The sequence below is a fragment of the Amblyraja radiata genome, unplaced genomic scaffold (genome assembly GCF_010909765.2).
Source record: "Amblyraja radiata isolate CabotCenter1 unplaced genomic scaffold, sAmbRad1.1.pri scaffold_817_ctg1, whole genome shotgun sequence".
NCBI lineage: Eukaryota > Metazoa > Chordata > Chondrichthyes > Rajiformes > Rajidae > Amblyraja > Amblyraja radiata.
Window position 1 is genome coordinate 1 of NW_022630824.1, and position 51,746 is coordinate 51,746.

Below are 51,746 nucleotides of genomic sequence, written 5' to 3' on the forward strand. Positions count from 1 at the left end.
AGAAACATAGAAATTAGGTGCAGGAGTAGGCCATTCGGCCCTTCGAGCCTGCACCGCCATTCAATATGATCATGGCTGATCATCCAACTCAGTATCCCGTACCTGCCTTCTCTCCATACCCTCTGATCCCCTTAGCCACAAGGGCCACATCTAACTCCCTCTTAAATATAGCCAATGAACTGGCCTCGATTACCCTCTGTGGCAGGGAGTTCCAGAGATTCACCACTCTCTGTGTGAAAAAAGTTCTTCTCATCTCGGTTTTAAAGGATTTCCCCCTTATCCTTAAGCTGTGACCCCTTGTCCTGGACTTCCCCAACATCGGGAGCAATCTTCCTGCATCTAGCCTGTCCAACCCCTTAAGAATTTTGTAAGTTTCTATAAGATCCCCTCTCAATCTCCTAAATTCTAGAGAGTATAAACCAAGTCTATCCAGTCTTTCTTCATAAGACAGTCCTGACATCCCAGGAATCAGTCTGGTGAACCTTCTCTGCACTCCCTCTATGGCAATAATGTCCTTCCTCAGATTTGGAGACCAAAACTGTACGCAATACTCCAGGTGTGGTCTCACCAAGACCCTGTACAACTGCAGTAGAACCTCCCTGCTCCTATACTCAAATCCTTTTGCTATGAAAGCTAACATACCATTCGCTTTCTTCACTGCCTGCTGCACCTGCATGCCCACTTTCAATGACTGGTGTACCATAACACCCAGGTCTCGCTGCATCTCCCCTTTTCCTAGTCGGCCACCATGAAGCGAAGGAATAGGTGTAATTTCGGGTCGAGACCCTTCTTCAGACTGATGTGGGGGTGGAAAGAAGCTAGGAAGAGGCAGAGACAGTGGGCTGTGGGAGAGCTGGGCAGGGGAGGGGAAGGAGGGAGAAAGCAAGGACTACCTGAAATTGGAGAAGTCAATGTTCATACCGCTGGGGTGTAAACTACCCAAGCGAAATATGAGGTGCTGCTCCTCCAATTTGCGGTGGGACTCACTCTGGCCATGGAGGAGGCCCAGGACAGAAAGGTCGGATGTGGAATGGGAGGGGGAGTTGAAATTCTGAGCCATCGGGAGATCAGGTTGGTTAATGCGAACTGAGCAGAGGTGTTGGGCAAAGCGATCGCCAAACCTGCGCTTGGTCTCACCGATGTAGAGCAGTTGACACCTAGAACAGCGGATGCAATAGATGAGGTTGGAGGAGGTGCAGGTGAACCTCTGCCTCACCTGGAAAGACTGCCTGGGTCCTTGGATAGAGTCGAGGGGGGAGATAAAGCGACAAGTGTAGCACTTCCTACGGTTGCAAGGGAAAGTACCAGGGGAGACAATAGACATTAGGTGCAGGAGTAGGCCATTTGGCCCTTCGAGCCAGCACCGCCATTCAATGTGATCATGGCTGATCATCCCCAATCAGTACCCCGTTCCTGCCTTCTCCCCATATCCCTGACTCCGCAATCTTTAAGAGCCCTATCTAGCTCCCTCTTGAAAGTATCCAGAGAACCGGTCTCCACCGCCCTCTGAGGCAGAGAATTCCACAGACTCACAAGTCTCTGTGAGAAAAAGTGTTTCCTCGTCTCCGTTCTAAATGGTTTACCCCTTATTCTTAAACTGTGGCACCTGGTTCTGGACTCCCCCAACATCAGGAACATGTTTCCTGCCTCTAGCGTGTCCAAGCCCTTAACAATCTTATATGTTTCAATGAGATTCCCTCGCATCCTTCTAAACTCCAGAGTGTACAAGCCCAGCTGCTCCATTCTCTCAGCACATGACAGTCCCGCCATTCCGGGAATTAACCTTGTAAACCTACGCTGCACTCCCTCAATAGCAAGAATGTCCTTCCTCAAATTAGGGAACCAAAACTGCACACAATACTCCAGGTGTGATCTCACTAGGGCTCTGTACAATTGCAGAAGGACCTCTTTGCTCCTATACTCTACTCCTCTTGTTATAAAGGCCAACATGCCATTGGGGGTGGGAGAGGGTGGTTTGGGTGGGAAGGCACAAATTGACTAGGGAGTTACGGAGGGAGCAGTCTCTGCGGAACCCTGAAAGGGGAGAAGGGAAGATGTGGCCAGTGGTGGGATCCCGTTGGAGGTGGCAAAAATGTCGGCGGATTATTCCCTAGGACATTGAGGGAAGTTAGTGTAGAAATAGCAGGGGCTATGACAGATATATTTCAAATGTCGTTAGAAACGGGAATAGTGCCGGAGGATTGCCGTACTGCGCATGTTGTTCCATTGTTTAAAAAGGGGGTCTAAGAGTAAACCTAGCAATTATAGACCTGTTGGTTGGCATCAGTGGTGGGCAACTTAATGGAAAGGATACTTAGAGATAATATATATAAGCATCTGGATAAACAGGGTCTGATTAGGAACAGTCAACATGGATTTGTGCCTGGAAGGTCATGTTTGACTAATCTTCTTGAATTTTTTGAAGAGGTTACTCGGGAAATTGATGAGGGTAAAGCAGTGGATGTTGTATATATGGACTTCAGTAAGGCCTTTGACAAGGTTCCTCACGGAAGGTTGGTTAAGAAGGTTCAATTGTTGGGTATTAATGGTGGAGTAGCAAGATGGATTCAACAGTGGCTGAATGGGAGATGCCAGAGAGTAATGGTGGATGGTTGTTTGTCAGGTTGGAGGCCAGTGACTAGTGGGGTGCCACAGGGGTCTGTGTTGGGTCCACTGTTGTTTGTCATGTACATCAATGATCTGGATGATGGTGTGGTAAATTGGATTAGTAAGTATGCAGATGATGCTAAGATAGGTGGGGTTGTGGATAATGAAGTAGGTTTTCAAAGTCTACAGAGAGATTTATGCCAGTTGGAAGAGTGGGCTGAAAGATGGCAGATGGAGTTTAATGCTGATAAGTGTGAGGTGCTACATCTTGGCAGGACAAATCAAAATAGGACGTACATGGTAAATGGTAGGGAATTGAAGAATGCAGGTGAACAGAGGGATCTGGGAATAACTGCACAGTTCCCTGAAAGTGGAATCTCATGTAGATAGGGTGGTAAAGAAAGCTTTTGGTGTGCTGGCCTTTATAAATCAGAGCATTGAGTATAAAAGTTGGGATGTAATGTTAAAATTGTACAAGGCATTGGTGAGGCCAATTCTGGAGTATGGTGTACAATTTTGGTCGCCTAATTATAGGAAGGATGTCAACAAAATAGAGAGAGTACAGAGGAGATTTACTAGAATGTTGCCTGGGTTTCAGCAACTAAGTTACAGAGAAACGTTGAACAAGTTAGGGCTTTATTCTTTGGAGCGCAGAAGGTTAAGGGGGGACTTGATAGAGGTCTTTAAAATGATGAGAGGGATAGACAGAGTTGACGTGGATAAGCTTTTCCCACTGAGAGTAGGGAAGATTCAAACAAGGGGACATGACTTGAGAATTACGGGACAGATGTTTAGGGTAACATGAGGGGGAACTTCTTTACTCAGAGAGTGGTGGCTGTGTGGAATGAGCTTCCAGTGAAGGTGGTGGAGGCAGGTTCGTTTTTATCATTTAAAAATAAATTGGATAGTTATATGGACAGGAACGGAATGGAGGGTTATGGTCTGAGCGCAGGTATATGGGACTAGGGGAGAATACGTGTTCGGCACGGACTAGAAGGGTCGAGATGGCCTGTTTCCGTGCTGTAATTGTTATATGGTTATATGGTTATATTATCTGTTGTAAATGCTACACTTGTCGCTTTACCTCTCCCCTCGACTCCATCCAAAGAACAGTTCTCAGTTCAAGTGAGCAACTGCAGTCGTATTAACATCAATATTGTGGAAAATCTCACTGGGAATGAATTTTGGTTATTGGAATATTACGGATGTCATTTTGGAGCCCTGAATACTGAGAAACAAAACTAGGGCATTTTAAATGATTGAACTCTTATTAGCAAGTGTTATTTTTGAGGACATAGCATAGATACATTTTAGAGGGCTCTGGTCTTTTTTGCTCTCCATTGCTTTCTTAACAGATGCTGCTTCACGTGAGTATAGTTCAAGGTATTGTGTTGGAAGTTGATTAATCCGCTAATAGTTGTTAATTGCAACAGTCAAATCAAAACACTATAGACCTGCACCTGAGCAATGAATATACAATCCAGTTAATCTATTTGGCCACAGAAAACAAGACAGATCCCATGGAGAGAAAAAGGGGAGATTGGGAAAGAAATCAACCAAAAAATATATATTCAAGTCACTTACAGTTAAAAAAAAAATAGAAAGAAGTCAAGGCAAAAAAAAAAGTGTTATGGATAAAAATAATTGTAAAGTAGGAATATTTATATCCCAAATAATTCCTGGCTCATAGGTAACAATAGATTCTGATGGAAGAATAAAAAAAAGTATGTATTTCCATAGATTTAAAATGCAGGATTGCATGCTTGAAAATAAAGCGTTGTACATGTATCAAAAAAATGGATCAAACATTAGGCAAAGATTTATTGCAAGTAGTTTCATCTAATGCAAGAAAGATGAATTGATTTTGGTTAAATTAGATATAACTGACAATTCATTGGTAGAGAAGATGCATTATTTTCCAATTGTTATCCTCCCTTGGTTTAAGTGATTTGTGCTCTATTGTATTTTACGGAAAGAACAGAGGAACTTTCAATGATTTAGATTGTATGTATTAATCATACCCAGTGCCTGTGAACTATATATCTAAAACTGAAGAAGAATTTTGACATCTAATTCTGTGACAAGACTTTGGCGCTAGATACCCTACTCATACCCATAATCTCAAATCCATTTAGTGATACAGTTGAACAATTTTCTGTTTTAATTCTGTGAGGCTTAAAGTGTCATATCATTCCTGCAGCCAAATAAAACAAGTAGAATACTTAGGTTTTAAATTGTAAAGTAAAATAAAATGAAGCTAAACTAAACCATTTTTCCCTTACTGTATTAATGTATTCCCTTACATGATTAAATGAATCAGATAATTAAAATATTCTAAATAAAATTTGATACATTAGAGCAACGGAATAAAATATAATTGTGCAAGCTTTCATGACATATAATGTCCTGTCAGATATTCATTCATTTTATATGAAATTTATGGTAAAAATATTGTAATTAATCAAAGTCTCGAGGACAAGGAGTCTTTCCGAATATATTCCCCAATAAGGTCATCAAAAGCTTTATTATGCATTGTCCTGGGTGCATATAAAAACATTTTTTTTTAAATCAATAATTAATGATTGAAAAAAACTAACTTTTAAACTCAAAATTTACTTTTGCACTTTGCTAATAACAAAAAATGATATATATATTTTAAAATAAATAGTGGGTTGATATAAATTAATACAAATTGATAGTCTTTTCAACCTTATGTTTTTGCTTTTAATTTCAACAGAATTTGCATTCAGAGATCAAAATGTTCCACGATTCTTCTGGAGGTGACACATTTGACATAGTTCAATCACACCATACCAGCCGGCTATCTCCTCTCAGGAACAACAGATCTCAAGCAGCCCGTTATTTTCCTCTTACAACAATTTCAGAGTAGATCATCAATGACCACAAAGAAAGATAAGCTGAGCACTGTACATACACACACTTCCACAATATGATTTAAAGCTGAACAATTTGTTTTCAGGTTTTGGAAAAGGAATCTGTATATTCTCCCCATTCTTCATGCCCTTTACTGGTAACACCATGGGTACGTCATATGTCATAAATACCACAAAAACTAATCCATCAGTTGTAATGGCTCCTATAAAACACCACTGTGAGATTGCAATAAGACTGGAAAATAGGCTACAAATCCCAGCTATGCTCAGGCTCGCAATGAAGCGAGACAGAAAGGAGGTGGGATAGGGATCAAATGATAGATGACCACCTGAACCATGACTAGAAAGGGCAGAGGTTGCAGGTCAAGGTCTTTATAGGATAACCACCACATAACTTCAGTAAAATAATAATCTAACCCATCATTGCAGCTATATAGGACAAAATAATATGCTTACCTTTGTAGAAAACGTCTTGGATCCCTTTCTGCCATTTCTGTTTCCCATTCCAGACAGTTGGGAGAGTCTTCTTTGAAAACCTGTCATGTAAGTAGTTGAAGCGTTTGTCTTTAGTTTAATTTTGAGATACAGCACAGAAACAGGCCCTTTGGCCCGCCGAGTCCGCACCGGTCAGCGATCCCCACACAATAACATTATGCCACACACACAAATTTACCTTTATGCCAATTATACCAAGCCAATTAACTTACAAACCTGCATTTTTTGGAGTGTGGGAGGAAACCGAAGATCTCGGAGAAAACCCACGCGGTCACTGGGAGAACATACAAACTCCATACAGACAGCACCCGTAGTCGTGATGGAACCCATATCCATGCAACCTTTTTCAGTTAGAAAGGAGCACAATGTGACTCTAATCCCAGCTCTTTAAAACAATGCCAGTGCGGCAAGAGGCGATTGGCAAGTATAATCATTAATTTTTTAAGTCAATGATAATGGCCTACTCCTGCACCTATTTTCTATGTTTCTATGTTTCTATAACATTTTGCCATGTTTTCATGCAAGGATGCATTATTTTTTTGATATTTACACCCATATTTTGATTTGAAGATCTAACTCAGAATGATTTAAAATGCAATGTCCAATATATTATGCAAACATAAACACAATATTTAATTTATTTGTGTAGGCAGTTGTTTAACAAAGCTACCAATTTTAATATTTGGAAGTGTGTTAAAAAAATCTTAATTTGCTCTTCACCTTGAGCTCCATTTCCAAGGCTACATGTATAATTTGTTATATGTTTTAATCTGCAGATTTCCCAATTGGAGGTTATCAGATTTTATCCAAAATTACCCCATCCACCAAATCAGGAACTGATCAGTAGCCTCATTTTATATGTTTCGCCATTGCCCACAATACATATTCCTAGGGTGAAGGGTTTAATTCAAGCTTTCAGGCTCAGAGCTGTACCGCATGGAAACAGGCATTTTGGCCCACCTTGCCTATGCCAACAAGGTTTTAATGCTGGGCTAGTCCCGTTTGCTTGCGGTTGGCTCATAGTCATTTAAACCCTTTCTATTTTTGTCTAAATGTCTTTTAAAAGTTCTAATTGTATCTGCTTCTATAGCATTCCTTGGCAGGTCATTCCCAATATGGACTACCCATGAGTGAAAAAGTTATCTCTTGGGTCCCTCTTAAAAATCTCCCCTCTCACCTTAAGACTAGGCCCTCTAGTTTTATAATCCTCTACCCTGGGAAAACGACAGTGAGTATTCATTTTATCTGTGGCCTTCATGATTTTGTACACCACGATAAGGTCACCATTCAGCTTGATACGCACCAAAGAGACACTCAGCTTGATACACACCAAAGAAAAAGTCCCAGCATATCCAACACCTGCCTATAACTCAAGCGAACAAGTCCAGGTAACATTTTGGTGAATCTTTCCTGCACCCTTTACAGCTTAATGACATATTTTATATAGTTGGGTAATCAGTATGGCACACAATATCAATACAAGCAAGTCACCAAGAAATCCAAGGGAATTCATAACAAATGTATTTACCCAAAACGAATGGTGAGAATGAAGAACTTGCTACTATAAATTGTGTTTGAAACAAATACAGAAGGCTGCCTAATAATAAAAATAAATTTTATTTATGGGCACCTTTCAAGAGTCTCAAGGACACCGTACACAAATTTAGCAGGTAGAGGAAAAACATGTAAGAGGAATGAAATAATTAGTAGAGACATGACTAGTACACAAAGTAAAGACAGAATTCAATACAAAACACAATATGAGGCAATTAATGCACAGATGAAAAGGGAGGGGGACGTGGGGCTAAGGATAGGCAGACGTGAAGAGATGGGTCTTGAGACGGGACTGGAAGATGGTGAGGGACACGGAATTGCGGATCAGTTGGGGGAGGGAGTTCCAGAGCCTGGGAGCTGCCCTGGAGAAGGCTCTGTCCCCAAAACTGTGGAGGTTGGACTTATGGATGGAGAGGAGACCGGCTGATGTGGATCTGAGGGACCGTGGGGGTTGGTAGGGGGAGAGGAGGTCAGTGAGATATGGGGGGGCCAGATGGTGGAGGGCTTTGTAGGTGAGGATCAGGATTTTGTAGTTGATCCGGTGGGAGATGGGAAGCCAGTGAAGTTGTTTGAGGACTGGAGTGATGTGATGCCAGGATTTGGTGTGGGTGATGAGTCGGGCGGCTGCGTTCTGGACCAGTTGGAGTCGGTTGATGTAGGTGGAGCTGATGCCAAGGAGAAGTGAGTTGCAGTAGTCCAGTCGGGAGGAGATGATGGTCCAAGATGATCCAAGATGGCGGCGTTGGCTTAACAGCTGCGGCCCACCTGCAGTCCGACTGTTTTTTTTCTTTCGTTTTGTTCTTTGTCATGTTTTAGTTAATTTTGTTTTATTAAGTTGTGTATGTGTGTGGGTGGGGTGGGAGAAACATGCTTTGGTCTCTTCCTTCGGGGGATGCCACTTTTTCTTCGGTCGTATTCCCCGTCTCCGTCTCCGTCTGCGCCGAGGCCTAATGGCGGAGCTGGCGGCATCGGAGCTGTAGCAGCAACAGCAGCAGCAACGGAGACCTGACTCGGCCCCAAAGCTGTAGCGGCGGCAGCAGCAGCAGCGGAGACCTGACTCGGCCCCAAAGCTGTAGCGGCGGCAGCAGCAGCGGAGACCTGACTCGGCACCGAAGCTGTAGCGGCGGCAGCAGCAGCAGCGGAGACCTGACTCGGCACCGAAGCTGTAGCGGCGGCGGCGGCAGTAGCGGTGACCCGGCTCGGCATCGGAGCTGTAGCAGCAGCAGCAGCAGCAGCAGCAGCGGAGACCTGACTCGGCACCGAAGCTGTAGCGGCGGCAGCAGCAGCAGCGGAGACCCGGCTCGGCACCGAAGCTGTAGCGGCGGCGGCAGCGGAGACCTGACTCGGCCCCGAAGCTGTGACGGCAGCAGCAGCAGCGGAGACCTGACTCGGCCCCGAAGCTGTGACGGCAGCAGCAGCAGCGGAGACCTGACTCGGCCCTGGAGCTGTAGCGGCGGCGGCGGCAGTAGCGGAGACCTGACTCGGCACCGAAGCTGTAGCGGCGGCGGCAGCAGCGGCGGAGACCCGGCTCGGCACCGAAGCTGTAGCGGCGGCGGCAGCAACGGCGGAGACCCGGCTCGGCCCTGGAGTTGTGGTGGAGGCAGCAACCACCCGCGGAGTTTGAACCGTCGCCTCGGCGCAGAGGGAGAACAAAGAGGGAAGAGACAGAGACTTTAAGATTTTCGCCTTCCACCACAGTGAGGAGTTGTTTGGTGAACTCACTGTGGTGGATGTTAAATTTGTGTTGATTGTGTGTTTTTGTCATTTTTTAAATTATATGTATGACTGCAGGGAAACAAAATTTCGTTCAGACCGAAAGGTCTGAATGACAATAAATCGAATCTAATCTAATCTAACCTAATCCAGTCGGGAAGAGATGAAGGCATGGATGAGTATTTCAGCAGCGGGAGGTGTGAGAGAGGGTCTGAGTTTGGCGATGTTGCGGAGATGAAAGAAGGAGGTTTTAATGACATGGCGGATGTGAGGCTCAAGGGAGAGGGTGGAATCAAAGATCACGCCAAGGTTGCGGGCCTGGGGAGATGGGGAGACAGTGGTGCCGTCGATGGTGAGAGTGGGGTTATTGATTTTGCTGAGTGTGGCTTTGGAGCCTATGAGGAGGAATTCTGTCTTAAGCATCTGAGGGAGAACAAATTAGTAGGTTATGCTGTAAGGTGTGGCACAGTGGGGCAGTAGTAGAGTTGATGCTTACAGCGCCAGAGAGCCAGGTTCATTCCTTACTACGGGTGCTGTCTTTATGGAGTTTGTACGTTCTCCCTGTGACTGCATGGGTTTCTCCAGTTGCTCCGAAGTCCCTCCACATTCCAGACATGCAGGTTTGTTGGTTAATTGACTTCTGTAAATATTACCTGGTGTGTAGGACAATGCTAGGATGTATGGATGATTGTTGGTCGGCGCAAATTCAGTGGGTCTAAGGGCCTGTTTCCATGCTGTATCGCTAAACCAAACTAAGAAAACAAGTTTGAGGAATTCAGCGGGTCAAGCATTTTGTGATGGGAATGGACAGACATGTTCCAGGTTGGGTCCCTTCTTCAGACTGATATGAGTAGGAGGAAGAAAGCTGGAAAAGAAAGTTGTGGGTGGGACAAAGCCTGGCAAGTGGTGAAGGTGAAGGAGATTTAATTGCTGGACAGTTGGAGTGATAAAGGCTAAAGATGAAAAGGAGGAAAAAGTTGGACAGGAGAAAAAAATGAGTGAAATGTAAAACTGGAGGAAAGGGTATTGGATGGATAGATGGGTAGGATACAAAAGTGGAGAAAAGAACAGGGTGACTGGGGAGATGGGAGAAATGTGAGCACACATGGGTATAACGGGAAAGAGAGGGGGGTGGGAGGGAAGATATTACTTGAATTGGATAATTCAATGTTCATACCAAGTTACCCAAGCAAAATATGAGATGTTGTATCCCCAGTTTCCATGTGGTCTCACCCAGGTGAGCAAGGAGGCCAAGGTCAGAAAGGTCAGTAAGGTAATGGGAAGGAGTTAAAATGGTCAGCAACCGGGAGACCCAGCAGGCTTTGGCGGACAGAGCTCATATGTTCCGCGAAAACAGTTGTCAAGTCTACACTTGGTCTTGCTGAAGTAAAGGTCACATTGGGTGCATCAAATAGAGTACATGAGGTTTGAAGTGGTGTACGTGAATCTCTGTATCACCTGGAGGGGCTGCTGGGGTCCCTGGATGAAGTGAAAGAGGAGGTGCAGAGAGAGGTGTTACATCTGCTGGATTCGCAGGGAAAGTTACCTGGGGAGAAGGCTGCTTGGTGGAAAGGGATGTGAATCAAGGAGTTGCGGAAAGAGTGGTCTCTATGGAAAGCAGAAAGTGGTGGGAGCAGGAAGATTGACCGCTGTTGGGATCAAGTTGAAGAGGATTATGTTGTTGGTTTTAAGTAGAACTAGGCCAAGTGGGACCCATTGGATCCCTGTCACACGGGAAGCCTGGTCCCCCAACGTTACCCATTGCACCAACGCAATATTCGACCACCCACCCGCAGCCCCCATGGTAAGCCTGGTCCCCCAACACAACTTGTTCCCCAACGCAATATTCCACCACTCAACCGTTCCCCCAACGCAACCCGTTCATCCAACACAATATTCCACCACTCAGCCATAGCCTCCAAACGTGCAGGCTCATTTCCCCTTATTCACCCTCCATCATTATAAACTTTTTTTTTAAAATGTAATTCACTTGCTAAATGATTCAGTATACTGGGATAGCAACATTGTAGCGGGCAGGGCTACAATCCCATTGTGACATCATAGCTGGTAAATGCCAGTGCAGATTGGAAAAAATCTTTCTCGAAGTGGGGTTTTGTAACCTTAAAAATGTGATAACTTGTAAAATATAACATCAATCTGAACAAAACTTGTTGAAAAACACACCACAGAACAATTGACGGGTCCCACTTGGTATATATTACTAAAACTCTCATCTTGTTTGGATGTCTATCTGTGAGCGTGTGAGATCCTGAAATTACGCCTAAAACGGTACACGATAACGCTACAATTTTTGCACCACGTTACTCACAATTGAATATCGAATTGGTCAGTAAAATCACTGGTAGGTGCAAAATTTATAAATGCAAAATAACAAATTGTGTATCAAGGTTAACATTTTGTGTGTAAAAAACAGTTTTGATACACAGAAAATATATAAATATAAGGCAAAATATGAAAGCTTAATTTATGTTGGTAGTATTCTTTTCCACAGATTTGTAAAATGAATATAATTAGTGCTAATTAACTTTTTGGGAAGGTTTGAATAGTTTAGAAAATTTTGTTCCTCAGTACATAGAAACATAGAAAATAGGTGCAGGAGTAGGCCATTCGGCCCTTCGAGCCTGCACCGCCATTCAATATGATCATGGCTGATCATCCAACTCAGTATCCCGTACCTGCCCTCTCTCCATACCCCCTGATCCCTTTAGCCACAAGGGCCACATCTAACTCCCTCTTAAATATAGCTAATGAACTGGCCTCAACTACCTTCTGTGGCAGGGAGTTCCAGAGATTCGCAACACTTTGTGTGAAAAATGTTTTTCTCATCTCGGTCCTAAAGGGTTTCCCCTTTATCCTTAAACTGTGACCTCTTGTCCTGGACTTCCCCAACATCGGGACAATCTTCCTCCATCTAGCCTGTCCAACCCCTTAAGAATTTTGTAAGTTTCTATAAGATCCCCCCTCAATCTTCTAAATTCTAGCGAGTACAAGCCGAGTCTATCCATTCTTTCTTCATATGAAAGTCCTGACATCCCAGGAATCAGTCTGGTGAACCTTCTCTGTACTCCCTCTATGGCAAGAATGTCTTTCCTCAGATATGGAGACCAAAACTGTATGCAATACTCCAGGTGTGGTCTCACCAAGACCCTGTACAACTGCAGTAGAATCTCCCTGCTCCTATACTCAAATCCTTTTGCTATGAATGCCAACATACCATTCGCTTTCGTCACTGCCTGCTGCACCTGCATGCCTACTTTCAATGACTGGTGTACCATGACACCCAGGTCTCGTTGCATCTCCCCTTTTCCGAATCGGCTACCATTTAGGTAATAGTCTACTTTCCTGTTTTTGCCACCAAAGTGGATAACCTCACATTTATCCACATTATACTGCATCTGCCATGCATTTGCCCACTCACCCAGCCTATCCAATCACCTTGCAGCCTCCGAGCATCTTCCTCACAGCTAACACTGCCCCCCATCTTCGTGTCATCCGCAAACTTGGAGATGTTGCATTAAATTCCCTCATTCAAATCATTAATATATATTGTAAATAGCTGGGGTCCCAGCACTGAGCCTTGCGGTACCCCACTAGTCACTGCCTGCCATTCTGAAAAGGACCCGTTTACTCCTACTCTTTGCTTCCTGTTTGTCAGCCAGTTCTCTATCCACATCCATACTGTATGCTTTAAATTTGTATACTAATCTCTTATGTGGGACCTTGTCGAAAGCCTTCTAAAAGTCCAGATATAACACATCCACTGGTTCTCCCTTATCCACTCTACTAGTTACATCCTCGAAAAATTCTATAAGATTCGTCAAACATGATTTACCTTTCGTAAATCCACGCTGACTTTGTCCAATGATTTCAAAACTTTCCAAATGTGCTGCTATCCCATCTTTAATAACTGACTCTCGCAGTTTCCCCACTACCGATGTTAGACTAACTGGTCTGTAATTCACCATTTTCTCTCCCTCTCCCTTTTTAAAAAGTGGGGTTACATTAGCTACCCTCCAATCCTCAGGAACTACTCCAGAATCTAAAGAGTTTTGAAAAATTATCACTAATACATCCACTATTTCTGGGGCTACTTCCTTAAGTACTCTGGGATGCAGCCTATCTGGCCCTGGGGATTTATCGGCCTTTAATCCATTCAATTTACCTAACACCATTTCCCGGCTAACCTGGATTTCACTCAGTTCCTCTCATTTGATCTGCGGTCCCCTGCTATTTCCGGCAGATTATTTATGTCTTCCTTAGTGAAGACGGAACCAAAGTAGTTATTCAATTGGTCTGCCATGTCCTTGTTCCCCATGATCAATTCACCTGTTTCTGACTGTAAGGGACCTACATTTGTTTTAACTAATCTCTTTCTCTTCACATATCTATAAAAACTTTTGCAGTCAGTTTTTATGTTCCCTGCCAGTTTTCTTTCATAATCTATTTTCCCTTTCCTAATTAAGCCCTTTGTCCTCCTCTGCTGGACTATGAATTTCTCCCAGTCCTCTGGTAGGCTGCTTTTTCTGGCTAATTTGTACGCTTCATCTTTTGTTTTGATATTATCCCTGATTTCCCTTGTTATCCACTGATGCACTGCTTTCCCCGATTTATTATTTTGCCAAACTGGGATGAACAATTGTTGTAGTTCATCCATGCAGTCTTTAAATGCCTTCCATTGCATATCCACCGTCAACCCTTTACGAAGCAATTGCCAGTCAATCTTGGCCAATTCACGTCTCATACCGACAAAGTTACCTTTCTTTAAGTTCAGGACCCTTGTTTCTGAATTAACAATGTCGCTCTCCATCCTAATGAAGAACTCAACCATATTATGGTCACTCTTGCCCAAGGGGCCACGCACAACAAGACTGCTAATTAACCCTTCCTCATTACTCAACACCCAGTCTAGAATAACCTGCTCTCTCGTTGGTTCCTCTACATGTTGATTTAGAAAACTATCCCGCATACATTCCAAGAAATCCTCTTCCTCAGCACCCCTGCCAATTTGATTCACCCAATCTATATGTAGATTGAAGTCACCCATTATAACTGTTTTACCTTTGTTGCACGCATTTCTAATTTCCTGTTTGATGCCATCCCCAACTCCACTACTACTGTTAGGTGGCCTGTACACAACATCCACTAGCGTTTTCTGCCCCTTAGTGTTTCGCAGCTCTACCCATATCGATTCCACATCCTCCAAGCTAATGTCCTTCCTTTCCATTGCGTTAATATCCTCTCTAACCAGCAACGCTACCCCACCTCCTTTTCCTTTCTGTCTATCCCTCCTGAATATTGAATATCCCTGTATGTTCAGCTCCCAGCCTTGGTCGCCCTGGAGCCATGTCTCCGTGATCCCAACTATATCATATTCATTAATAGCTATCTGCATATTCAACTCATCCACCTTATTACGAATGCTCCTTGCATTGAGACACAAAGCCTTCAGGCTTGTTTTTACAACGCTCTTATCCCTTATACAATTATGTTGAAAAGTGGCCCTTTTTGATTTTTGCCCTGGATTTGTCTGCCTGCCACTTTTACTTTTCACCTTGCTACCTATTGCTTCTACCCTCATTTTACACCGCTCTGTCTCTCTGCTCACACATTTAAGAACCCCACCACCTCTTATTCTCTGTTTATTATTATTTTCTTCTTTCCCCCCTACATGTTGGGTCGGAGTGCTTCCCTTCTCTGCCTCCTGCCTCACACACTGTCTACTAGCTTTCTCTATTTGAGTCCCTCCCCCCAACCGTTCTAGTTTGGGGGCGCTGCAAGCCGGCAGCCCCGCTAGCAGCATGTCAATTTTTTCAACTTTTTTAATTTTTTTAGTGTGTTTAAATGTATGTTTTTAATGTTTCCGCAAAACTTTATTTTTAATTTTGTGACTTCCCAATGAATCCTACAAATTTAACTACTTTTTTCGTTTTAGGAGGAATTATACAAAGCCATGAAAAAGCAAAAATTCTCAAGATAGAAACATAAAAAATAGGTGCAGGAGTAGCCTATTCCGCCATTCGAGCCAGCACTGCCATTCAATATGATCATGGTTGATCATCTAAAATCAGTACCCAGTTCCGGCTTTTCCCCCCAATATCCCTTGATTCCTTAGGGCCTAAGAGCTATATCTAACTCTCTTGAAAACATCCAGGGAATTGGCCTCCACTGCCTTCTGTGGCACAGAATTCCACAGATTCAGAAAGTTTTTCCTCATCTCAGTCCTAAACAGCCTACCCCTTATTCTTAAACTGTGACTCCTGGTTCTGGATTCCCTCAACATCGGGAACATTTTGACTGTATCTAGCCTGTCCAATCCTTTAAGAATTTTATGTTTCTATAAGATACCCTCTCATCCTTCTAAATTCCAGTGAATACAAGCCCAGTTCATCCATTCCTTCACCATATGTCAGTCCCGCCATCCCCGGAATAAATCTGGTGAACCTACGCTGCACTCCCCCAATAGCAATAATGTCCTTCCTCAAATTAGGAGACCAAAATTGCACACAATACTCCAGGTGTGGTCTCATCAGAGTCATATACAACTGCAGTAGGACCTCCTTGTTCCTAAACTCAAATCCTCTCGCAATGAAGGCCAACATGTCATTAGCTTTCTTCACTGCCTGCTGTACCTGCATGCTTACTTTCAGTGACTGATGTACAAGCACACCCAGGTCTTGTTGCACCTCCCCTTTTCCTAATCTGACACCATTCAGATAATAATATGCCTTCCTGTTCTTGCCACCAAAGTGGATAACCTCAAATGTATCCACATTATAGTGTATCTGCCATGAATCTGCTCACTACCTAATCTATCCAAATCACCCTGCAGCCTCATAGTATCCTCCTCGCAACTCGAACTGCAACCCAGCTTTGTGTCATCTGCAAACTTGGAGATGTTACAGTTAATTCCCTCATCTAAATCATCAGGTTTGAGCTACTCAAAACATTTGAAATACCCTCACAAATCTATCTGGATTCAAGAATGGTACTAACCTCTCTGGGCTTCTTGTGACATGAGAGGGAACGTGCCCGTTAAGATGCCCTCAAATACTGGATCTGGCAGTTCCCTTTCCAGGTCTGTGGCATCTTCATGCTCCCACCAGGGAATGACCCCTGCAATACCACACGCCCCACCCGATTCTCCCTCAATGAACCAGTCACTTTGTTCATCATCACCTTTATTTAAAAAACAAAACAATTTTTAACAAAGGATTTGTACAGAATAATTAATCACAAGTAGCTAAATTACATAATTTGACAATGCATGGCAAAACAAAGTCTCGGAGTAACTCAGCGGGTCAAGTAGTATAGATCGGCTACAAGGAGCAAATAGATAGGCTACATGTTGGGTCGGGATCATTTTTCAGACTGATTCTAGTTGGGGGGAGAAAACCGGGTGTGTAGGTTAAATGTTTTTTGTAAATTGCCCCAAGTGTTTTGGACGTAGAACTAGTGAATGGGTAATCGGTGGCCAGAGTGGGATTGATGAGCCAAAGGGCCTGTTTCCATGCTGTATCTCTAAACTCTAAACTTCTGGCTATGCTGTAGTGTTTTGTCAAGAGTAAGAACATGAGCCAATCACACTGTTAGATCTTGCAATCATAGCTGTTCCTGAGAAAGAAAAAAAGTAATGGACCATATAATGCAATAATATTCACCATTTTAAAGTCTGTTCCTTTATGGAGGTTCCATGTATGGAGGAAATAAAACACTTGATCTTGACACTGCCACATAAACTGCCACACAACTTTTTTCCTAACCCTCTCAAACGAAAGCTTAATAAAACACTAGTCAAAGTACATACCCATTGGGACCCGTTCCCCCAAAGCAATATCTCACCAAACTGCACAGACCCACACTGCGCAGGCGCAACAGCCGCGTTCAAAGTTGTGCCGTTGACGGCAGAAATTAAGTTAAAGTTAATAAAGTGAAGAGAGGACCCGTGGAGCCATTTGTAAAATGGAAGGAAACTTACCCGTGGAGCCGTTGGGTCCGTTGTGAGGCCATGCAAGTACAGGTGAAAGTCGGTGGGGGCGCTCCAAGCCGGCAGCCCTGCTAGCAGCGTGTCAGTTTTTTCAACTTTTTAAATTTTTTTAGTGTGTTTAAATGTATGTTTATAATGTTTCTTTGTGTGTCTTGTGTGGGGGGTGGTGTGGGGGGTAAGGGGGAAACCGTTTTGGTCGCCTCCTCCACGGAGAGGCGACTTTTCCCATGTCGCCTCCATCGTGGCCTAACATCGAGGATCGGTGCGGCCTTTCCCGGAGACACGCCCAAGGCTTCAGCTGCGGGCGCAGCGCAGACTCTCGGTGTGGAGAGGGCGAGCCCTCGCTTGGGCTCGCCGGAGGGGAACGCTCCATTCTCAGGCCCGCGGCAGCCTGAAGTCGCGGTCTGTAGAGCTCCGGCCAGCACAGCGTCTGCAGCCTGGGATCCCTCGCTGGGGACCCGGGAGACTCCGACTGCTGGCCCGCGGCCAACTTCTATCGCGGGCGCGGCGTGGACTTATCATCAGGAGCGAGGTCCCTCGCCGGGGATCCCTGGAGGGGAGCTTCGACTGCCGGCCCTGCAGTCTGCGGTGCTTCTGGCTGCGGCGCAAACTTTAAATCTCCGACCGCCGGCCTGCGGCCTACACCAACCTGAAGCCGCGGTCTCCAGTGGGGGAGGCACCGATTCAGGACTTACCTTGACTTTCATTCATCTGGATGCTCGCAGCGGCGGCTGCGGAGGGTTAAGGTCCCGACCACGGGGGAAAATGGAGGAGGACTGGCCAAATTTTGTGCCTTCCACCACAGTGATGAATGCTGTGGTGGATGTCTGCGTTAAATTTTTATTGTGTTTTTGTGTGTTCTTTTTCATTGTACCGCTGCTGGCAAATTCATTTCACTTGTACTTTATGTGCAAGTGACGAATAAAACTGATTGTATTGATTGTATTGTATGGGAAAAGAAATGGCGATCTGAAAATCGGCAAAGAACCCAACTGCGCAGGCGCGGCTGACGGGTTCCCGTTGTGGTGCCAGAGGTTCCCGTTGTGACCCCAGAGATCCCCGTTGTGACACACACGAGAACCCTCCCCCAAATGCGTGGGTGCGGCTGGGGGCGCTGTTTTAAGTTAATTTGTTTTAAATGTCAATAATTTGGCTAATGCACACCCCAGGACAATGGTAAGGTGGGCCAAACATTGTGGCGCTATCATGTACCGTTTTGGCGGAGATTCATGAACACTCGGCTCTGCAAGTGGAAAAGTGTTTTTTAAAGTTTTAAATGTCAATAACTTGTGAAATATAACATCAATCTGAACGAAATCTGCTACTGCACACCGCAGGACAATGGTGAGTAAGGTGGGCCAGAAATTGTAGCGCTATCGTGTGTACCGTTTTGGCGGCTTCCACCAACGCAATAGTTCACCAAAGTGCGCATACACGACAGACGGGCCCGCACTAATGGCAGAAATTAAGTTCAAGTTAATAACTTTTCGTTTAATATTTCTATTACCTCGCCATCCCTTTTCCTACCCCAAACCACCTCAATTCCCCCTCATCCCCAAGTATTCACTCCCCCTCCTCCTCACCCTCCCTCTTCTTTCTCCTCCTCCCCTCCCCCACTCCCTCTCCTTTCCCCTATCCTGTCACTCCCTCCATCCATAACCCTCTCCCCTCCCTACCCCCCTCCTCTCCATCTTCCTGCTCCCCCACTCACCTCCCCCATCCAACACCCCCACTCTCCCTCCCCCACTGTCCTCCTCTCCCTTTATCCACCACTCCCTACCTCCCTCCCTCCCCCATCCTCAACCCCCCCCCCCCCACTTACACCTCCCTCTCCCTCCCTACCCCCTCCTCTCCCTCAATCCTTTCACTCTCCCTCCTCAGGATCTCGATGTAAACCGCCGCCGGCCCCGTTTTGTCGGCGATGAAGTTATACTTCAGGCGGGGCCTGTCAGGGTGGACGGGTCTAGCGGCCTGGAGCCGGGGAAGGGAGAGGCCGAGGCTGCGGCCTAGTGCTTGCCCTGGGTTCCGATATCCTCTCCTTCCACGCGGGCCCAGATCAGCAGCACCGCCGTCCTCAGACCAGTCCCAGCGCCCGGGTCCCCGATAGGGCCTCTCCCTGTCCCCGGACCGGATCCAACCCCAGCTCAGTGGTCAGAAAGGACCCGGGGAAGTGTTTGTAAAATAGAAGGAAACTTACTCGTGGAACCGTTGGGTCCCCGTTGTGAGGCCACGCAAGTAGATGCGAAGAAAAAAGATGGCGATCTGAAAATGGGGAAAGGCCCCAACTGCGCAGGCGCGGCCGAGGACTATTTGGGAGCCCTTTGTGATGCGTGTAAAATAAAGACGGCGAGTGTGGGCACCGTTTAAATTTTTTTTTAAAGTTTTAAACATCAATAATGTAAAATATAACATCTGAATGAAAATTGATACTGCACATTCAGAGCTGCCAAGTTTTGTCAGAGCATTTCAGTATTCTAGCACCTGAAAATCAGTATTTTGCTGAGGAAATCATTATTTTTATGCGGTGCCATTTTGCTGAAATTTATTTTTATTTTTATTTGCAGTCACACCCATGTAAGAGTACAAGAGTGCATAACTTTGCTACCAATTGACATGTCTTCTACGCACCTTACTTGACAGGCATTCATTGCCATCTCTTTGTATACTGCTGTTTGAACAGCTGCTTCCTGCTTTTAGCACCAGATGATGATGTAGAAGCCATTTTGGAAGTCCCTCCCTCGCTCTCTCTCTCTCTCTCCTTCTTCTCTCCCTCCATCCCTTTCTCCATCCCACTCGCCCTCCATCCCTTTCTCCATTCCACTCGCCCTCCCTCCCTCCCTCTCCCTCCCACCCTTTCTCTCCCTCTCACCCACCCTCCCTCTCCTTCCTTTTTTCTCCCTCTTATCCTCCCTCTCTCCCTCCCTCTCTTCATCTCCCTCCCCTCTCCCTCTCTCCACCCCTCCCTCTCTTCCCCCTTGAGCCCACTCCCCATTCTGTAAAATCAAGGCCAATCCCAATGTAACTGCAATCCCACTGGTAACCTTTCACCACGAGGCGTATCCAGAATTTTACCACTGCCTGAAAATAATCAAAGGCTCAACTACCACTGAGAAAGAGAATTCCAAAGACTCATTGTTAAACGAGAATTTTCCTGAACAGTCTGTGACCCATAGCGCAGTGGCCATAGCGCTATGTGTAAAGCCCACAGCGCTATGTTTAAAGCACATAGCGCTCCAGCTGGTAGCGCTGTAGCCGACAGCTCTTCGTTTAAATTCCCACGCGTTAAACTGACAGCGCTCTGTTTAAACCTGGAGCGGGACAGGCAGCCTGGAGAGAAGGAATGGGTGTCGTTTCTGGTCAAGACCCTTCTTCAGACTGAACTGAACTGCGTATTTAAATCCGTATTTAACAACACAAAACCGTACATCCATATTCTAATCGCATTTCCATACAAAATACAGAAAATCTGTACTACTTGGCAGCTCTGCACATCCCAGGACAATGGTGAGTAAAGTGGGCCTAAAATTGTTGCGCTATCGTGTACCGTTTTTGCGCAAATAATAAGTACAAATATATATAGGTACAAACAAGATATATATATATATATACAAATATAGGTACAAACAAGATGAGAGTTCTAGTAATATATAGATAGAATATAGAATAGAATATAGATAGTCTAAAAACAAATTAAGAACCAATTTAGACATCTCATGGATAGAAATGTGCACTCAAGCTCATGAGAGTGAATATGCTTAATTGTCATATGTATTGAAACGTAGCAATGAAATTCTTACTCGCAGCAGCATTACAGGTCTGTGAACAGTACTCAATAGATAACAAAATAAAACAATCAATAAATGATAAATCGCCCAATATTAGTGCAAAACAAAGCAAAAACCCAAAGTCCATTGTTCTACAGGATCTTAAACTTACCATAATACACAGATTTGTTATTCTTTTAGTACATCTGGTCAAAATCCCAAAGGAATATTGAATATATGATGTGGGATGGGAAGGTTTACTAACTTTTCTAATGTGGCACTTTGAAATAGCAACTAAAATGCATCATGTTACAAAAAAACCTTGGAAAATGCTTAAGGTATCAATTAAGATAACTTTGACTTTCATTGCAAAAGAGTTGGGGTAAAATAGATGTGGGAAAGCCAAGGGTTATGTGGAGACAGGTGTCAAGGGTTATGAGGATAAGGCAGGAAAATGGGATTAGGTGGCAGAGATCAGCCATAATTGAATGGCACAGTAGACTCTACGGTCCGAACGGCCTCGTTCTACTCCTATAAGTTGTGAACAACTATATGAAGTATTATCAAGATCACACCTGGAATACTCTGTGGGGTTTTAATCTTATTTGAGGAAGATAGATATGCACTGGATGCACAATCCCATAGATCTCCCATTTTCATTGCAAAGCTATCTACTAGAAATGCAAGAACAGAAGGATACTATTCACTGTTGTAATACTATCACTGTTGTAATATTCATTAAGATCATGGCTGATCTATACATCAATTCCATGTACACGTTTTAGTTCCACATCCTTTCCTGCTCCTACAAAAATCAACACATTTTCTATATGTTTAGGATATATGGAAAAGGCATACACACAACCAAGGTATTGAGATACAAATTGTTAATGAAATTTACTCTGAATTAGGTTTTTAACTTTTATTTTGGAGGAAAATGTTACAAGAAAAGGGCATGTGAATAAACCATACACTTAGAAAAAAAACAGCACCATATTCACAACTTTATTTGCTGTAATAGTGTTCAGGGACCAAATAATGTCTTGATTGAAACATTGACCAAGCATGATTATAGTTTGGGGTCTAATTGGACTAAAATGTAAAGATATGATTAACTTTGATATCACAATCCCTTTCATTTTATATAATTAGACATTTCTTAACTGCTTAGAATTTTAGAAAACAAATTTTCTTGGATCTTAGGAGTTTCCTTGTAGTTCCTTGTAAAACTGTGAAACGAAAGCTCCATTGCTGGTAGCGACATGTAATTACAAAGTGATAAATTTACAAAGGAATGTTTCATGCCCTCCATATTAAATGTGAAAATGTTAGCATTTATAATGGTAATAGTTCCCACAAAATATCTGCTGATAATATACAGTGGCTTGCAAAAGTATTCATACCCCTTGAACCTTTCCACATTTTGTCACGTTACAACCACAAACGTAAATGTATTTTATTGGGATTTTATGTGATAGACCAACACAAAGTGGTGCATAATTGTGAAGTGGAAGGAAAATGATACATGGTTTTCAAATTTTTTTATAAATAAAAAAACTGAAAAGTGTGGCGTGCAAAAGTATTCAGCCCCCGAGTCAATACTTTGTAGAACCACCTTTCGCTGCAATTACAGCTGCAAGTCTTTTGGGGTATGTCTCTACCAGCTTTGCACATCTAGAGACTGAAATGTTTGCCCATTCTTCTTTGCAAAATAGCTCAAGCTCAGTCAGATTGGATGGAGAGCGTCTGTGAACAGCAATTTTCAAGTCTTGCCAGAGATTCTCAATTGGATTTAGGTCTGGACTTTGACTGGGCCATTCTAACACATGAATATGCTTTGATCTAAACAATTCCATTGTAGTTCTGGCTGTATGTTTAGGGTCGTTGTCCTGCTGGAAGGTAAACCTCCGCCCCAGTCTCAAGTCTTTTGCAGACTCTAACAGGTTTTCTTCCAAGATTGCCCTGTATTTGGCTCCATCCATCTTCCCGTTAACTCTGACCAGCTTCCCTGTCCCTGCTGAAGAAAAGCATCCCCACAGCATGATGCTGCCACCACCATGTTTCACAGAGGGGATGGTGTGGTCAGGGTGATGTGCAGTGTTAGTTTCCCGCCACACATAGCGTTTTGCATTTAGGCCAAAAACTTCAATTTTGGTCTCATCTGACCAGAGCACCTTCCTCCACATGTTTGCTGTGTCCCCCACATGGCTTGTGGCAAACTGCAAATGGAACTTCTTATGGCTTTTTTTCAACAATGGCTTTCTTCTTGACACTCTTCCATAAAGGCCCGATTTGTGGAGTGCACGACTAATAGTTGTCCTGTGGACAGATTCTCCCACCTGAGCTGTGGATCTCTGCAGCTCCTCCAGAGTTACCATGGGCCTCTTGGCTGCTTTTCTGATCAATGCTCTCCTTGCCCGGCCTGTCAGTTTAGGTGGACGGCCATGTTTTGGCAGGTTTGCAGTTGTGCCATACTCTTTCCATTTTCGGATGATGGATTGAACAGTGCTCCGTGAGATGTTCAAAGCTTGGGATATTGTTTTATAACCTAACCCTGCTTTAAACTTCTCCACAACTTTATCCCTGACCTGTCTGGTGTGTTCCTTAGGCTTCATGATGCTGTTTTTTCACTAATGTTCTCTAACAAACCTCTGAGGCCTTCACAGAACAGCTGTATTTATACTGAGATTAGATTACACACAAGTGGACTCTATTTACTAATTAGGTGACTTCTGAAGGCAATTGGTTGCACTGGATTTTATTTAGGGGTATCAGAGTAAAGGGGGCTGAATACTTTTGCACGCCACACTTTTCAGTTTTTTATTTGTAAAAAAATTTGTAAACCATGTATCATTTTCCTTCCACTTCACAATTATGCGCCACTTTGTGTTGGTCTATCACATAAAATCCCAATAAAATACATTTACGTTTGTGGTTGTAACGTGACAAGATGTGGAAAAGTTCAAGGGGTATGAATACTTTTGCAAGCCACTGTACCTCCTAGGTGTAGCACCTAGCAATAGCAGTGAATAGCACAGCAACCATTACCAACACATTCAGCAGAAAATATAATTGCAAAATGAATGGATGCATGAAGTGATGAGGAATTAACATATTATATCTGTTTTGTTAACTTGTTACATTACTATGTTAATTCCTGATTAACTTGTTACATTATTAGAATATTGTATACCAATGAGGAACATAAATAGTTTTGACTGTAAGCAGGCCTCGATTTGAGAGGCCAACTATTTTTCGTCCAATATATTGTGATTGGTCTGTAATTTGAACACATCAATCCATGTAAATCCAGATACTGTAGCTTATTCTATGATTATACAACATGAAAAATAAGCACAAACTAGATATAATGATGAAATTTAGTTGTGCCCAATATATACTGTGCAACAGTGTTACACATATTACAATTACTGTTTCACAGCTCCAGTGCTCCTGGTCTTTGTGGAAATTGCAAGTTCTCCGTGTAACTACATGGGTTTCCTCTAGGAGCTCCAATTACCTTTCAAATCCCAAACATGGGATAGTTAGTAAATCAATTTACCACTGTAAATTACTGCTAGCGTGGATATCGCTATCGTGGATAGTGTGTATCTTGTGTTTTATGACTATTGGCAAACCAATTTCCCTCCGATAAATAAAGTTCTATCGTATCGTAGAGAATAAATGGTAGAATCTGGAGGAGATGCTGGGGATGTGGGGGGAAAAAAGGGATGAATGTAAACAAGTATTTGATCATCACGAAGGGTAGAATAGAGTGTAATGGCACTGTTAATGGAGGGGTGGAGGGAAACAGATTTCTAAGCAATGTTTTTTATGCTGAATACTTGTTTTTAATCACAAATGTTTGTTGCTAATGTACACTAACATACAAAAGGCAAAATTATAATTTCATGGTTTCAATGAAGACAAAAACGCAACTAATACCTTGCCTTCCTTCATCATTGGTAAACAAGCCAAGATCGCTGCTGCTGAGGCTGCTCGATTCACTGTAGTAAGAAAAAGAATAGATCAAAAGAATAATTGATGTCAGAATCATAAAATTTTAAATAGACAAGGCTGCAGTCAGATGGAAGTTGAATCTGACAAAGATCTGGGCAAAATAAGATGATTTTTTTTGTATAAAGTGCAAATATAACAATTCCATTTGCTTCAGTGCATATTATTTTGCCTCATGAAACTACAGAAATCTAATATGTCACTGGCAGTAAGCCAGGGGCTACAACTAGGGGTTCTGAGACAATTGATGTATTTCATTATTTGTCTCCATCAAATGTTTTTTTTTGCCATGCTAGTTGGCATGATCCAGGGCCCATTTATTTGCTATATAGATTAATTACAGAAAGGAAAGCACGAGAGTAATTATTTCCGAGTAGAAGATATATTGTTAAAGTTAGAATCAGAGGTAAACACATCCACATGCAAAAGAAGTGGTCATTTATCCCAAGAATAGCAATTGTTTCCAAGTAAAGTTTGATGTTTAAAATCTAAGAATTATGAGATTATATATTTTTATTAACTAAATGTATTAAAAGATTTGGGGAAAGGTAAGGTGTACTATGTAGATTAAGAATCATGTTGAATGATGGAACAGATTTAAGAGAGTAACTGGCTTACACCTGCTCCCATGGTCCTACAATACATGCAAACATAGATAACGTGAAAGCAAGACTTCAAATTACCTAACTAAAATGTCAACTAAGATTGGTCAAAACAATGTTTTGGATCAATATGGCTCAGATAATCACCCAAAGTTACTTTAAATATATCATGCAGCAAATAATGCTATTACATTTTGTTTCCTAACACAATAAAACATTAACGGGGCAATGACACATAATTTACATACACATTTAAATTTTTGAGCATTTCATAAAGATATATTCCTATGAAAACACTATTTTCAATTATTTCAAAGTATCAAAGGTATTTTATTAGTCACATTCACATACACCCAGGTGTAGTGAAGTGAAATGCTTTTTGCCATTTTGCAGCACACAAAAAAAAGAATACAGACATAACACCAATGAGAGTCTTAAACACATAGAACATCCCCCCACAATGGCTCCCACCATGAGGGAAGGCACAAAGTCCAGTCCCCAACCCCAGTTCACCCATAGTCGGGCCTATTGAGGCCTCCACAGTTGCCTCTACGGAGGCCCGATGTTCCTGGCCGTTCTCGCCGGGTGATGTTGCTCCGGCGTCGGGAGAGTCCTCCCAGCGGCCTGGGAACCCTAGAACGGCCACTTCCGCACTGGAGGCCGCAGCTTCCGAAGCCAACAAAGCCGCGCCGGTTGGAGCTCCACAACTGGCGATCTCATCTAGAGATCCCAGGCTCCCGATGTTAAGTTCAGCGCCGCCGCCCGCAGCTGGTCGCTCCACAGTCCCGCAGCTCCGCGATGTTGTTCCCGGCGGTCTCAGCTCACCGGAGCTCCAGCGCGGGGACCCAGGCAAGGCATCGCCCGCTCCGCGATAGCGCTCCAGCGCTGTGCCGCCGCCGAAGCAGAGGTTCTGGGCGGTCCCCCCCCCCCCCACATAAAAAAAGTCTAGACCTCCAAACAAAACACTTAACTAACTAAAATAAAAAATAAAAAGATGAAGAGACAGACAGCTGCTGGCTGGGCAGCCGTGCACAGGACAGAGCCCCCCGGACACTATTTTAACTGCACTGAAGCCAAGATAAACGAATGCTTAAAGTGAAGCTCATTTAATTTTGCTACATTAACAATGAAATACTTTAGGTGCAAGTACATTATTCAAGGCTAAGCTACTATCACTGTTTCAATCACAATGACACTGGTCTCAGACGGTCACTGGTTTTAGTTGAATCATTAGAAACAATAGCACAGCACCAACTATTTATAAATACAAGTAATGATAGGCTGCTATTTTTCTTAATTCCATATGAAAGGATTTGGTCAATACAAATTGATTAAAAGAAACAATGTCTCTATCATGTCCTGTGTACGCATATGATAAGCATTTATATTTTTTCAAATCTTACTCCGATTATAGAGACTGATATATTGCTATTTGAGGATTGACAGTTGAGGATGTCCAGTTTGAATACCAATGCATCCATGTTAATTGCATTCTTGTTCAGAAGCAGATCGAATTAAAAAACATTATGTCAAACACTCATCATTTTTGCAGGTAATTATTACTTCACTAATCTGATTTTCAATATCACTGCTTTAAAGTATTTATATTTAGTGATTTAGTGTGGTCATAAGGTTAAACAACCAAAAAAGTATTTTCTAAGCCCCATTCAGATAATAAATGTAAATAAAAGTTCCTGGCATTCACTCTCTCAAGATTTGTATTTACTTTTCAATGCCAAAATAATGGCTTCTTTATAGTTTCTTTGGACCGGTAATCTATATTATTCCATATCATGCATAACACAAACTCTGTAGAGCTTAAGCACGTTCTGTACTCGGCACATGCTTTGCAAAACTTAAGAATTATATCCCATTTTCGACATGCTTCAATATTTCCCAACTGTCACATCTACCATCGCAGTAAAGTTCTTCTACTTTTAAAAAGTTGCCTGCTTGCCCAAAACTTATTGAAAAATCCTGCTGACTGCTGTGTTCTAAATCAAACCAGAATTAGGTCACATGCTGAACTGTAAACACTCTCATACTCCTCAGCCCTCCAGGTGACATCTCATCTGTGTGGGGGGGAAAATGATTACTTACACATATCTGTGTTGTCAAAATAGTACTTCCAAGGTAATTACCATTGTGGCGTGCCTCCTGCCTAGACTGGATGGATGAGGCCTGCTGCCAAAGGGTCACTACTACCCCATATTTCTAACCATAAGCTCAGGTGTTCCAGTACTGTAAATTGGTCCAAGCATGTCAGCAGTTATCTGTAATCCAAGCAAACTGCAGCCATCTTATGCCATGCCACACACAGAATATTTGACTGGTGCGTACAGAAGCTGATAACTTTCTGATGAAGAGCGATAACCACTAAGCATTACTGACTGAAAGTTGCTGAGTGGTAACTAATCAATTTCTAAGTAAGTTAACTCTACAAAGCTCTGTCGACAGTTCAAATCAGCTGTTCTATTGATAACTGCTTAATACTTTCAGATACTATACTGCATTAGTATTATGTTTACAGCTTCATTTACCATACATCTTTTGAAAGATCTCTTAAAACCGAGGGAATTCAAGTGAATTACTTGGGGAATTATGTTTTTAGCAGAGTTTTATTATTGCAGTCCAAGTAGAATGAAACATAAAACACTATATTCTGGTTTCTACAAAGATTAAATGATTGAGCACTATTACCCCATCTACTGCCAGACATGATGAAATCAAATACAAGATGGCATAGAAGTATGAGGACATCATGTAAGCATGTGGGATTAGTGAAGATGGGGAAAAAAGGTCAGCATAAATGTGGTGGGCAGGAGTCCTCTTGCTGTACAACTCCATGACTTTGAGGGGGGAAAAAAGCATATCCCACATTTTGGCCACATTTCTTAAATGTAGTTTCCACCAGACATGCAAACCAGTATGATCCACAATCAATACTTGAGCTGCACTGTACTAGCTGATTTTGGTTATAATAAAGATATCTTAGTTTACATTGTTGCACCTAATATCACAAATAAAGATTTAAAAAAGATACAACTTGGTTCCCACTTTTGGTTTCCATCCAATATCTCCTAATATATAAATATATGTTATCACCAAATGAGAATAGGATCAGGGGTACTTGTGAAGTATATTACAGTTAATATTCCATCATGAATATGAAGGCTTACTGCACTTATAGATTGATCCTTTAGATAATGTGCAGATATCATTCAGCAACATCAGAAAAGTAGGGGAAATTGGAAAATAGTTACTAATAATTGTTTGTGGTACTTAAATCACCACTGGCAGTATTTACAAAAAAATGTCTTTTCATAAACCCAAGTTTCTAATCTTGGCCTTTTTAACAATAACATTTATTGACATCACATCTTTAGCATCACAAATCTGTTTTTCAAGAATATGATTAAAGAATTGCACTGAACCAACGAACAAGAGCTGATCAAATACTTTGTCACTGAATTGGCTTTTGAGAATGGTCTTAGAAAGAAGAAAAACGTTAGGTTTCGAAACACATTGGAATAGTCAAGTTAGGAAGTGTAAATAGGATGGATAAGAGTTTTTACAATAGACTGATTGAGAGCATAGTCAAGTGATATTAGAGAAGTACAAACAGCTAGTTAAAGTTATGGACAGGATAAGGTGTCAAGCACAGACTGCTGCCAAAGAATTAAAGGAAGCTAGATTTTAGTGACAAATACAAAATCAAATTCAAACATTCTGAAAGATGGAGGAAACAGTTGCTAGGAACAAGTTTGTGTTGAGGCCAAATAAATTAGTTTTTGTCTTTCTAATGCTTAATTGGAAAAAAAAAAATGCTGAATGAATACACAAGCAACAATAGGGCAGTAGACAGTGATGATGACAAGGTAGATTGTGGTGCTGTCAACATACACGTGGAACCCAAAATTATGTTGTTGAATCATACTATATCTAAGGATATATATAGTAGGTATGTTGCAAAGCCTACCTGAAGCGTCGTTGAAAATCTGTCGCTGCAAGTGTGCGCGATTTTGGCGCCGTTTAGAGGGGGCGGGTTTAAAACGCGATTTTCTCTAAGCTGTTCCAATCGAAAATGTTCAGCCTAGTTAATTATTAACGAAAAATCGCTGGAAGACCCCGTCGCAAAAGCTATTATTAGGTTTAAAGGCCTTGAATAATAGTTATAGTAGTTTAAAAATCAATCTCTAAACCCGCGACCGCCAGCAACCGCTGGGTCTCATAAAGCAAATAGCAGAAGTTAGGTTGTATATTTTTACATTAAAAAGGGCTTCTAAAGATCCCTTTATACTAAGTTTAATATTGCGAGTAGCTCATTTTGGGCCCATTATATCCCGCAATATTTTTCCGGGCATTTGGGGCACAAATCCACCGCAATGTGAACGTTCTAAACCAGCGCGTTCCACAGGGACCCACTGGAAAGCTGATTTAAATGGGCATTTATTTACAGCAATTAAACACTAAATTCCTTCCATTTGGTCTATAAATTAATGTAAATGAGATTTAAAAATCATGTTTTATTGTGAATTATTTGTGAATATTATTTGGACATTTAGGCTATTTAAAAATGTTAATCATTTATTAAGAAATGGATAGATGTTTAGATCTAGTAATTGAAGTCTGAAATTAGCTACAATTAGGTAACTAACTAATTATATGCTTTAATTTCAGGTCATCCAAGTAAGATTATTTTATATTTGTTTCAGAATGCTTCAATCTATGATAACTGAAAATTTCATTCAGTTCTCTTAATTTTTAAGAAAGTTATGGGCTTTTGACTGTTCACGATCACAGCTTTTTTGTTATGTCCATAGAAAATCAATAGGGAACAAGATGCTAATTTCCCAGTATGAAAATGGCCATAACTTTTTAAATACTTGAGATATGAAAGTGAATTAGGTGTCAAATTAAACTTATTTTTATGCTTTATCTGATGGGATAAATTACAGACTTGATTTTTAAAATCTCAAAATTTTGTAACATTGCTATATATAGGTGGTTGGAAAAAAAAGATGGATCTGCTACACATCAAAGAAAATAAAGCTGGGGAAGAAGAAAAAAAAAATCACTGATAGATTAAAATTTGTTAACCTACAACGGCATAGGTAAACCTGAATAACAGTTGTTCTTTCCAACTGTTGCTGCCTGACCCAATCTGCTGAGTTTTTCCAATATTTTCAGTTTTTATTTTAGATATCCAGCATTTACATGTTTTTATTTTGCTGGGGAACTCCCTCTTTTTCCCTCTCCCAATAGGCAGGAAGTACAGAGGTTGAAAACACATACCTCCAGATTCAGGAATAGTTTCTTCCCAGCTGTTATCAGGCAACTGACCGGTCATCTCATCAGTTCTGTGCAGTGCAGTCCTGACCACCTATCTATATAATTGGAGACCTCTGAACTATCTTTAATCTGACTTTATTCAATTTTATACCTTTGCACTAAGTGTTGTACCTTTTGTCTGGTATTGTAGACGGGTTGATGGTATTCATGTAATCTTTTGACTGGATAGCATGCAAACAAAAGATTTCCACTGTGCCTTGGTACACACGACAATAATAAACTAAATTAAACTAACCTAGACCTGGAAAGTCCTACTTACTTGGACAAAGAAGAAAGATGTTGTGGTTCTTGATGCTAAAAGACTGAAATGAATGAGGAGGAACAGTACACCATGATTGTCCAGGGAGGATGTAATTTGTGGCTAGGCTGTAGTTTGGCAGGAATATGGTCACGGAAACGCATATCAGAGAAGATACAAAGTGCCAGAGTAATTAAGCAGGTCAGGCAGCATCCCTGGAGAATATGAATAGGTGACATTTCAGGTCAGGACCTTTCTTCGCACTGTTCATGTGTATATGCTTCAACACATATCAAGGGAAAATTGAAATCAGAGAAGATGAAGTGAAGCAAGACCAAAATTAGATCATAGTGAGGGTTCCGTGCCAGGTCAGAAGCTAACACACAGTCTTGTGGAAATGTGGGTGAAGATGGAACAGAAAGAGAGTTTCAAAGTTTTCTTCTGGATATTTTCAGAAAAAGTCAGCTTTGGCAGAAAACAGGATTCAATTATGCTCCAAACAGATCCAGAAATTAGTTGGCCGCCACAAAGCTCATATGGACTTAAAAGTTCAAGGATGAGAGATCTGGCATTATGGACATGCACACTTTAATGTGATCGTCAGTTATTCTCCAAGGGCAATACAAAAAGCATGAAAGGGGACAGGATTGTGATTTGACATGAGAGATGTTTACACCAATGGGTAAAGAGATTGAAGGGAACAAGTCACATGGATATCTCAATGGGAAGAACAGCCTGAGGATTTTAAAGATGAAATGGATGAAACAAGGAAAGATATTCAGAAGATTCCAGAGACGTAGCAGCACATTCCAAGAAGGAATGATGTGATAAGAATCATTCTTACATTTTAGCAGTTTGAATGGGCCAATGATTGAAAGAATAGCAAAGGTCCAAAAAATAAGGCATTTCATGCAAACCAGAAGGCAGAGATAGGTAGAAATCAGTTGCTTAAAGGCAACTTTATAGTTCCTTGAACATTATCAATTTAAAAATGACTACGATAGTTTCTTCAGTTGTTTGCATTAATACTAAAAGTAATCTGTAAAGGGATTGAAATACTTTTTCTATGCACTAGTAATTCTACATACAGGAGCAATGAACTTTTATAACAGCCCATTTATTGCAAGTGGTTTGAATAACAACAGTAAAAAAAATCTAAATCAGTGTCCTAGTGCCAAGACAAACACAACTATTATTCAACTGTACACAAAATTGCTGGAGAAACTCAGCGGGTGCAGCAGCATCTATGGAGCGAAGGAAATAGGCGACGTTTCGGGCCGAAACCCTTCTTCAGACTGATGGGGGGTGGGGGGGAGAAGGAAGGAAAAGGGGAGGAGGAGGAGGAGCCCGAGGGCGGGCGGATGGGAGGGTGGGAGGAGACAGCTAGAGGGTTAAGGAAGGGGAGGAAGGGGAGTATCTCTAAAGATTTAACCCTTACAAGTAGAGAATTCCAAGATATTGTCCCGACAGTTTTAAATGTATTTCCCTATTCTGGTAACCATGTCCCCTTATTCAAGAATTCTACCTTCATGCTTCCAACGATCTTTTATGTTTCTATAAGATCACTTCATATTGTTCTAAACTCTAAAGATGTAGATTTTTTTTAGATGCTGACAATACTCCATCTTGTCTCTATTCAACTGTAGCTGGACAGAAATTAATTCGGACTTTACATAGTTTTATTGTGATTCAGTGTTCCCTGGTGTGTAGGTTTAAAAATTAAATGTGAAGAAGTACTGGCAATTCAAAAGTATTTCAAACTCTGCAGTTATATTTAAATACAACAACTTGGCTCCAGATAGGGAGCCCGATAATTAATCTTAATAACCTGTCACTCATGCTATCATCTGAGACTTTCTGCTCCTCATACTCCATCTTGTCTCTATTTGTGTTGCATATTTCTTCACTTTCAACACCAACTCCTTCATCTGGGACTTGCAGTCGCTTTGGCTTGATGATCTTGTCTTTGCTGATGTCCTGGACTTGGAAATGGAAATGGAGCTGGCTTATTTGTACTTGGCTTCTTTCTGGGCTTGCGGCTGGAACATTGCCCTGGGTCAATGGGTGAAGTGTATTGCTGACCTCTGCTGGTGAATCTATAGCCATACGTTTGACCATATTTCTCCTTTGCAAAGATCTACCAATTAAGTTGCTATCCGTGATGGAATCTGACTCATGCCAGGATTGCCTTTTCCGTCTGATTGCTGTCACGTTCAGGGAAGACAGACGCTTGGCAACTGAGAGATGGTCATCCGAATCATTGCAATTGTTATTTTCTGTGTAGTCATGAATTGTGCCCTCCAGGCTAGATTCAGAAACATCACTCATGCATTGACCAAATTCCCAGATCCGATGTTCAATGTCCATTCGTCTCCTCCCGACTCTCCGCTTCCTAGCCTGAGGCATCAGTAAGTACGATGTTGAGTTGTGGGAGGCTTCATCTTCAAAATTGGCATACTTTTGTGTGTGCTCAGAAGTTTCCTCCAGATCAGAGACTAGATCTTGCACCAGCTCATCCATTCTTTTATAAGGCCTTAAAATAGATACAATAAACATCATAAATCAACGTGCAATTACATTCAAGGAATAATATTTGGAGTCACTGTTTTAATCACAAATACAAGTCTAATTTTAATCTTTCATTAATTATACATCTGCACACAATAAGTTAAAAATATAATACTACCACAAATAATGTATGATTGTAATGCTCTAAACATAAGAAAATAGTAGACCACTTGGCCTCTCAAGCCTGCCATTCAAAATGATCATGGTTGATCTACTCAGGCCTCTTTTGTTTGTTGCCTTCAACTCGCTGATTTTTCAAGAAAAAATCTACTTTCATTTTAAATATCTCTAAAGATTTAACCCCCACAAGTAGAGAATTCCAAGATATTGTCCCGACAGTTTTAAATGTATTTCCCTATTCTGGTAACCATGTCCCCTTATTCAAGAATTCTACCTTCATGCTTCCAACGATCTTTTATGTTTCTATAAGATCACTTCATATTGTTCTAAACTCTAAAGATGTAGATTTTTTTTAGATGCTGACGATAGGTAAATTCTCGCAACCCAAGAATTAGCCTGGTGAATCCCTTTGGATAACATCTTTGCCGATATATTGTCTTCTTAAATCTGGGCATTAAATCCGCATATGATACTGTGATGTGATGTCATGTTTCCCTGTACAATTGTAACAATAATGTTCTATTTCTAAACTCCAACTCCCATTCAATAAAAATGTATTTGCCTTCCTAACCAATTGATGCAATTGCCTTTTTTTTTTGCAATACAATATATACACAGGTTCCCCTCTATAGACTGCTTGTACATCACCAATGAACTCTAGCATATTTATTAAACATGATTTCCATTTCATAAAACCATGATGAATTGGTTTGATCACATTAAGCTTCTCTAAATGACTAGTTAATTTTTCTTTGATTGTAGATTCCAGCATCTTGCCAAGAACAGATGTTACACTAACAGACTGTCACCTTTTCGTCTTCCCCACTTTTTGAACAATAGCGCCAATAGCGAACAAAATGTCTGGTTTTCTAATCTGCTGGTGAGCTTTAAACAAAAACTCAACAAACTATTTAGATTTTAAAAAAACACAAAGAGCTGGAGTAACTCAGCAAATGAAGCAGCATCTCTGGAGGACATACGTAGGCTTTATTTTGGATTGTGACACCTCATCAGTGATTGTAGTAGAGAGGAGAAAGCTGGAAAAGAGGTGGGAGAGATGGGTGGGGGAGTGGGGGAGGGGTTGGTGAAGATAGCCTGACAAGTGATAAATAGATGCAGGTGAGGTGGGTTTGATTGGCAGATTGGTGGACAAAGGGATAAAAGGGTGTCGGATAAGGAATGCAGAGGAGCAAAATTTCAAGCTAGAGAAAGTGATGTAGATGGAAAGGAACAGGGGAGGACGGAATAGTGGGAGAGATGGGTACGCATGAGGGTGGGGCACAGGAAACAGAAGGGGGAAAAACGTCAGTCGCAAACTCATACTGCATGGAAACAGGGATCAACTCATCAACGTCGACCAAGATGCCCCTATCAAATTTAATCTCATCTGCCCACGTTTGGCCCATATCCCTTTAAACCTTGCCTATCCATGAACCTGTCCACATGTCTTTTAAATGTTATTGTACCTGCCTCAACTACTTTCTCAGACAGCGTGTTCTATATACCCATCACCCTCTGCATGAAAAGTTGCCCCTCAGGTTCCGATTAAATCTTTCCCCTCTCACTCTAAACCTTTGCCTTCTAACTCTTGATTCCCCTTCTCTATGAAAAAGTATTTCTGCATTCACCCTATCTATTCCTCTCATGGTTTTATACACCTTTATAATACACTCCTCGGCCTGCTGCACTCCTAGGAATAAAGTTGTATAGGGCCAAACTCTCCTTATAGCTCAGATCCTTGAGTACTGGTAACATCCTTGAAAAAATCCTCTCTGCGCCCTTTCCAGCTTAATGGCATCTTTCCTAGAGCAGGATGACCAAATATGAACACAATACTCCAAGTGTGGCCTCAGCAACTGAAAACTGTAACGCAACATCCCAAAATCTATACTCAATATCCCATGTGATCTAGTGTTTAAGAGCAGCTTCCTTTAAAACCCTCGGATGCAGGTCAACATGTTGTGGGAACTTGCCTACCTTTAGTTCTTGCTGACCTTTGCTCCCTCATGACAGTGCTTTCTACAAATGTTTCCATGCTATTTGAAACTATCCCATCTGAAAGTTTAGAAGGGCCTGTTTCTATGTTGCATCACTCTATGTCTCTAAGTAATAATAATAATAATAATAATAAATTTTATTTATGGGCGCCTTTCAAGAGTCTCAAGGACACCTTACAAAAATTTAGCAGGTAGAGGAAAAACATGTAAGGGGAATGAAATAAATAGTAGAGACATGACTAGTACACAAAGTAAAGACAGAATTCAATTCAAAACACAATATGAGGCAATTAATGCACAGATGAAAAGGGAGGGGGACGTGGGGCTAAGGATAGGCAGAGGTGAAGAGATGGATCTTGAGGCGGGACTGGAAGAAGTAGAAGCAGAACCACATGATCAGATTTTCCAAATGCAGTCATGATTTTAAATGGTATGCATCTTTAATGGTTGTGTAGCAGTGGTCGAGAATGTTTGGGCCTCTGATGGGACGGAAGATGTGCTGATATTTTTTGCACTCTTTCCAACTTAATGAAATAGTGTCTATAGTAGAGTGATCAGAAACACACACAATATTCCAAATGCTGTCTCACAGAACAGTACAGCACATGGCCAAGCATTTTGGCCCACAATATTTGTGCCAAACATGATGGCAAGTTAAGGTAATCTCCTCTGCCTGCACCTGATCTATACTGGCATATCCATGTACCTTTCCAAAACATATTAAATGCCACTATCATATTTACCTCCACCCCACCTCTGCTAGGGCATTCCAGGCATCTTCCACTCGCTTTTAAAATAAAATCTTCCCCCACATTATTTAAATGTTGGCCCTATCACTTTAAAGCTGTGCCCTCTAATCTTTGACATATCCACGCTGGGAAAACGTTTTTGCTGTCTATGAGATATGCCTCTCATAATTTTATACATTTCTATTAATTTCTCCTTAGCTTTGGACATTCAAGAAAAAACAATAAAGTTTGTCCAACCTCTCCTCACAGATAATGGCCAGCTTGGAAACAATGAAAGTTCATCAATTTAAAAGAGTAACTTTGTTTCCCTCGCCAAAAGATATTGCTCAGTATTTTCAAGTTTGTTTACTATTTTAAACATCAACAATGTGTTGAAATTAACATAGTCACCCAAAACCATATAAAGTGACACATAACACCATAGGAACAGTGTGCATATGTGTTTGCACCCAAGTACGGCTTCCAATCCATACTTTTTAAATAAATACGATTGTCTCAGACCATTTGATGGAAGGGAATTGTAAATTGTATTGTAATTGGTATTGAATAGTAATCAGCCAGCGCGGACAGGGGGAGGGGCACATGAGAAGGCAAGGGTGTGGGGTAAAATTGTCTGATTTGTGTAAACGGCAATGAATGTATGTAGATAAGACACAAAAAGCTGGAGTAACTCAGCTGGATAGGCAGCATCTTTGGAGAGAAGGAATTGGTGACGTTTCTGGTCGAGACCTTTCTTCAGACTGTATGTATAGCCTCTGAGAATGTCGGAAGAATGCTTTGCACCTTTCCTGTATTGAATAATGCTTATTTTGATAAAGAAAACAACAGGACAGCCCTCCTCCCCTCCCTGGCCGCTGCTACTTGGTCGAGCGCTCACACATGTAAAGGAAACCATGAGGTGCTTTCAGCTCAGCCCCCCCGTCCTCCTACTTACCAATCACCGCCGATACGATACCACGCAGATTCAGTCCAACCGTCGCACCGGCCATCAAAGGTGACCGTGCTGTGACTGACTGATGGTCCTCACGGACAACTTTGAGCCGTTTGGATGTAACACGTTGCATCTGCCTCTGCCGCCGCCAGCGGCGTAAAGGGAACACGGAAGGCCCCGACCCGTCCACCGGAAACAGGCCCGGACCATTTTAACCCCCCCCCCCCTCCTCCTCACTCACATCGCCCGCTCTTCAGATGTACCGCCGCCTTCATCAAATCATGCTCCTTCAGCCGTGGCGACCGAAGCTCAGAGTTGTGTTTTCACACCGGTTGAGTTTGCACCATGTGAAGTGTCCCCCTCCCTCCGCCCGCCCGCCCGTCATGATGCAGGCGACTCCTCCCGTCTCCATAGCAACGCACTACAACTACAAGAGGAAGATGGCAACTTTGGCCAAGCTGCAGGGGCACCTGGTCGGGCTGGAGCAGGAATACTTCGGTAGCAACTGGTAGGTACGGCCAATTGGTGGGAGAGCCCCTACGCTTAGCTTTTAAATAATAAATCCCGGGAGGGAAATGCACTGACTTCCGTGTTGTTGGCATTATGGCAATTGCTCTGAAATGAAATAGTCTCAAAAGGGAAAAAAAAGTTGAGCGGCGTCTGGTTTTAAGCATTGTGGAAACTCACGTTTGAGACATTTTTAAAAGAAACGCAAGTCTACTTAATGTAAAAACAAGGAACTGCAGATAATGATGCACAAAAAAATCGCCTAAAGTACTGGAGTAATTCCATTATCTCTGGAGAACATGGATAGGTGACTTTTCGTGTCGGGACCCTTCTTCAAATCCACGATGTATGTCACTCAGGATGGATGGATCTATTGAAAGTGTGAACTAGAGTAAGGTTAAGTATCAGCAGTATATCAACATCATAGAAGGTGTAGAATGCACATCCAGATGATCTAGAGGTTTAGTTTTGGTTATGTTAACTTCAATGCCTAGCTACTAGATATTAATGTTATTATTATCTTGTGAATTTATTTTCAAGTGAATAATTGTGTATTAGCACATGATCTAATGAAAGACTCTTCAAAGATGACTTCTGGCCTGACAAAGGGACAATAATTTGTCAATTGCCCACTGTTATAATAACAATAAAGTGGGGAATTTATGGGCCTGTCCCACTTACGCGACTTTTACGGCAACTGTCGGCACCCATCGTAGATCGTTGCAGGTCGCTGAAAATTTTCAACATGTTGAAAATCCAGCGGCGACCACAATGACGCTATGACTCTTTGGGCGACTGAGGAGACTACTCACGACCATACAGGCGACATGTCGCGCGCGGGGTGAAGCCTGTATGGTCGTGAGCAGTCGCCCAAAGAGTCGTATCTTGTTCTGGTCGCCGCTGGATTTTCAACATGTTGAAAATTTTCGACAACCTGCAACGACCTATGACGGGTGCTGGCAGTCGCAGAAAATGTTGCGTGTGGGACAGGCCCATAAGTAAAACTGAATCGAACATAGCACAGGAACAGACCCTACAGCCTACAATGTCTATGCTGCTCTCATCTGCCTGCACATGATCCTTATCTCTCCATTCCCTACATGTCCACGTGCCTATCTAGAAGCCTCATAAATGCCACTATTGTATCTGTCTCCACTACTACCATAAGCAGTGCATTCCAGGCACCCACTGCCGTCTAAAACAAAAAATTGCTCTGCACATCCCATTTAGGAATAGACAATAGACAATAGGTGCAGGAGTAGGCCATTTGACCCTTCGAGCCAGCACCACTATTCAATGTGATCATGGCTGATCATCCCCAATCAGTACCCCGTTCCTGCCTTCTCCCCATATCCCGACTCCACTATTCTTAAACTGTGGCCCCTGGTTCTGGATTCTTAAACTGTGGCCCCAGGTTCTGGATTCTTAAACTGTGGCCCCAGGTTCTGGATTCTTAAACTGTGGCCCCTGGTTCTGGAATACATTATTGTCACATGTGACTAGGCACAGTGAGATTCTTTGCTTGCGTACACAATGTATACAAATAGCAGCCACCTATGGCGCTGATAAATGTCCCCCTCTCATCTTCAAGCTATGCTTGATATTTCCACCCTGATTGTGTCTACACTATCTATGCTACTCGTCATTTTATATCATTTTCCCACGTCTCCCCTCAAAACGGTGCAAGTGTATCTAACCTATTTACAGCTAATACCCACTATTGCAGGTATCATTTTGGTAAACCTGCACCCTCTCCAAAGCCTCCACATCCTTCCTGTAATGGAGGATCAAAGCTACACAGAATACTCCAAATGTGGCCAAACTAAAGTGGTATACATCTGCAACATTACTTGTATTCAATACCCAGACCAATGAAGCCAAGCTTATCATATGCCTTCTTTACCACTCTTGCTACTTCTGTTGCTTCTTTCAGGGAGCTATGGATTTGGACCTCAAGATCCCTCTGCACATCAATACTGTTAAGGGTCTTGCCATTAATTGAAGATAGACACAAAATACTGGAGTGACAGGCAGCATCTCTGGAGAGAAGGAATGGGTAATATTTCCGGTCAAGACCCTTCTTCAGAATGTTTGCTTTCCTCTTACATTCAACTTTCCAAACTTACGAATCTACATTGCCATCCAAGTCATTTATTCAATTCAATTCAATTCAACTTTATTGTCATTGAACAAATACAAGTATAGGTACAACGAAATGCAGTTTAGCGTCTGGTCATAGTCATAGTGCAAGATAGTAGAAGTAAAAATAAAAATACAAAGTTGGCATACAATAAAAGTAAAAAAAATACTGGTTAACAATGTGTGGATTGTGGATGAATTAAAACTGATACATAGGCAGATAACTGTATACAAGTGGGAGAGTCTAAGGATGGCTAGCGTCGGGACTCTGAGTTCAGCAGTGTAATGGTGTTGTTGAAAAAGCTGTTCCTCAGCCTGCTTGTGCGAGACCTGAGGCTCCTGTACCGCCTCCCTGATGGGAGGAGGGCAAACAGTCCATGGTTAGGGTGAGAGGGGCACCTTGATGATTTTCCCGGCCCGTCTCAGACACCGTTTGCGGTGGAGGGCATCCATGGCAGGGAGCGGGGCACCGATGATGTGCTGAGCGGTTTTCACCACCCGTTGCAGTGCCTTCCTGTCAGCTGCGGTGCAGCTGCTGTACCATACCGTGAAGCAGGTGGTCAGGATGCTTTCGATGGTACAGCGGTAAAAGTTGGACAGGATCTGGGGGGACAGGTGAGCTTTCTTGAGCCTCCTCAGAAAGTAAAGGCGCTGCTGCGCCTTTTTGATCAATTTGGTGGTATTGAGGGACCAGGACAGATCCTCTGAGATGTGTACCCCGAGGAATTTGTAGTTGGAGACGCGCTCCACCTCAGTCCCGTTTATGTGGATGGGGGTATGTCTGCCCCCTCTGTTCTTCCTGAAGTCAACAGTTATTTATTTCGTCTTCTTAGAGTTGAGGACGAGGTTATTATTGGCACACCAGGCTGCCAGGTTCTGGACCTCCTCCCTATAGGCTGATTCGTTGTTGTCGCTGATCAGTCCTACCACCGTGGTGTCATCGGCACATTTTATGATGGCGTTGGAGCCATACTTAGGGATGCAATCATGGGTGAAGAGGGAGTAGAGAAGAGGGCTGAGCACACAGCGTTAGAGTGGAGGAGGTGAGGTTGTTGATCCTAACAGACTGGTCTATTGGTGAGGAAATCCAGTGTCCAATTGCAGAGGGAGGTGGTGATGCCAAGTCCGCTGAGTTTGGTGATCAAGCTGGCGGGGATGACAGTGTTAAAGGCGGAGCTGAAATCGATGAACAACAACCTGATGTAGGAGTTGTTGTTGTCCAGGTGGGTCAGGGCAGAGTGTAGGGCCGCAGATATGGCGTCCTCTGTAGACCTGTTGGTCCGGTAGGCAAACTGGTGGGGGTCCAGTGTGGGGGGGAGGCTGGCTTTGAGGTGAGCCAAGATCAGCCGCTCAAAGCATTTTGCGATGACAGGGGTGAGTGCCACTGGGCGGAAGTCGTTGAGACTCCCTGAAGCTGACTGTTTGGGCACTGGCACAATGGTTGAGGTCTTGAGGCAAGTAGGGACGACACCCTGGGCCAGTGACAGGTTGAAAATGTCAGTGAAGACCAGGGATAGTTGTCCAGCACATGCCCTGAGCACACGCCCGGGGATGCCATCGGGGCCGGCAGCTTTGTGCTCATTTACTCTGCTCAGTGCGCCTTGTACAGCAGAGGTGGAGAGACTGAGGGGTTGTTCGTTCGGGGGTAGGGTAGTTTTGATGGCTGGTATTTTGTTGTCCCGGTCAAAACGAGCATAGAAGTGGTTCAGCTCGTCAGGAAGGGAGGCGTTGTCTGGGGGGGGGGGGGGGGGTGTTAACTTTATGGTAGTCGGCAATGGACTTAATGCCTTGCCACATGCATCTGGAGGCGGAGTTGTTATGAAAATGCTCCTCGATCTGCCGTTTGTATTTGTACAGGTGCACAACCTTTTATCCGGAGTTCCGGAAACCGAAAAACTCCGAAAACCGGCCATTTTTTCCAAAATGTCGTCTGCACACCAAAGCTCGCGTTTGGCGCCAAACTTGACCCGAAACGACCCACGGTCAACCCAGGTCTGTACCAAAGATCTTATAGCGGAGCTTCACTATAAGATCTTTGGTCTGTACTACTGTAGCGGCTGCCTCCTCCCCAGAGACCGGGGAGACACTTAAACATCTGTAAATCATTGCTTAAATGTTAGTCAGTTAGTTTGGAGGGCTTTTATGTGAAGGGGGCGGGGGGGTGAAGGGGGAAACTTTAATTCTTAGTCCCCTACCTGGTCGGAGAGGCGGGGAGCGGGCAATGCCTTACCAGGTCGCCATGCAGTAAGCTCCGGAGCGCTGTGGCCGCCAACTCCCAGCTGGGGCTGCGGGCGTCCGGCCGCAGGCGGCGCTGGTTGTAGCTCCGACACCGGCAACTCTACCCCTGGCTGCGCGGTGCTCCAAATCCAGCGCGGCCCGCGGCCAGACGCCCGCAGCCCCAGCTCCACGATGTTGTGTGTCGGCGGCCACAGCGCTCCGGAGCTTACCGCACGGCGACCCGGTAAGGCATTGCCCGCTCCCCGCTGGTATCCCAGCACTGCGACGCCGCCGACTCCCAACATTCGCGGAGCTGGGGCTGCGGGCGTCCGGCCGCGGGCCGCGCTGGATTTGGAGCGCCGCGCAGCCAGGGGTAGAGTTGCCGGGGTCGGAGCTCCAACCGGCGCCGCCCGCGGCCGGACGCCCGCAGCCCCCAGCTCCGCGATGTTTTGAGTCGGCGGCCACAGCGCTCCGGAGCTTACTGCACGGCGACCCGGTAAGGCATTGCCCGCTCCCCGCCTCTCCGACCAGGTAGGGGACTAAGAATTAAAGTTTCCCCCTTCACATAAAATCCCTCCAAAATAACTGACTAACATTTATGCAATGATTTACAATGATTCCCCGGTCTCCGGGGAGGAGGCAGCCGATCCAGACTTTTCAAGCCGCCCGCGCTACCTACCTAATCTACGCTAAAAATCTTCCATTCGGAAATCCGAAAAATTCCGAAATCCGACAAGTGTCTGGTCCCAAGGCTTTCGGATAAAAGGTTGTGCACCTGTATATACAGGGCCCTCCATAATGTTTGGGACAAAGACCCATCATTTATGTATTTCCCCCTGTGCTCCACAATTTGAGATCTGTAATAGAAAAAAAAATCACATGTGGTTAAAGTACACATCACCAGATTTTAGTGAAGGCCATTTTTACACATTTTGGTTTCACCATGTATAAATTACAGCTGTGTTTATATATAGTCCCCCCCATTTCAGGGAACCATAATGTTTGGGACACATGGCCACAAGTGTTTGTAATCGTCCAGGTGTGTTTAATTGCCTCCTTCATGCAGGCATAAGAGAGCTCTCAGCACCTAGTCTTTCCTCCAATCTTTCCATCACCTTTGGAAACTTTTATTGCTGTTTATCAACATGAGGACCAAAGTTGAGCCAATGAAAGTCAAAGAAGCCATTATGAGGCTGAGAAACAAGAATAAAACTGTGAGAGACATTAGCCAAACCTCAGGCTTACCAAAATCAACTGTTTGGAACATCATTAAGAAGAAAGAGAGAGCTTACTAATCGCAAAAGAACTGGCAGGCCAAGGAAGACCTCCACAGCTGATGACAAAATAATTCTCTCTATAAAAAAGAAAATCCCCAAACAGCTGCCCGACAGATCAGAAACGCTCTTCAGGAGTCAGGTGTGGGTTTGTCAATGACCACTGTCCGCAGAAGACTTCATGAACAGAAATACAGAGGCTACACTGCAAGATGCAAACTGCTCGTTAGCCACAAAAATGGAATGGCCAGGTTACAGTTTGCCAAGAAGTACTTAAAAGAGCAACCACAGTTCTGGAAAAAGGTCTTGTGGACAGAGGAGATGAAGATTAACTTATATCAGAATGATGGCAAGAGCAAAGTATGGAGGAGAGAAGGAACTGCCCAAGATCCAAAGCATACCACCTCATCTGTGAAACACGGTGATGGGGGTGTTATGGCTTGGGTATGTATGGCTGCTGAAGGTATTGGCTCACTTATCTTCATTGATGATACAACTGCGTATGGCAGCAGCATAATGAATTCTGAAGTGTATAGACACATCCTATCAGGTCAAGTTCGAACAAATGCTTCAAAACTCACTGGCTGGCGTTTCATTCTACAGCAAGACAATGATCCCAAACATACTGCTAAAGCAACAAAGGAGTTTTTCAAAGCTAAAAAATGGTCAATTCTTGAGTGGCCAAGTCAATCACCCAATCTGAACCCAATTGAGCATGCCTTTTATATGCTGAAGAGAAAATTGTAGGGGACTTGCCCCCAAAACAAGCATAAGCTAAAGATGGCTGCAATACAGGATTGGCAGAGCATCACCAGAGAAGGCACCCAGCAACTGGTGATGCCCATGAATCACAGACTTCAAGCAGTGATTGCATGCAACGGATATGCAACAAAATACTAAACATAACTTCTTTCATTTACATGACATTGTTGTGTCCCAAAAATTGTGGTGCCCTGAAATGGGGGACTATGTATAAACACTGCTGTAATTTATATATGGTGAAAAAAAATGTATAAAAATGGCCTTTATTAAAATCTGACAATGTGCACTTTAACCATATGTGATTTTTTTTCTATAACAAATCTCATATTGTGGAGTACAGAGGCAAATAAATAAATGATGGGTCTTTGTCCCAAACATTATGGAGGGCACTGTATATTATAAACAACAGTGGTCCCAGCATAGATCCTTGCGGAACTCCACTGGTCACAGACTTCCAGCCTGAATAATGCTCTTCCCCCACAACCCTCTGTTTTCTAGGAGTAAGCTAGTTCTGATTCCATTTGGGCAAATCATTGTGAATCCTGTGCATCAATGTTCTGCATTACCTTATTATGAGGAACTTTATCAAATGCCATACTAAAATTCAGATAGATGACATCCACAGCCCTACCCTTGTACATCACCACCACAAAAATATTGATCAAGTTAATAAGACATGACCTGCCATGTGCAAAGCCATACTTATTGTGACTAATTGAATTGATCTTAGTTTAGATTATTGAAAAGCTTTTGTTGCGTGCTCACCAGTCAAGGGGAAGACAATACGTGATTGCAATCGAGCCATTCACTGTGTGCAGGTATACAATAACGGGAATAACATTTAGTGCAAGATAAAGCAAGTAAAGTCCGATCAAAGATAGTCCGAGGATCTCCAATGAGGTAGATAATAGTTCAGGACTGGACTGTTCAGGCCCAATTAGCCCATTTGGCTCAAAATGAGAGTCACTATCATTTGTCATAGGCGGAGCCACTACTAACAAACACTATAATTGGCTAGTATGAAATAGCCAATCTACATCCTTCCTTGTAGAAACGAAAGAAGCATCGGTGGCTAAGCATTATAGGTGTAATGTTAATAATACATTTGCAAAATTACACAAAATCACCATATTTAACGGGTGACCTGCAAACTCGTCCGGCCCGTGTGCGGTACGAGTCTGCCTCACCTCCTTTCACTGGAGAAGATACCGGGGAGGGAAATGGGGAAACGACTGGCGACTCGATAGGCAGGGAGGGTGACGAGATAGGCGAGCTAGTTGCCAAACGCCGCGGGAAGACCGCGGTGGTAAGGAGAGGTGGCAGTGGGGACGCGGGACCGACTGTGGGAGGGTATACGAAACGCGAGACATCAGGATATGGAGTCGCAGGACCCGGTTCCTTCACCGGAAGGATATGTTGACGGTTTCGTCTGTAGATGACTTCGTCCGCTTCGACCAGTTAAGATCGCGGCTCTTTGGCAGGGCCGTGGATGTGTCCCAGACGTGCATAGCTCTTGTTTGGCTGGAGACAGACCATTTGTCCACGTGCATGAGATTTGCTGGATTTGTCGAAGAAGCATTTCTGCGTGTCACGTTTGAATTGTAGTTGCTTCTGAACTGCAGGTGGGGAACGAACTTGTGGCTGCAAAAGCTGCTTGGACACGGGTTTTGCGAGACATCAGTCGTTGGGCTGGAGAACCCAGTATGGGATCCCGTGCAATATTCCTTAGGTTGAGCAAGTCCAGGTACACGTCTGATTTGGCAAGGTATGACCGCTCCATAAGTTGTTTTGCACTTCGGACAGCGTGTTCGGCGAGTCCGTTGGACTGTGGGAACTCTGGGCTGCTGGTAATATGTTGAAAGTCCCATCGTTTTGCAAAGTTTTTAAAAGTTTGGCTGGTGAACTGTCTGCCGTTGTCAGACTGGATATGTGCAGGGGAGCCGTGCACGGAGAGGTGACGCTACAACTTCTAGATAACTACTTCAGAAGTAGTGGTTTGAAGTAAATCGATTTCGAACCAGCCCGAGTAAGAGTCAACAAGAATCAGATAGTGTTTTCCATGCCAGTTGAAGATGTCGATAGCTAACGAGGACCACGGGAGAGGAGGGACCGAGTGCGGCAGTGAAGGCTTATTTTGCTGATGTGGCGTCACGCTTTTGCAGACGGCGCAAACTTCTTTTTTCCTCGTATGTATTTGGTCATTCCGGGCCAGTAAAACATGCTTTGCGCCCTTTGGAGGGTTGCCTCTACGCCGGGGTGGCCCCTGTGGATGTCGTCAAAGTATTTATCCCAGAGGGCTGCTGGGACCATTGCCTTGTGGCCCTTGACAATAATTCTGTCCTGTAATACTAGTTCGTCGCGAACCAGGAAGTATGGGCGGATTTCGAGCGGGGTGTTGTGTTGTTTGTCTGGCCAGCCGCGCTGGATGACTGCAGACAGCAATTGTAAAGTCTCATCAGCAGCCGTGTGTTTTGCTAGGCTGCTCAAACAATCAGTTGGCACAAACGAAACCTTCAGTAGTGAGAATTGGTCCTGTTCAGAGAGTTTGAAGAGGGGTCTCGACCCGAAGCGTCATCCATTCCTTCTCACCTGAGATGCTGCCTGACCCGCTGAGTTACTCCAGCATTTTGTATCTACCTATGACTCAACTCATGGTTTATAAACCTTTTTCCTATTATTCATAATTTCACTTTGATAGAGACAAACAGAGATTGATCTTTTTGATGTAGTACTAACCAACAGTTGAAAGGAATATTGCTGTATAGTTTAAGAATTTATAATTTCATTTACACGTGAAATGATAAAAACTTTTTTTATTTTAAAAAGGAACTAAGAGCCAAAGTGGGAATACTACAGGTCCTGAGGATAGAAATCCTATCTAAAGCCGTCATGTATTAAATTGGTGCATAGCTGCTCAGACCCGGGTTGAGAATCTAACAACTGCATGAACTAGATGAACTTGATGAATGTGGACAACCTGAATTCTAATATTTCTATTTAAATTGCAAAGTACCATGGATGGTTCAAATCCAAAATAGTATAAGCATTGAACAGCTCAGGCCTTCTCTACGATTGAGTTTTAATTTTATAAGTTTTGTCAGTTGAATTGTGACGTGCTTGCATGCTTAAAATACAATGTAATGTTTTCTGTTTGTAGATAAGCTTGATTGTTTGTGTGGTTCAACGTACATGCATTTCATTTTTTTGATTTATATTATCTTTTTATTGGACTGTTTACCATATATATTAATGATTTGGAAGAGGGAATTAGGAGCAACACTAGCAAGTTTGCGGATGACACAAAGCTGGGTGGCAGTGTGAACTGTGAAGAGGATGTTAGGAAGTTGCAGGGTGACCTGGAAAGGTTGAGTGAGTGGGCAGATGCGTGGCGGATGCAGTATAATATAGATAAATGTGAGGTTATCCACTTTGGCGGCAAAAACAAGGGGGCAGATTATTATCTCAATGGGGTTAGGTTAGGTAAGAGGGAGGTGCAGCGAGACCTGGTCGTCCTTGTACACCGGTCACTGAAAGTTGGCTTACAGGTACAGCAGGCAGTGAAGAAAGCTAATGGAATGTTGGCCTTCATAACAAGAGGATTTCAGTATAGGAGTAAAGAGGTTCTTCTGCAGTTGTATAGGGCTCTGGTGAGACCACATCTGGAGTATTGTGTACAGTTTTGGTCTCCTAATTTGAGGAAGGACATCCTTGTGATTGTAGGTTCACGAGATTGATCCCTGGGATGGCGGGACTGTCATATGAGGAAAGATTGAAAAGACTAGGCTTGTATTCACTGGAGTTTAGAAGGATGAGGGGGTATCTTATAGAAACATATAAAATTATAAAAGGACTGGACAAGCTAGATGCAGGAAAAAATGTCCCAATGTTGGGCGAATCCAGAACCAGGGGCAACAGTCTTAGAATAAAGGGGAGGTCATTTAAGACTGAGGTGAGAAAAAAAAATGTTTACCCAGAGAGTTGTGAATTTGTTGAATTCCCTGCCACAGAGGGCAGTGGAGGCCAAGTCACTGGATGGATTTAAGAGAGAGTTAGATAGAGCTCTAGGGGCTAGTGGAGTCAAGGGTTATGGGGAGATGGCAGGCACGGGTTATTGGTATGGGACGATCAGCCATGATCACAATGAATGGTGGTGCTGGCTCCTGCACCTATTTTCTATGTTTATATGACAATATTTCAGATGAGCTTGATCCTAATATAGCTTTGAGAAAATTCAGATAAAATAGTCAAACAAGGCTTTGAGATGTTGAAGAAATTGTTTGTGGTAGACGGATGAGAGGGGTTTGATTGGCAGATGAATGGATTAAGTGACAAGCTAAAGATGAAAAGGAGACAAAAGGGTGGCAGATAAGGAATGATGAGTGAAATGTAAAACCAGAGAGAGCGATATAGATCGAAGGTAGGGAAAAGAGGGGTGGGATATTGGGAGCAATGGGTGCATGCTGGGGTTGGGGGGGAGGGGGGGGGGGGGAATAAGGGGGTATTACTTAAAATTGGAGAATTCAATGTTCATTCCATTGGGTTGTAAAATATACTGGTTTTCATCTTGGACTTTGTCACTTACTCCAGCCATCTGCCAATCAACACCCCACCCTCCTAGCCTGTATCCATCTATCATTTGCTTAGTTTTGTCCCACCACCAACTTCCCTCCCCCCCCCCCCCCCCCCCCCCCCCCCCCCACAACAATTTGGGAAGCTGGAGGAGAGGGGGGGTGGTCTGCCCAAGTGAATGTATCACCTCAAATCTATGTGGAGCTTAAATAATTAATACATTATTCTTTCTAGGTGGCCCTGTTATTTCTTAATATCACAGCCGCGTAGTTACTATTTGGAAGTCTATGTTCATTTCACGGTTTACTTTCCTTTGTAATTTATTAATCCTACAATGGACTCTGCATCTTTTACCTTAAATATTCTTTCTCAACTGTATTTATTTAATTAATTAACTGTACTTTGCCACAGATTGCCATTTCTCTCGTCCTGAATATTGAAGACCCACTTTTGATCTTGTGAACATGTCTTACCTTGAAAATAATTGACATATGCAAAACTAATTTACAGGTGCATGCAGCCTTTAACAAGAGCAACATAGTCTACTTTTGCATTATTCATAGAATGTACCTGCACTGAGAGATGGGTGGCATTAGAATTGTTAAAAAATGGTCCTTTTATAATATTAAAGGAGCAGAAAAATGCACGTTTTATATCTATCCCATCCATGTTGTGATTATAGTCAGCTTTAAAAATTATTGGCTTAGTTGTTGTGGGAATTTTTCTAATCAAATAAAACCCATGTTTATTAAAGTTTATAAGACTGGCATTTGGGGTTCTTTCAGCCTGTTCTAAAATGTCTTTAATCAATTAAAAATATTTCAGGATTGCCGAAGAAAACCGAATGAGAGAACATTGTGCTGCTGTAAAAATCCAGAGCTGTTTCAGAGGATTTAAGGTTCGAGCACATATCAGGTATACAGAATGTGTTTAAATATTTATCTATAATATGTCCAAAATATCTTGTATTCTAAAATTATACAACCACGCTTACTTTAGAGAATGCTTAAGTAATCTTCTTACATAGTAATTACATACTTTGACCATTGTGTTGCTTTTGTACCTTAGTTTCCTTATTCCCACTTCTTGTTTGGTAGTGTAGGAAAGCTGGCATGGGGTTTGCTATTTAATACTGAATTATATTATAAAGCAAAAAATAAAATCACAATAAGAGCAAAAAGAATGTTACTAAAATGAGGATTGTATTGCACGTGCATGGTTTGATTTTACCCAATCTTTTAAATGCACCTCATCTTTAGTTCCATTTAGTATTGACTGTAAAGTTACTGAAGGTCGACTAATATCCGCAATATTTTAAAATAGGACATGAACTTGTGTTCTAATAAAATATTCCCAGTTCAAATTACTGTATAAATATTATGTTAAAATATCTGAGGGCATTTGTTACTTTTTGCTTGTAACTGTGCAAAAGACAGTAAATCCAGTAGGTGGTGTTCTATTCGGATTTGCAGCACTAACCTAATCTATCATCTTTGAAATGTAATTGATAACATAGTCTTCAGAATTAGGCTGTGGGCCGAGGAGCTTTTTCGTTCAGATTTGTGACCCAACTCACGGAACTACCTGCATTTTTAACATATTGTGTAAAATTATTATATAAATCATACCTGAAACTCGTCAAGAACAAAACCTGCACATTTTGTTTAAATATGACAAAAACGTCCAATTTTCCGAGGAGTAATTGTCCAATCAATGCACGTTTGACATTGAGGTCGGACACAAATTGACCTATCCCGCTCTTTATTTGATGGTCGCTAGGCAGCGAGGACTCTGGAATCATGGCTGCCTCCTCATTACTTCAATAGCAAGGTTTCTAAGGATAAAGGTAATGCTAACCGTGTTGATCATTTTGGTTTTCAATTGATTTATCTTTATAAAGTTATGATGTGTTAAATAAAAATGATTATACTGGACTCGCTGAATGTCCCTATCCAGCTATCTAGCAAGTTAAACAATTAATCCAATAAAGATCTGTAGACACGAGATGTCGTTGATGCTTTACTGTATTCAACTGTGAAACTAACATACAAGCAGAAAAGGAAACAGCATATTTAGTTACATTATACACTTGGTATAGGAACATACACTATGATGCCACCACCAAATACAGTGCTATTAACTTTGTTAATAACAACAATCCTGCTCAATAACGTTTATAACATTTAAAGATGCTGTTAACATAGAAACATAGAAACATAGAAAATAGGTGCAGGAGTAGGCCATTCGGCTCTTCGAGCCTGCACTGCCATTCAATATGATCATGGTTAACAAACATTATTACTCACAGACAATGCGTCTAACAGATGCTGTGGGGCAGGATGGTGATAGATTACACACTGAGAATTACACTGTCTAAACACCATGAGATACCGTCTGGGCTGGACTTCCTAGTTTATGAGAACTTCCTGTATAACAGGAAAGGTAACTCAAGGCTGTAGGAACCGGAATATCCAGCAGGTGGCATTAATGCATGTAAACAGAATGTGGTCCAGCACAATGATAAATAACAAATGTACAGCGTGGGTCAGTGTCAGAGTAAGGGTTAGGGTCAGGGTCAGTAAGTCTGTTGGTCAGGCTTGTCGGTAGGCCGATGGATGCTGTGGAGGATCGGTTGGGCTGTCAGTAGGCTGGTGAGTGCTGCGAGGGGTCGG

General features: G+C 42.8%; 1 protein-coding gene across 1 annotated transcript; it reads right to left on the reverse strand.

Annotated features, from left to right (window-relative positions):
* Window positions 1-5,930: 5,930 nt before the first annotated feature.
* On the reverse strand, window positions 5,931-37,745 carry LOC116970384 (G patch domain-containing protein 2-like). Its single transcript, XM_033017042.1, has 5 exons — window positions 37,610-37,745; window positions 33,070-33,774; window positions 24,978-25,039; window positions 16,278-16,460; window positions 5,931-6,037 (listed from the first exon to the last, which is right to left on the reverse strand). The coding sequence occupies exons 2-5, from the start codon at window positions 33,759-33,761 to the stop codon at window positions 5,931-5,933; spliced, it is 1,044 nt and encodes a 347-aa protein (XP_032872933.1). The 5' UTR covers window positions 33,762-33,774; window positions 37,610-37,745.
* Between the last annotated feature and the right edge of the window lie 14,001 nt (window positions 37,746-51,746).

What these genes read in the sequence shown, in the direction of transcription:
- LOC116970384 (XM_033017042.1), bottom strand. Translation starts at nt 33,761, where the DNA reads ATGGATGAGCTGGTGCAAGATCTAGTCTCTGATCTGGAGGAAACTTCT. An exon ending in GATGATAGCATGAGTGACAG is followed by an intron (nt 25,040 to 33,069) that starts GTTATTAAGATT and finishes TTCTTACTACAG; the next exon opens with TGAATCGAGCAGCCTCAGCA. An exon ending in GTCACAAGAAGCCCAGAGAG is followed by an intron (nt 6,038 to 16,277) that starts GTTAGTACCATT and finishes CTTACATGACAG; the next exon opens with GTTTTCAAAGAAGACTCTCC.